The sequence below is a fragment of the Castanea sativa genome, chromosome 5 (assembly GCF_040712315.1).
Source record: "Castanea sativa cultivar Marrone di Chiusa Pesio chromosome 5, ASM4071231v1".
Classification (NCBI taxonomy): domain Eukaryota; kingdom Viridiplantae; phylum Streptophyta; class Magnoliopsida; order Fagales; family Fagaceae; genus Castanea; species Castanea sativa.
Window position 1 is genome coordinate 12,822,622 of NC_134017.1, and position 59,643 is coordinate 12,882,264.

Sequence of the window (59,643 nt, forward strand, 5' to 3'; positions counted from 1 at the left end):
ACATGATGGATGAAAAGATTGATGCCCTGGATCGGATATCTGATCTTCCTGAATTTATCTCTTAACGTAACAGCCTTGATCAAAATCCAAAATAGGGAATGAAGACCAAACACAATTCCATTTCTTGGACAAGAGACTGGTCTTATGGAAGGACAATATGTGGTGCATGACAACCATAAGACCAGTCTCTTGTCCAAGAAATGGAATTGTGTTTGGTCTTCATTCCCTATTTTGGATTTTGATCAAGGCTGTTACGTTAAAAATAATGGTTGTCTTTTCCCAGATACACGTCCTCGTAATACGCAAAGAGTTAAGAGATTCATGAATATTGTGGATAAGTCTTTTGGTAGATTTCATGAGCATAAGTTCCAGCTGCAGAAATTTAGACTTCACATGACCCTTGTTGACTTCAAGTTGGCTTCATTAGTTGACAAATGGATAGAGTGGGCCTTCGCACATGATGCCAAAGAAGTAGATCTTGTGGTTATGACCGAAGAAGATACATATATGCTATGTGCGGAAATAACCAAACACCACGCGGGCTTCAATGAGTCGTGTTCTCTCTAGAGAGGAAGAGGAAGAACTAGCTCGAAGCAATAAAAAAGTGAAAGATTATCACCACGCGGGCTTCAATGATGGATCCAGTGAGGGTTCCCTTCGCAAGGATAGCCAGGATATTTGGGCTTGCTCCAAAGTATCTTTCAAAGATAAGCTGGTAGGGCAAATACCAGGAGCGTTTGTTCAAGCCTTTGATTTCTCTGATCACATGGATGCAGAGGTAGACTCGGATGACGAGGACTCGATAACAGGCCTCAGGGATGGGTTGGTTGCAGTTAAACTTACTCGGGAAACAAAAATGCGCATTAGGGACCCGTGGATGAAGGCCATTATTGTTAAGCTGGTAGGCAGAGCTGCGGGTCTCTACTACCTTTAAACCAAGCTGAATCAACTCTGGAAGCCTTCGGGAAGTCTTGATTGTGTGGACCTAGGGAATGATTTCTTCCTAACTCAGCTTCACGTTAAAGAGGATTTGGATAAAGTGCTTAGGAATGCACCATGGTTTATAGGAGACCATTTTCTCTCCCTAAGGCCATAGGAACCGTTCTTCAAGCCATCCTCTGCGAATGTTTCACTGATTGCTGTTTGGATTAGGCTTTATGAGCTTCCTATTGAGCTGTATGAAGTAGAGGTTCTAAGGCAAATTGGTGAGTCTATCGGCAAGGTGCTTAGGATAGATAGTCATACGGCCATGGAAGCTAGAGACAAGTACGCCAAGTTGTGCGTACAGATTGATGTCAACAAACCCCTGGTAAATACCATTTTAATTGGTAAGTTTGAACAAGCGGTCTCTTACGAGGAAATCCAAAAACTTTGCTTCGCTTGTGGCCGGGTGGGTCATCGCAAGGAGGCTTGCCCACAAGTGATTCACAGTGCAAAACCACTGGTAGCGGCGGAGGAGGTGAACTTGAATGGGTTGGGGGGAAGCTCACATGAAGTGCATGGGGACTGCTCCTCTGACAAAATCCATGCAATGCCAAAAAGGAGTGGAGCAGAGGACACAGAAGGACAATATGGCCCGTGGATGGTGGTGGCTAGAAAACGACAAAATCGGGACAAAGAAAGGACTCGCTCTTGAGGGGTCCACCAGATCAGCGTGGAAGCCTAAGCATGCCCAGACAGTTGGTGGCGTTAATAAATCTACCACTTCCAGGCTTTCGCCCACCCGAATTCTACCTGTCGGGTATATTGGGCTTGTTTTGAATGCCCAATCGGGTTTGGACAGCAGCTTTGGCAACCATAGGCTATCTCTGTGGGCCCAAAAGGGTCAAGTTAGGCCCACGCACCCGCAATCAGCCCAAAAGAGCATTCCCAGAGTTTTTGTTAAGGGTATGAAAGGTATTGCCCGCAGCCAAAATTTACTTGTGCACCCTAGTGTTATTGAAATCTGTAACCCACAACCGCTCAACTCTGCCGTCAATCCCAACTTCCCTCCCAACCATGGTCCTTGGTCTCCATCAAGTGCCCCCTTCAAGTTCATGGCCGCTACTGGGCCCGATGAGGGCTTCAAAGTTAAGGAGGACGATTCTCGAAGTCCTGGAGCTAGTCATAGAGGTAGTCAGGGTGATCTCAACTCGGATTCTGGTCGGACGCTACCACCATCTAAGAAAGGTAGTGAGATTCATATTTCCATCAAAGGAGGTAAGCGGAAAGGTGGGCTTCCTCTAGCTCACAGCTCCGATTTGGGGAAAGACGTAACACCCACCGCAAGCCTCGTGGAGGTCTGGTTAACTTCAGAGAAGGCGAGAAGATTAACATGGCAATTACTCCTTCAATTGGGGATGTTTGCACTTCAGCTGATTCGGTGTCCGGAAAGGAGACAGACGAAGGAGATGATGGCAAAGATCGAATGGAGTCAGAGGAGGAAAGTGGAGTGTCTCCCATCCTCTGTTGAGTTTTTCCCCACCCCAACCCACCTTCTCACCATGAATATAATGATCTGGAATTGCAGGGGAACTCTGAAGCCCAATTTTCAGAGTCACGTTCAGGAGCTAACTCAAGTTCACGATCAAGCCATTTTTGTAGTTATGGAGACCCAGCTTGGTGGCGAGCGAGCAAAGGCAGTTACGGATTTACTCCCCTTTGACGGTGCAATCCACACTGATACAATCGGGTATACGGGTGGGCTATGGCTTCTTTGGAATTCAGATAGAGTAAAGGTCGAGGCTTTGGCTTCCACTAAACAGGAAATCCATGTGGAGGTTAAGATACGCTCCTCTAACTTCTCTTGGATGTTCTCTGCTATATATGCTAGTCCTAGAAGTGCAGAACGTCGTGTGTTGTGAGAAAACCTATCAAAAGTGGCTAAATTGCATAATAAACCTTGGATAATGGCGGGGGACTTCAATAAGCCATTAATGGGTGAGGATAAGTTTGGGTGAAGGGGTGTCAGTATTGGCCGATCTCTTTTGTTCAAAGATTGCTTAGACAAGTGCAACATGGTAGACATGGGTTTTTCTGGGCCAAGATACACATGGACCAACAAAGGAGATATCAATAATCTCATCCTTGAAAGAATTGACAGGTTCTTTATGAATCCAGATTGGAGCTTGCTATATCCAAATGCAAAGGTTACTCATCTCCCTAGGTGTCACTCAGACCATTGCCCGGTCCTCTAGAATCCAATCCAACCAATTCCATACACCTCAATAGACCTTTTCGGTTTCAGAGCTTTTGGCTTACTAATTTATCTTTTCCTGTTGTGGTTTCTCATGCTTGGAGTGGCTCTATAAGGCTGGCGGATTCGATAGACCGTTTCACAAAGGAACCCACAATATGGAATAAAATGCATTTCAGTAATATTTTTACTAAAAAGAAAAGGTGCATAGCCAGATTGTATGGTATTCAAAGTGCATTGGCAAATCACCCTAGTGAGCATCTCATCAGTTTAGAGCGCCAGATTCATAGTGAGCTTGAAATGGTTCTTGATCAAGAAAGAGACTTGTGGGATTTGAAATCGAGGATAAACTGGATGATCCTATGAGATAGGAATACCTATTTTTATCATGTCTCGGTTCTGGCTAGGAGACGTCAGAACCACATTGCCTCTGTCAAGGATGAAAGGGAAGAATGGATTACTGATGAAAGGGAGGTTTTGGAGTATTTTCGAAAGGGCTTTATTTCTCTCTACACGACGTTCCACGTAGAGGCGGGCCGACTAGTTACTCACCACCCTCAGTTTCAGAATAAATTATCAAACGAGGAAAAACATAACTTAGACTCTATGGTCATAAGGGAAGAAATTAAAGAAGCTCTCTGGTCTATGAAAGCATATAAGGCACCAGGCCCGGATGGATTGCATGTTCGTTTCTTCCAGCGATTCTGGTTGACTGTTGGGGATTCGGTGATAGAGGAAGTCATGAATGTTTTTACCACGCAAAGGGTCCCTGATTATATGAATAAAACCCACATTGTGCTGATTCCCAAAATTCAGGGTCCAGAGGTCATCGGCTACTATAGACCAATTAGCCTGTGCAACACAATTTATAAGATCATTACAAAAGTGATCATGGCAAGGGTAAGACCTTTACTGGATAAACTTATTTCTCCGTACCAAGCTGCTTTCATTCTTGGGAGGCAGGGAGTGGATAGTACCATCATTGCTCAAGAACTAATTCATACCATAGGCAAAACAAAGGGTAAACGAGGATACATGGCCATTAAGATCGACCTTGCAAAAGCTTATGACAAAATTGAGTGGGGCTTTATACGTGAGATGCTGATCAGTTTTAATTTTTCTACTAAGCTCTCGGATCTTATCTTGAGTTGTGTGTCTTCAGTATTGACATCTCTGCTCATTAATGGAGGCAGTCTTGACCCCTTCAAGCCTTCTAGAGGGATTAGGCAAGGTGACCTTATTTCTCCGTACCTATTTATTCTTTGCATGGAATACTTAGGCTTCTTGATTGAAGAAAAATGTCAAGGTAAATTGTGGCAGCCAGTCAAAGCTTCTAGAAGTGGGCCTGCCTTTTCCCACTTATTTTTCGCCTACGATCTCATTTTGTTTGCCAGAGCTAATATTGAGAATTGTGCAGCAGTAAAAGATGCTCTTACAAATTTTTGTATCAAATTAGGCCAAACCATCAATGAGGAGAAATCTTGGGTTTTCTTCGCTCCCAACATTGATCCTTACCAAGAGATATGCTTTCAGAGATTTTGGGCTTTCAACAGACTTCTAGTTTGGGAAAATACCTGGGTTTTCCTCTCAAGCATCTAGGGACCAATAAGCAAGAGTTTGGCTTTGTCCTTGATAGGGTAAAGAAAAAACTAGCGGGGTGGAAAGCTAACTTGTTGTCTATGGGAGGCAGAATAGTGTTGATCTAGGCCTCATCCTCTACAATCACTGCTCATGTCATGCAGAATGCATATCTGCCTAATAAAATTTTGGAAGGTGTTGATAGAGTCGATAGGAATTTCCTATGGGGTTCAATGAATAACACGAAGAAATTGCATTGGGTGAACTGGGGGAAGGTTACAAGGCCAAAGGAGGTAGGTGGGCTGGGTCTTCAAATAGCTAAGGGCAGAAATGCCGCCCTTCTAGCCAAACTAAATTGGCAGCTTCACACGGAGGGTGATGCGCTTTGGGCTAGGGTTCTTAAGGCCAAGTATGGAACAAGGCAGAGATTCAAGGTGTATAATAAGTCAAGACTGCCCTGTTCCACCACTTGGAGAGGGATTATGAAAGGGGAAGAAATCTTCAAGAAAGGCGTGAAATGGATCCCTGGCTTTGAAAGCAATTTAAGCTTTTGGTTTGATTGTTGGACCAACCTAGGACCTCTCCAACAAGTTATTCACGGCTCTCTTACTCGTGAATCCTCCAATCTCAGGATTAGAGATGTCATAGCTCTTTATGGATGGGATTGGCCGGTTATTCCCTTTGATCTTCCCACGGAGCTAAAAGCAGAAATTCAAGCCATCCCCACTCCCATTGTTGCAAGAGGTGTGGACAAGCTTGCTTGGAGTCACTCACCTAGAGGTTCATTCAGTTTGGGTAACGCCTATAGCCTTGCCATTGAGGTCCCCAATGAAGAATCATTCTCGGGTAGGTGGATCTGGAAACTCAATGCCCTTCCTACAATTCAGAATTTTGTGTGGAAATGCATGCATAACAGCATTGGGGTCAAAGAATGCCTTGTTAAAAGAGGGGTTACTCAGGATCCTATTTGCCCTCTTTGTCATGTAGAAAGGGAATCAATAATCCATGCTCTCCGTGACTGTGAGTATATCATACCGATCTAGGTACAGTTAGAGTTCTAAACTACGAATCAAGATTTTTTCACTCAGAACACATAGGAGTGGCTAGTTACGAATTGCAATCAGGGAAGACTCCATCCTAACAGGCTCTTCACATCGCAAACAATTTTCCTTTTTGCCATATGGAGGATACGGAAGAAAAGGAATATATTAGTGTTAAAAAACAAAAACCCCAATCCAAATGTTGTGCAGGACATTATTAGGCAGACAGAGGAGTTTGCCCTTTGTGCAACTCGGCCTTAGGGGTCATCTCGCATGCTTCCTCAAAGAATCTCTTGGGAAAAGCCCCGATCTGGGTGCATAAAACTCAATATTGATGGAGAAAAAAATGCTTTGGTGGGTTGTGCAGGGGGTGGTGGGCTGATTAGGGACAACAAAGGAAACTGGGTGGTGGGCTTTTCCAGAAAGCTTAGGAAAGTCAACAGTCTAATTGCTGAATTATGGGCCCTTAAAGATGGATTACTCCTTTGTCTTCAATTAAACTCTCCGAATTTACTCAAAGAATTGGATGCTAAAGTCATTGTTGATGCTCTTAACAACCCCTCATACACTAACACTATAATTTCCCCTCTCATGGATGATTGCAGACAGTTGATCGCTCAGATTCCTCATGCCCACATTAATCATGTCTTTCGTGAAGCTAATAAGTGTGCGGATCGGTTAGCTAGTTTAGGTTGTTCTCAAAATTCTGATTTTGGTTTGTATTCAGGTCTGCTTATGGACCTTATCCCTTTTGTTAAGGCGGACTGCTGTGGGGTGTACTCGATCAGGCTTTGTCTTGTTCCTTCTGTTTCTTGTTAGTTTTTGTTCAATCCGATGTTTAACAAAAAAAAAAAAAAAGAAGATACATATATGCTTTACCTAGAGCAACATTTGTTGAACAATCAACCAATTAATGGCTGTAAGTTAGAGAGAGCATTTTCTAGGAGTGCTGTGAAGTTTTATAAAACTTTTTAAAAATGATTTATTAATAATTGTCTTCAAGACATTCATTAACATGACTGTTTAGTTAATATTAAATAGAATGTTATGTTAAAAAAAAAACAGAAAAATCGTTAAAAAGTTCATACACTAGATCAAGGTCTTTAAAAGAAATTTTTTTTTTTTTTTTTACGTACGTTAACAAATGTGACGATTTAAGCAATCTAGCTAACACCACAACGGGGACTACAATGCCTATTACAATACTCTATGTATTTGGGATACCCTTATGACTCAAAACATGGGAATGTGGAGCTAATTTAATAAACTTTTCACTATTTTGCTATTCATCACATCGCATTTCTTATGTGACCAAATGAAAACATGAAGAAGGAAAATGAAATAATTAGAAGGCGAGGATTGATGTAAGGATACTTTCATTCAATCATGAATTTTCCCTTAGCAAATGTCACTGATGGTTTAGTAAATTTTTTGTTTTGTTTTGTTTTTTTTTTAAATCACTTAATATACATGGTAGCCTATATTTTTCTTGAACTAAAAAATATAGTTTTGATCCTTAAACTTTGAGGTTGTTTTTATTTGACGGTTTAGGCTTCAAAATTTTTATTTTTGCCCTTCCTGTTTTATTTTGTTTTCTTATTGAATCTATTGTCCATTTCCCTTGGTGAAATTATTTTTAGTTTTTTTTGGACACAATTATTTTGAGTTTATCTCACATTTTATGATCAATTTACTAATGTAAATGGATGGTAGGATTAATCTAAAAACAAAAATCAAATATGTGAAAGAGCAAAAGTTAAAATTTGAAACTTAAAGGGCTAAAATAAGAACCCAAACTTCGAGCTTTAAAAGTGTACTTTACTCTTAACTATATTATATAAGTCTTATAAAGTGATGTGTATAAAATCTAAAGAAAGTAATTTATAAATATATTTATTATGTTATTGGTGTAATACTAATTATATTCATTGTCCATATCAAACAAAAAAATAAATCATATTCATCTTCACCACAACAAATACCTTTTTTTTTTTTAGAAGATACCACAACAAATACTTAATATGTGTATTTGAGCTACTTTAATATCCAAAATTTTAGTATATCATATACTCCTAAAAAAAAATAACTTTAATAGTTCCAACTGTGTCGAGGGAAAACTTCCCATAACCCTGAGAAGAGACAAGAGTACATTGTTGACTAAACATACCTTGCAGTTCTTCAATTAAATATTCCTATTTACTTTCAATAATTTTAGGGATACATTCACTTTCACAACATGCTAAAGTGTTTATTACATAATAAAAGGAGTTTCAATTATAAACTTATGTTAAAGTAATATTGTTTCAATTACAACTTAATGCCTCAGTGTGAAAGAAGGTGTAAAATATGTTTGCATAAAGTTTTTTGATACCTCATTTCCTCACTCAGTCAAGCCTTCTTATGGGGAAAAGAAAGGAGATTCCGGTGAAGGGCTTTTGGGCCTTTCGTTAGTGTCTTCTTGTGCGTAACCAAGGTAAGAGCAGTTCTGATTGGGGCCCGTATTACCTTACATCTTCTTGCTTGAGCTGAAGCCGATTGCTTAAATTTCCATAGGTGAAGGCCCAAATACTGCCCATTTGTTTTCTTCAAAATTCTTTAGGGTTTCTTCCTGGATTACTTGTGTGGGCTTGAAAACCACGAACCAGCATGAATATATCTTGGATCGAAGCTGGACTTTTCTGGAGTTTACCACGAACCAAAGTCCAAACCTTTTTAGCAAAAGGGCATTCCCACAGTATATGGCTAGCTGTTTCAGAGGAGTGGTCACAGAGTTCACACCTTTCTTCAATCCTCACTTTCTTACGCTGGAGGTTGTCCCAGGTGGGCAGAATATTCGAACATGCTCGCCAGGCGAAAGTCCGAACCTTGGGAGGGAGGGACATTGAGCGCCCATAGTTTCTGCCACATATTTCTATCCATCCTTGCCAAAGAATTAATGCTCCCCATTTGGCTGCTGCTTTTGTCGGATGGCCACATGACAGGCAGTCTTTACAGAGAAAATTCTTGCCTTGTTTTCTGGCCACTCTAGGATGTCTCTACGAGCGGGTGATTGTAGTGGAAGTGCCTAAATTTCCTGTCTGGTTGAAGGTGCAAACAGAGTGTGTATCTTTCCCCTATCCCACGGCCTCGTAGAATCATTAATTAAGTCGCATACTCGTTGGGAAGGAGGTAGAACTCCAGTTGGAATCACAGGTCGTGAGAGCCACTTGTGTCTCTCTACCTCAATGTATTGATCATCGCCCACTCTCCATTTCGACCCTTCTTGAATTACCTCCCTAGCTGATAGTAGACTTCGCCGAACATATAAGAGGGGTTGCTGCCCAATTCTGCCTCCATAAAAGAGCAACTCGGGAAGTACTGTATCATTGACAGAATTGGGCAATTAGAATTAGAGGTTATAAAATTTGTGTGTTTATATCTCTCCCTAGCTGCACTTAGTTGCACTGTATCATTTTTTGTCTTTAAGTTATAAAATTAGAGGTTATATGCAAAAGAAGTGCAACAAATATAAATTCAACACAAGGAACAAATAAATTGTTGCAGAGATGAATGAATAATGAAAGTTAAAAGGTTTAGTCCCTTCGAAACAATTAAGTGTTCGTACAATGGACTTAAAAAACTTGTTGTAAACTTGGCAAACTCAAGCTCCTTCCGCTAAGCTATATCATTGGCATTTTTATTGTGTTTCATGGGTAGAGAATAATTTGATCAAAAATTTGGACACTACATCCCCAGTGACAAAGCCCAAACTAGTCACATTTATCTTACCATGCATGAGTTGGGTTAAAAATTTAAAATTGAGCATTATCTAGTTTTGTTTTCCAATTTTTTTTTTTTAGCTATTACTCAACTATAATGATAATTAGCAATTTTCAAAACACTAAAAAATTATTAATAATCTGACATTCAAATGATTTTACATCAATAGCTTTTTAAATTATAAACGTCCGAAAAAAAATTAGAAGCCAAAACACCACACATAAATTGTCATAGAAACCCTAATTTTTTGTAAATAAAATCACAGGTTAGTTATTGCATATTCTCCCTATTAACTAGTGTGCAATTGTAATGTCTTCCTGAAGCTTCAAAAACAAAGTCTTTTTCTCCCTCAACTATTGGTAATGAGTACTCTATTTCTTGCTGTTAGGATTTCGTTTGAATTTAACATAAAACACATTGAATTGATTTTGGGGAGGGTGGAGGAAACAAAATCTGGGTTTAATATGATAGAGGTGGTAGATATGTCAGAGATAAAATATTTATTTATAAATTCTAGAGAGAGAAAAAATAATATATAAATACAATGGAAAATAATTTTTTGAGTCTGATGCAATGCACATGAAGGACAAGTTAGTTAAAATAGAAAAAAAGTATTATTTTTGAGACGACTTGCGGGTCATTATCACACTAGTTTCCTCGTATAAAAAATAAAATATATATTTGTTAAAATTTGATAATGACTCCTGACATGCCTGACTTCTTTCACTTGCAACTATAACATCGACGGCACCAAATAAAGAACACAACCCCAATCCCAATATATATTGACCACCCTAACCCATAGCACAAATCGACCCCTAAAGGCTTTCGGCCACTCGAAGAAATTTTTGAACATGGGGCTATAGTTTTCCTTTGTATGGCTACTGGGCTAGTCTGGTGAGTGTGCCCAGGCTTTTACCTTTTAAATAAAAATTTATTTAATCTTTGAATAAAAATTTTCTATTTGTTATCTTAAAAAAAATTATTAACAAATAAATAACATCCAACTTAGCCACATAATAATAATAATAATAATAATAATAATAATAATAATAATAATAATAGGGTTGCTGATCATCTATTAAGTTTAGAACCAGAAGATCCATCTACATATATACTGTTGTCTAATATTTATGCTAGAGCTGAATTGTGAGAAAAGGTTTCAAAGGTGAGAAAGTTGATGGCACTCATGGAAGTTAAAAAGCAACCAGGCTATTGTTGTATCGAATTGGGAAAGGAAAGCAAAGTGTTTTATGCTGGGGAGACCGATCATTCTATGAAGGATGTGATTTTATGTTTGCTTAAGAAGTTGGATGCAGAGATGAGGAGAAGGGGTTATGTTCCAGATATTAGTTCTGTTTCACATGACATGGAGTGGCAAGAGAAGGAAAGACAACTATTTTGTCATAGTGAGAGGTTGGCTGTGGCCTACGGGTTGCTTAAGGCTGTCCCGGGGACAGTTATTCGGGTAGTGAAGAATCTTCATGTTTGTGGAGACTGTCACTCAGTTTTAAAATTCATAAGCACCATTATGAAGAGGGAAATTGTTGTCAGAGATGCCAGTAGATATCACCATTTCAAGGACGAAGAGTGTTCATGCAATGATTATTGGTGATTTTGCAGCTCTGCGTTGGAAATTTCCTTTGGTTTTTCATGTGTCTGCCATCTATTGGTCATAGGTTCAAGTCTGAATCTGCTTATTCAAGCGTCTTGTAGTTAACCTTTTCCTTTCATTTTGGTTTTTAAAAATTTCTGAGGCTTGCTAATTTTATTGGAACGCATATCGCCTAACCTGTGTTTTCAGCACCAATGGTTTAAATGACATTGATCTCATATTTTCAACCTCCAAGCCAAGGAAAACATAGGCTTTACGGTCAAAGTGGTTGACGTTTACCTATAATTGTGGGTATTGCATTACCACTTCAGGGGATATGTATTCATTGACAAATTGTTCTCTCTTATTTTTGCTTTCGGGAGATTTCTCTTTTAAATTTTGCTCTCTTTCGATAATGGAATTGAGTATCACTGGCTTGATGAAGCAGAATTTATATGAAGCATTGTGAGAAATTTCATATGCTTTGTTGTTTATTAATTGATCTTAAACTCTACGTCACCAGAGGTCCTAGAGGATATCCTTCAAAGTAAAGGAGCATAATTGTTAATGGAATTTAGGCATTTCCAATGTCAAGCTAAAGGCTCAGTAGGAGAAATTATTATTTATGTCGGGAGGATCGGTGATGTGGTCTTCCTTGACCAATAAGATGATGCTATTTATACAAATGTATGTGTGAGTTTTCTAATTAGCACAAGAAATAAAAAATAAAAATTACCAGATATTTACTAGGAAAAAAAAAAGTACTTGGAAACTCAAAAATATTTAATTTGATAAATTATACCAACTTACTTGAGGATTTACGAAGTGTCGGTTTGGCATTTTTTAGCTAGGTCTTTTTTTCCCCATTTCTTTTCTTGGCTTTCAACAAATAAACAGATATATTATCCTTTTAAAGAAATTATTTAATTTATTTCCCGTTTTAATAAATAAGTTATAAAAAATACTCAAGGTAAAATCGTTCAAAATGATTCGTCCTCCAAACTAAAATGGTGGAAAGATGGAAAAGTGAAAGAATGGAAAAGATTTTAATTTCTCACATTTTTGTTTGGTTGGAAGTGGAAACATAGAGGGATGAAAAAAGTGAGTTTTTATAAATTTACTCATATACGCATGTTAAAAAATGATGGTCGATTAAAACAAAAAAGTAACAAACAACCAAAAAAAAAAAGCAATTACCCAATTTATTAAAAATAAAAATCATGTCCCAAAAAAAAAATCATGTCTAGTTGAACAAAAAAAAAAGAGAGAAAGAAAGGAGCTTGACAAATTGCCCATGTACAAGTGCAAATTGGCATTTTCATCTATTAAGCAGTCCTATTTTCTCACTTTACTTTTCTCTCCATTTTGGGAGAAAACATTTTGGTGAGGCTGAGGAGAAAACACTCAGACCCTACCATTTATTTTTCTTCCTCTCCATCTAACCAAACACACTTCAAAAAAATTTTCCTTCCCATTTTCTCTCCAAAATTTTCCATCCACCCTATTTCACCCCCTAAACAAACACACCCCTAGTCTTTAGTTTTCTAACTGTTGTAGGAGAGTATTTAAAGTAGATAGGCGAGTTTCAGTTAGCTCAGTTGGTAAATTTTTTGATGATTGAATAAGAGATCTAAGATTCAATCCCCATTTACACTAAAAATTGATTGGTGTCTTGGTCTGATGATAAAGAGTTATCATTAAAAGCGGACGCTATAAGTTGAAATTTCTATAAAAAATAAAATAAAATAAAAATAATAAAAGTAGATAGGGATAAACCCCACTATTAGGATGGGTGGTCCCTCAAACATTGAATTACTCATCTTAACACTTCACTACTAATTTTGACAACTCATATATGATCAGTTTAAATTTGAGCTCAAAGTTAAATACACTTAATAACCCATGTGGACAATTCTTAGGCCATAGGTTATGGGTCGGGTCAAATCTGACCCAATTACTAATATCTTCCACCTGTCCATATTGGAAACTGTTGTCACAACTGGATCCTCTTAATCTCTAATTCAATAATTTCTTCATACAGAAAATGGAGTGCGTAGGGTATAAGTACTATATTAAGTCACCATCTAAACTAACATAGTACATCACTCATAATATTTCATCTATGTCCCAAATTATTTTATCGCACTAATTCAAGTTTCTTTAATACCCCAAGAGTTCGAAACTCAAAGCAACATTTGATCCCATAGCATATAATATGCTCATGATTATGTTGAAAAACAAAGATTCATCATAATCATGACTATATGCCATAGAGTGAATAGTGTTCTAAATAACCTTTGAGAGACACTCATGCTAATTCATTCACACTTAACTACGTTCCTAGACATGCTCTGTGAGATCGTATTTTATCATGGCCCTAAGATGACATGCTAAGTAGTGACATCAAGCCTTCATGACATAGTTCTAGGTCTGAAAGGGAATAAAATAGATCATGTAATGGTAAATGAAGCCTCACATAGTAACAATGTAGATATTTATACAACCACTCCCTTAATTTGTTGACTACAACATTTATTGTATAATTTGTATGCTATGGTATAGCTCCCACTTGCTACACTAGATGATCTTTTGCTCGCTTTCCAAAATGCCAAAGTGATTGCTATGTTTCATCCCGCTCACTACTCAAGCACCATGGTGATCATTCACGTGAGTAGATTAATCTAAGCATGGTGGCATATTCTCAAATAATACTATGCAATATCAATCACATCACAACATGAATTAAAAATAATAACCTCATTATTGCATATGATATGAATAATCACAATGTCTATAAGGTATCAAAAAGAACATATCAAATCCAATTCTTACGATGAGTCTAAAACACATTTAGCAAAAATACATATTTAGCAGTAACCTTAGTAAGTGGATTAACTACCATCCTACTAGTGGAGATATGTTGGATGATCAACTTTTTTTGGTAATAACATTGCAAGTGTAGTAAAATAGAATGTCTATTTAATTGGTCCTACAATGGTATTTTGGATCCTTGGCATAAGTCATCATTGTTATTGCGATATCTGGTTAATTTTAAATCCAATTTCGTTCATGAGCTATCATTTTGAAGGGAATTCAATTTTCTACAACATGAGGTTAAATTAATCCTTGTCAACTGGTCAGAGTTTTGGTCAAATCAAGGCCGAACCCGATCGAGTTGATCATGGACAAACCAAGTTGAACTTTTGACAAATGTTTAGAAATATTATTTTTGATGTGAAATAATGAAATTTAGCCATTGGGTGAATTTTTGAAGTCGTTGATTGTGGGTCAACAATGGGCATTTTGGTCAGTTTAACACTACACTCATGAAATTGGTTAATTTGATGTTCAATTGAGATAAATTAAATTATTTTTAACATTCTCTTGATCCCAAGGTCAAAATTGTAATTTGAAAATTTTTTAAAGGATAATTTATCTCTATATTAGTTTAGAGAGAAACTCTTCGAACTCCTCATGTATCTTTTTATTGAATATGAATTTTAAAAATCTAACCATTGATTTAATGTAGTTTATGTTCTTAACATGCATATTAAATTTCGTTGAAATCATATGTTATTTACTATTCGATCTATAAAATTATATTTTATGCACACTTTTAGATTATAAAAACTTTTTAAACATTTAATTGATGATATAATTACCTTTTTGAAATTTTGCAAGCATAGAGGATATAATAAGAATATGCAATTTAATTTTTAGATTTTCAAAATGCACATCCAATAAAACGATATCGGCAGAGTTTAAATGGTTTGCAGAGAAACCTTTCCTTTTTCAAAAGCCAAACTGGGATTTTTGGCACCCAAAACATATGATATGAACATTGTCAACCATCACTCAGAGAGAGAGAGAGAGAGAGAGAGAGAGAGAGAGAGAGAGAGAGAGAGAGAGAGAGAGAGAGAGAGAGAGAGAGAGAGAGAGAGAGAGTAACAATTGAGAATAGTGAGAAAAATTAGAAAAAAAATTATGGGTAAATTATAGTAACCTACTTTGAGATATGGGATAATACCAAATACATCCAAAGGTTTTAAAAAATTATTAATTTGGTCTTTAAGCACTAACACCATTTGTGCATTGTTTATTAAATTATTTATTTCATTTTTATGTTTTCCCTTTCCTTTGCTCTGTCTTTTTGCTCTCTCTTCTTCACGCCAGAAAAACTCTCTCTCTCTCTCTCTCTCTCTTTCTCAAGCTCAAGCCAAGCCAAGCCATAGGTTTCAAACTCAACAAAGGACCAACAAACTCTGCCACCTAAACGGTTTTAGAACCAATATACCCATGAATCTTGCGCCATACGCTATCGTTTAAAGCTAGGTGGTTCAGTCACTATCAAGGAGGATGGTGGACTACGACCCTGGGTTGAGATGAGTGGTGACCGGTGGTTGAAAGATCACAATTTGGTGGAGCTCACTGTTGTGGGTATAGGTTTAAAAAAAAATGATAATTTGGGTTTGGGATGTGAATCATATGATGTTCGATAGTTGGAACTATTTGGATTTTAGAGTATGAAAAAATTACAACTTAATCCTTATTAAAGCGGGATGGGGCGGGGCGAGGTGGGTCTAAAAACTGTAAACCCATCCCCACCTCGCCTCGTGGTGCAGGTCTAAAATCTCGCTCCATCCCCACCCCATCACCTTTGTAGGGCAGGGAAAACCCGCACAGGGCGAAGCGGGGAGGGGCGGGTCAAGTGGGGCGGGGAAAAATTGCCATCCCTAAGGAGGATGACTGGGTAGTGATAGGTGGTGTTATGGTGGACGGTAGTTGCTGGGTCGATCTTTGTTGTGGGTCTAGTTTTTGTTTTGAAATATTTTAGATTTAGGTATGTTTGAGGTTTGATGGTGGATGGTTTTTTGGTTTAGTTGATCTATGTTTGATTGTCTTGTGTGATATTGGATCTAAACGGGTTGATCTTGATTCAAGATCCCATTGTATAAAACAATCCCAAAGATGGCGAATATGTTAACAGAGCAGTTAGCTAACCAATTAAGAATATTGTTAAATCAAATAATTTAGAAGAAAAGATGGCGAGTATGAGACAGAGAAAATAGTTCTTTCTCGGCTATTGATGCAGCCATTTTTTGGCTAAAGTGGCCTTTTTCTCATATTACTATCACTCTATTAGAGACGCAGCAACCAAGATATTGTAGACTTAGCATTTAATATCCCATTGAAAATGTAAGGCCGCGTACATAGCCACATTAAGGATTAAAATTCATATTCATGAAGTCTATATTCAAATGAGATCTATAAGCAACATAACATAACATAATCATTACACTTACTTTTGAATTTAAGTTGAATATGTATAATTTATGGCAATATAATAGTTTTGTTTTACGTTGGTAGGTATCGTGTTCTAAGCCAACCTCTTCAAGCGAGTTTTTAAACTCAAAATGGAAAGACCACTCCTACCACTATGAAAGTTTAGGCTAATACCGGCATATAATGTAAATGAATCTGATTTATTTCCGCGTTCCTGTAACAAGGATGATGGATTCATTAGAATCCATCTAACTAAGCGTGTGTTTGGATAACTTGGCGTTTGCGTTTTGATGAAAAATTTCTGCGTTTTTTTTTTTTTATTCTTCTGCTGATGCACGATTCAGGGGGGACAGCGGTTACTGTTTATACTACTGTGCATGAACAGTAACCGCATTAGCTGACTTTTCAGCACCTCTGTGGGTCCCGTGTACTGTTCACGGGACCCACAAACTTCACTTTACAGGATTTTTTTTATTAAAAATGGGTCCCACGGTACTATTCACACATTTAAAAATTATTTTGGTACAGTGTTTTCAGTTTTCAGTTTTCAGTTTTCAGCAATAAGCTCTATCCAAACGGATCCTAAAAAAACAAATTATTAATACTTACATTTATGGCAATCAGTGAAAACTGAAAAATCAAATAGAATTTTTTTCATGTGCAACATGTTTTTACTCTCTACGATCATTATCCTCATCATCCCACATTTCATTGCATGTCCATTTAATAGATTTACTATCCTCATTATGCCAACAATTTGACATCGACACAGCAAATAAAATAAAAATATTAATTTATTTGAGAGACATAAATTAGAAATATTAATTTATTTGAAAAACCTTGAAGTAGAGATTGTTGAGTAAAAGTTCATCTAAACTTTAGACATAGGAAGGTGGGGCAAAAAGTGAAAAAAATACTTAGATGGTTTTCAAAATCCATACCAAGTAATAAACAGACAAATGTTTATAAATTTATATTCGTAAATTCAAATAATATTCTCCAATATCATCAACCCAAAACTTAACACACAACAACACAATACCAACTAAATATTAAGAAAACACGGGTGGACCATTTTGGCCTACGCACTCAAGTTGGATTCATGTGGACATGCCATGCGGCCGTGGACGCGACTACACGCACGTCCACCGATGATTTTTTTTTTTTTTGTAACGCTACCCGAGTTGGTCCAATTTGGTTCGATTCAGTTTGAAACGGTTTGAAATTGGACTTGATATGAGCCGAAATGCTTATAAAAAAAATTTTAATTTCAAACTTATTTTTTATTTATTTTTAGTTTCAAACTTTCGATATTGTATTCTAATTTATGAACATCATGCATTGGTTATGTATTCACTATATTATCTGCTATTGCCTTTAAATTGATATATGTTTACCATTGTATGAAAAAAATGCTTAGCAATTTATAGAGAATATAAATAAAAATATATTTAATAATTAATTAATAAATGTATCTTGCTGCACTGGCGTCTTACTTTTTCAAAAATTGTTGTGTTGCCGACCACACCAATACTTTTTCAAAAATTCACTATATGAAATGTTTGTCCTTTATAGTTGCAGCTTTTATGCATAGAAATTGTTGTGGGCTTTATGTCAGATCCACAGTTTTGGTATTGAAGAATCATCAAAAACCTATTATGGTTGTCATTGCAACCATTGAAAGGCATAATTTTTGTTATTCCCTCAACTTCAGGGGATAACAACAAATAGTATTCAGTAATAGCCATTTGCAATGTTGGTGAGCGGAGGAACAACAACAAGGCTTTATGACAGTTGCTAAATTATTTGATGAAATAGGAAAATATGGGGATATAAGTAAACTTCAATCACTCTTTTCTAATGAGACAGTAAATGCAATTGAAAAAATTCATGTTCCCTCATCAAATACTGAAGACAATGGACATAATAAAAGCAACTACTGGACATGTAATACACATTATATATCCATATCTAGGATTTATTTCCAGTGAGCATTGCTTTGATCTTATAAGCTATAACCAATTATATAATAGCATAAAACAAAAACAAAACTTTGAAACAAGAAGGGTCAAAATTAAAGTTAGTTTCAAAAAATCAAACTTTATCAAGCATCAACTTTCAATTTATTCAAGAATACCTTGATCTAAATTGTGAAATAAACTTCATGTCAAATACCATTTTGGTGTTTGACATAGTATTCAAATTTTCATAAATTGAGGTATTTTTCTATTTATAATACATCTTGACATGGTAAAGAGGGTTCACTGGTAGTGTTCTTATATAGTTTATAATTGCTACTAAAAATATCATATATAAAACAATGCTAGCATATAATAGGGACATAATACTATATAAACGAAAATAGGTACTTATTCTCAAATATAGGGGCTTCTATTCACAAGGAACACATTTATTCCCTGTTTAAGCACATTGCTATTGAAAATGTCGAAACATAATGCCAATTGGGTGCATTCTAATCTGAGATAGCATCGTAATACTCATTACCCTTTTGTACATTTTTTAAAGAAACAAAATACACTTCTACATGCTTCTCTCATAAAGGCAATATCCAATCTTCCACTTACAGAGGTTTGTTATATCAAGGCCAATGAAAATTACTCCAAGAAATGTATCCATCTCATTCTAAATTGACAAGACAAGCATGCATATCTTTAGGACCAAAGTAACACAGATTTTAAGACAAGCCCTCATTAGTGTAATCAAGTGCATTAAACTTGATTCAATTAGATTACAACATCAAGTTCAAAACATACAGATAAATCTTCCTCTATATGAACAAATTGTAACGAATCCAATAATGGAAAAAAAAAACTAGAAAATATTATCAAATTCAGTCTATATGAACAAATTGTAAAGAATCCAATAATGAAAAAAAAAAACTAGAAAATAATATCAAATTCAGTGTTTCTTTGGTAACAAGAAATTGCTTATGGAAAGTTTAATGAAAAAAAAAATTAGAAAATAATATCAAATTCAATGTTTCTTGGGTAACAAGAAAACTGATTATGGGTTTTGAATAGATAGAGACAACAAATTAACTAGACAAACAATACTTTCGATAACAAGAGTTGTAATGATTCAACTATAAAGTCTATAAAATATGTAATACTACAAGAATTGTGAATTAAGTTAACAAAAAATGAAACTTTATCAAGCATCTTCTTTCAGTTTTCACATTGAACAAAACTAATAAAAAAAAAAAAGGAAATGAGGCAGAAAAAGAGAGAAAAGAGAGAGAATGTAATAATTATAATATTATTAAAGGCAAACAAAAATACCGAAAGAGAGAGCCACAGAGATGGCTAGCAGAAAGAATTAGCGGAGAGAATGTGAAAAGGAAAGAATTACAAAGTGCATGGCAAAAAGGAAAACATTCTAGTTATTATATATTATAAGAGAATGATGGCGGGAAAGCCATTACAATACTAACTGTCTAGTTTACACCCATGTGGCACTTAAAAAATTCATTTTTTAATTAAATCTTGACTAACTTTTTAATAGCCATGGTGTTGAATTTAATTATTCCCAAATTTTTTGCACCTAAATCTTATATATAAATAAAATCCCTTCTCTCCACACACAAAAAAAAAAAAAAAAAAACCCATTTGCCAATGGATTTTGGGGTTTTGATATATGCGTGAGCATGAATCCGTGAGTGTGCTATGTATGCTATGTGTATTTCCCAAGGAAGTCAATACCGTACCGGAGGCTGTACCGGTTTGGCCACCGGTACGATATATTTCGGATACCGGTCAATACCGGTGTACCGTTTCGGGTTTACCGCTATTTTATATATATATATATATATATATATATATATATATATATTATACACACACTAAAATCTCTAAAACCATGGTTATAAGCATATAATATTTCACTTATATTATAGTAAATATAAAAGTTTATCATAAAATATGACCTCAATTCAGAACAAATTATTCATAGTTTTGAACTTTAGTATTAATTAAAAGGAAAAAAAAAACACAATATAAAAAATAGAAAGCTTAGTTGTTTATTGCATACTAAGAAAACAAATAATACTAATAAGTTAGTGTAAATAAGTTATTATTATGTCCTTACAAAAATTCAAAAATTACAAAACTAAAAAAAAAAAAAAGGGTTTTTTTCTGTACCGGCCGGTACGCCCGGTATTGGCCGGTATTGCCCGAAATTGGCCGGTATGGCCGGTACGCGACCGGTACGGCCGGTATTTTTTCCGGTACAAAATAGAAGTGTACCGGTACCGGTGCACTGACCGGTACGGCCGGTACCGGTACGGTATCGACCACCCTGGTATTTCCTGTAATGCAGCTTGTGTGCGTGATGTGTGCTTGTGAAAAAGAATAGATACTACCTGCTTGCTTTAGAAGCTTTAATAAATTAAGAAAAATTGTTGCAATAACATAAAATGAAAGAATTATTGCAATAAATTGATACAAATTATTTTTGCAATCTATTGCAACAAAAATTTCAAACTAATAGCTTATTGCAAAGAAGTTGTCATTACAATAATTTGATATTAATTTTTTTATAATCTATTGCAATGACAAACATGAAACTGCATTGAATATATTGTTGCAATAACTTAGTATCAGTTATTTCATAATCTATTGCAATGACAAAATGAAGTAATTATCTATTACAATAAAAATATCATTGCAATAATTTAATCCGACTTATTTTGGTTAATTATTTGCAACCATAACATGCACATGGTAAATAAGAAGCTATTAGTTTCAGTTTTAAAAAGTCATGTCAAATACCATTTTGGTGCTTGCCAAAGTATTCAAATGAAACTTTCTCAAGCATCAGCTATTAGTTTTCACATTGAACAAAACTAATAAAATAGGAAATGAGGCAAAAAAAAGAGAGAAAAGAGGGAGACTATGATAACTACAGTATTATGAAAGGGCTTGAAGTAAAAAAACAAAAATACCTGAAAAACAGAGCTACAGGGATGACTAGCAGAGAGAATATAACACAAAGAGAATGTGAAAAAAGAAAGAATTGCAGAGTGGATGATAAAAATGAATAAATTGTAGAAAATTATATATTATTATTATAAGAGAATGATGGTGGGATAGCCATTACAACACTAACCGTTTAGTCTACACACGTGCCACTAATAAAATTCACATTTAAAAAAAAATTAAATCTTGACTAGCTTTTTAATAACCATGGTGTTGAATTTAATTACTCTCAAATGCATTACACACCTAAACCTTATATATAAATAAAATCTCTTCTCTCAAAAATAAAATAAAATTCCATCTGCCAATGGATTTTGGGGTTTTGACATGTGTTCTTGTGGCTACGTGTGTGAGCATGAATCTGTGAGTGTGCTATGTATGCTATGTGTATCTCTTGTAATGCAACTTGTGTGCGTGATGGGTGCATGTGAAGAAGGAATAGATGTTCCCACTTGCTCTATTTACTCTGTGTTTTGCTAATAATTGGAACTAGGATTTTCGTGGAGATGCTTAGAATGAATAGCAACGAAATATGGATTTGTGCCTTCAAAGTGTTGTTGATTTGGATTCACTTTCTCAAATAATATTCTCCAATATCATTACCAAAACTTAACACACAACAACACAATACCAACTAAATATCAGGGAAGCACGTGTGGACCATTTTGGCAGGTGCACGCGAGTTGGATTTGTGTGGACGCGCCATGCGGCTGTGGACGCGACTGCATGTGCCTCCATCGATGATTTTTTTTACGCTTCCCAATTTGGTCTGATTCAATCCAATTCAATTTGAAATGGTTTGAAATTGGACACGATATGGGCCGAAGTGCTTGTTAAAAAATGTTAATACCAAACTTATCTTTTATTTAGTTTTAGTTTCAAACTTTCAATAGTGTATTCTAATTTATGAGCATCATGTAATAGTTATGCATTCATTTTATTATCTACTATTGCTTTTAAATTGATATATGTTTACCAGTATATGAAAAAAAAATGGTTAGAAATATATCGAGAATATAAATAAAAATATATTTAATAATTAATTAATAAACATATCCTGCCACAACCGCGTCCAACCTTTTCAAAAATTGTCGTGTCACTACACTGCACCAAATTTGAACCCAAATTCGCACCATGCTTCCTAGCTAAATATTGATAAACATGAAATTTAGTTACCTTATGAACGACATGGGGCTACCGTGAGGGTGTATTTGATTCCATGCCTCCCGGATTATTGAAAGGTGACTCACTTTTGTTTGAGGGAAAAACTCACGTCATTCCATTGTTGCAACTACCCTATCTAATCGATCTCTCTTCAACAAAAGCTACCCCCTGCCTACCATTCCTCCATGTAAATAAGTAGCCACTAAAACCCATGTCAACCAAACCACAGTGGAGGAGAGTGTTTCTGAATTCAACCATTGGAGTCATCGATCTACTATTGCCACCATTTTTTCATTTGAGGCCAACAGTTCATTGAAATCACCTTAACATACCCAAGGTAGAGATGCTTGGGCATGTAGGTGTCTCCTGAGTCTCCATGATTCAAGTTTGAGTTCTTCCTCCGGAAGGCCCTATAACCTTGTTAGTCTCGATATAGGTGAAGTTTGTGCATGTACGCTCACAGCAATATGGTTTGGTAAAAAGGTTTGTGTGTCCATGGTCACATCTGCTCTCCAAAGTAGTGCCAATCCATCCTTACGACCTTTGCTTGACACCGCTAGCATACCATAAAAACCCAACTCCCTTTTTATCGATTCCATCTCTCTATCAGTCAATTTTGTTTCTATGAGGTACAAAATTTTGGGAGCTTGCTTCCTCACCAGTTCGGAGAGGACTTCAATTGCACGGCTGTTCCCAAGCCCCCAGCAGTTCCAACTTAGGATGATCATTGTGATCGGTGGGGCTGAGCATCAACCTCCACCGTTGATAATTCATTTTGTAGTTTGCTTTCCTCGAACTTGAAGTGCTTAGCTTCATCACTCCCATGGTTGTTGCTATCATTCTATCTCTTTGTGCCCACTTTCAATAGGCTAGATTGGGAAGGCTCGGTTTGTGTTTTGGCTAGGGAGGGTATGATTTTTTCCACGCCAACGCCAATGTCTATTGGACATCACTGCATGTCAAAATTTGAAAGAATTATACTTGACAGATTTGAGCATTACACAGACCAATATCTTCACTTCAATATTTCTAGATTCCCCCACCTTGAAACTTTGGAGGTTAGTGAATGCATCATGTTGGAAAGGGTCAAGATTTCTGCACAAAGGCTTAGAATGTTAACATTTGATGCATGCGAAAAGCTGTTGGAGCTTGAAATTGATAGTCAAAATCTATCATCGTTCAAATACCTCAGTTTAGAGAATGTATTTCCTCTAATTTTTCCAAAGAATGCTCCATGTCCTTTTGAGCTTACTTTTACATTAGATAATTTTGTTGACACTCTTTGGTTCCTTAAGTCGAGGGAAGTTCTAGTAATGTCAAATCAAAGAAAAGTTTTGAAGCTAACAGTCATTTGTGAGGAGGTATGTCCACTAATGCAAATATATCTATTTTCACCTATTTTCTTTCTTTAACGTCTTTTCATATTTTAGAATTTCACCTTTTGTATTCTGAAACATATTTTTACTTTTCATTGAATTATAGGTTACATTTAGGGTGGGTTTGGATAGAGAGGTTGGCGTCTACGTTTCACGTTTCAGACTTTTTTTTTTCCTGCGCACAAATTTCATTATTTCAACAGGAGACATGATGCATTGTTCGTCACTGTGCGTGTATAGTAACCGCACAGTGGTGCACTGTTCATGTACTTTTCAGCTTTTTTTTAAAATTAAAAATGGGACCCGCAGCACTATTCACACATTTAAAAATTATTTTGTTACAGTGTTTTCAGTTTTCAGCTGTATCCAAACGGATCAATCTTGAAGATTTGAGAGGAATTACACTTCCTCTGTCATTCGAACTTGAACTTATGATACTAGATGTACGGATCTCGGCACTGTCAATAGATTATGGAAGTCTTATAGATGGCTTGCTTTGGAGTTGTCGTCCAAAACAATTGTCATTGCCAACAGGTTTGAAGTCCCGGAAGAAGTGCATAAAGGTATGATTTTTCTTCTACTAGATTTTAGAGTGCCCCTAATTAATTATATCTTCTGTTGCATGTTAGGTGATGAACTTTATGCAATTATACTAGTGATTAAAATATGTGGGGATTGTGGTTTCTAATTTTGAAAAACCTATCCTTTTGATGTCAAACAATTAGGATTCATAAAATCAATTGCAGTAAAGTAATAAAGTAGTTTGTTTGTTTGGTTGCATTTTGTGAAGGATTTTAATAACCCACTATGTTTGTTTAATAGCACATTATGCCTAGTTCATTGTGCTTACGGGCAAAGTCAAAATGGGCCGGATCGGGCCAACACAGCCCATTGATGACCACTAACTAGTGTAAATTTCTGTCTAACTATAAAAAAAAAAGTTCGTGAAGTTTGTACTTGATAAAATATTTTCTTGATTTCTATCCCCCAAGAACCTTTGAAAACTCCAAGTCAAATATGGTCGGTTTTTTTTGGGTAGAAGGCAAATATGCTGTAGATTAGTAGTGGTTTGATTGTGCACAAATAGGATGAAAAATGTAAATATTATTATTAATTTGTTAAATTATTTGTACTTTTTCCTTATTTGCCACAACCTGAGAAGCTAAAAAGCGTGGGGATTTGAGACTTAAACATCTCAAATAGGTCGGTCCCAAAATAAAATATCAGTGCAAGAGGCAGTAGCTTTGAGACCCATGGTGTGTACATTTACATTATCTGTTTTGAAAATCAAAGATTTGTTTAAACAGGCCTAAAAGATTAGGGATAATTAGAGAGTATTTATAGTACCATAAATTTGTCCATCTAGAATAAAATTTTACTTAAAAAACTTTATTAGATAGGAAATTTTCTTAGAAGGTATTATGTATTAAGGATCTATATACAAATAAATGAATAATGATCTGTGAATGATACTCTCGTTATATTCCTATATTATTTTACTTTATTTTTATTATAAGACCATGATATTCTATAATTCTAGCACTCGAGTCTCATGTGATTCCTATGCTGAAGTTTTGACAAACTTTTGATCTTCTATTAATACACGGGGCGAAAATAGGCTTTTGCCCATTTCGTGCAAAAAAATTTGCAATTTGCCCCCTTTCCGAAACTAATTAGTGGCGTTTTAAGGAGCCTATAGTGACGTTTTACATGAACTCGAGTTCCATGCAATTTTTTTTTCCGCCTATAACTCAAATTCATGGAGCTCGAGTTCCAAAAAGGCCACTATAAGCTTCTTAAAACACCACTATAGGGCTTAACTCGATATTGAGAAAATCGAGTTTCAAAAGAGTGACATTTCTCTAATTAGTTTGGAAAAGGGGGGCAACACTAATTTTTTTGCATGAAATGGGCAAAAGCCCATTTTCTCCTAATACACAGTATCATAAGTAGATAAAGAGTTTTATCCATTTTTATAAAATATCAGGTAGTCTAAAATAACTATAGTTCTACAATCCAAAATGTTATCAATTATTTTGAAATATGCACAGTTTTTACCATGCATGCACAATTCATTTTTTTTTTTTTTTAACGAATAATTTGATGAATGAGCATTTTAATTCCAAACGAAGAAACCAAACAATTGTGCAATCAGTTGCCACAAGAAGCATACAAGTTGCAAGTAGTTAACACTTGCTTCTCTGAAGACAGTGAATTAGATGCCCAATTTGCATTACAGAACTCCGCTTTAGATAGATTTTTAACGATCTTGCAAAAACAATTTTTGATGTTCTTGGTTTGGAGGAGACATGTTACAAGTGCGACTTTATCTAGAGATTTTAAATGGGCTTCGAGCCAGAGGTGGGTAATTGGCCCCCTTTTAATGTTATTGGAGTCATGTAAGTGACATATGTGTTGTTTTATACAAATATTTTGATTAAGCAATGAGGTTGATTAAGAAAATGTCAAATTTGTCTTAATATAATTACACTTGCTGGATCTAATTATTTGTCTCTAATTTACTTGAACACTAGGTGCTACGTGAAAAGATATTGGATAAAAAAGATCGGGGCTGCTCTTGTTGTTGGAGACATCATTTTAAAGGTGCAAATATCAAGAGTATTGCTGGGATTGAAGGTGAAAGGCTTCTTGATTGCAAAATTTTGTTAGATACGCGTTGCCTACTCTTGAAAAAGGTCAAGAGATTTAATTCAGATTGGATTGGAACACCATTTGCATGGAAGGGTGCATTAGAATTTAAAGTAATATAGTCTTGTGAAATAAATGCTTGTCAAATTTGTATTATCCGTTTGATCAACACTTATGATTAGACATTGCATCTTCCTTATTTTTGAAATTAAATTTATTTGTTTGAAATTTTCTTTTTTAATTTTATTTTGTTATAGGGATAAAGCTTAGACTCGGATTTTTTGTGTTGCTCCTAGATTCTTTAATTAAATTCAATCATTTGATAGGTAAATATATATTTTTCTTACAAGATATATAGAAATTCTACTCTAACTTAATCTAAGTATATATGTGTATGAGTCTCTCTCCTAAAAAGTTGAATCCCGGCCCTTGCGCTCCACCACCCACCCACTCCACAAGAACTTGTACTTCTTGTGGAGTGACCATCACCTTAAGGGTACATGGTGAATTTGATATCTAGATACTAGATAGTGGAGAGAGGGGGAGGTGTGATTCACATTAAATAATTGAGTTTAATTTTCCTTGTGAGTATATTACACCTTTTGTGCTGAATTGGTCAATTCAATCATAGCAATGCTACCAACTCAACAATTTATAATTTATCCACACAAAAAATACTTCTCCTTTCATTACTTTATCCCATCTCTAACCCTTCTTCTGCATTCACCGTTTCAAATATTGAATTCTTCTCAATGGTCAAGCAGTTTTCTATCAAAATTGGTCCGACTTAAAACAAAATTTGTATACTACTTTTTCAATTTAAAAATTTATATATTAATTTTTCAATTTAATTATATTATGTATCGTACTTTACCAACTACATATATTGTGAATTGGTAACTTCATTATATAAGTCTTATAAACAGAAAAATCGTTAAAAAGTTCATACACTAGATCAAGGTCTTTAAAAGAAATTTTTTTTTTTTTTTTTTACGTACGTTAACAAATGTGACGATTTAAGCAATCTAGCTAACACCACAACGGGGACTACAATGCCTATTACAATACTCTATGTATTTGGGATACGCTTATGACTCAAAACATGGGAATGTGGAGCTAATTTAATAAACTTTTCACTATTTTGCTATTCATCACATCGCATTTCTTATGTGACCAAATGAAAACATGAAGAAGGAAAATGAAATAATTAGAAGGCGAGGATTGATGTAAGGATACTTTCATTCAATCATGAATTTTCCCTTAGCAAATGTCACTGATGGTTTAGTAAATTTTTTGTTTTGTTTTGTTTTTTTTTTTTAAATCACTTAATATACATGGTAGCCTATATTTTTCTTGAACTAAAAAATATAGTTTTGATCCTTAAACTTTGAGGTTGTTTTTATTTGACGGTTTAGGCTTCAAAATTTTTATTTTTGCCCTTCCTGTTTTATTTTGTTTTCTTATTGAATCTATTGTCCATTTCCCTTGGTGAAATTATTTTTAGTTTTTTTTGGACACAATTATTTTGAGTTTATCTCACATTTTATGATCAATTTACTAATGTAAATGGATGGTAGGATTAATCTAAAAACAAAAATCAAATATGAGAAAGAGCAAAAGTTAAAATTTGAAACTTAAAGGGCTAAAATAAGAACCCAAACTTCGAGCTTTAAAAGTGTACTTTACTCTTAACTATATTATATAAGTCTTATAAAGTGATGTGTATAAAATCTAAAGAAAGTAATTTATAAATATATTTATTATGTTATTGGTGTAATACTAATTATATTCATTGTCCATATCAAACAAAAAAATAAATCATATTCATCTTCACCACAACAAATACTTTTTTTTTTTTAGAAGACACCACAACAAATACTTAATATGTGTATTTGAGCTACTTTAATATCCAAAATTTTAGTATATCATATACTCCTAAAAAAAATAACTTTAATAGTTCCAACTGTGTCGAGGGAAAACTTCCCATAACCCTGAGAAGAGACAAGAGTACATTGTTGACTAAACATACCTTGCAGTTCTTCAATTAAATATTCCTATTTACTTTCAATAATTTTAGGGATACATTCACTTTCACAACATGCTAAAGTGTTTATTACATAATAAAAGGAGTTTCAATTATAAACTTATGTTAAAGTAATATTGTTTCAATTACAACTTAATGCCTCAGTGTGAAAGAAGGTGTAAAATATGTTTGCATAAAGTTTTTTGATACCTCATTTCCTCACTCATTCAAGCCTTCTTAAGGGGAAAAGATAGGAGATTCCGGTGATGGGCTTTTGGGCCTTTCGTTAGTGTCTTCTTGTGGGTAACCAAGGTAAGAGCAGTTCTGATTGGGGCCCGTATTACCTTACATCTTCTTGCTTGAGCTGAAGCCCATTGCTTAATTCTCCATATGTGAAGGGCCTAATACTGCCCATTTGTGTTCTTCAAATTTCTTTAGAGTTTCTTCCTGGATTACTTGTGTGGGCTTGTAAACCATGCTCATAACAAAAGGGTTCCAGGAATAATAGGGCCCATGACTGACGGCGAGCTGTCATCAGGCGCTGGGCCGTCATCCAGAAGACTGCATTTTCCATGATCGTCCTTGGCGGGGTCTGAACCTTGTCAAAATAAAACTTATTTCTTGCGTTCCAAATTGCCCACGACACAGATGCCCACACTTCCAGGTGTTTCTTCTCCAGTCTCGCAAACAAACCATGAACCAGTCTCGAAGCTGGACTTTTCTGGAGTTTACCACGAACCAAAGTCCAAACCTTTTTAGCAAAAGGGCATTCCCACAGTATATGGCTAGCTGTTTAAGAGGAGTGGTCACAGAGTTCACACCTTTCTTCAATCCTCACTTTCCTACGCCGGAGGTTGTCCCAGGTGGGCAGAATATTCGAACATGCTCGCCAGGCGAAAGTCCGAACCTTGGGAGGGAGGGACGTTGAGCGCCCATAGTTTCTGCCACATATTTCTATCCATCCTTGCCAAAGAATTAATGCTCCCCATTTGGCTGCTGCTTTTGTCGGATGGCCACATGACAGGCAGTCTTTACAGAGAAAATTCTTGCCTTGTTTTCTGGCCATTCTAGGATGTCTCTACGAGAGGGTGATTGTAGTGGAAGTGCCTAAATTTCCTGTCTGGTTGAAGGTGCAAACAGAGTGTGTATCTTTCCCCTATCCCACCGCCTCGTAGAATCATTAATTAAGTCGCATACCCGTTGGGAAGGAGGTAGAACTCCAGTTGGAATCACAGGTCGTGAGAGTCACTTGTGTCTCTCTACCTCAATGTATTGACCATCGCCCACTCTCCTAGCTGATAGTAGACTTCGCCGAACATATAAGAGGGGTTGCTGCCCAATTCTGCCTCCATAAAAGAGCAACTCGGGAAGTACTGTATCATTGACAGAATTGGGCAATTAGAATTAGAGGTTATAAAATTTGTGTATTTATATCTCTCCCTAGCTGCACTTAGTTGCACTGTATCATTTTTTGTCTTTAAGTTATAAAATTAGAGGTTATATGCAAAAGAAGTGCAACAAATATAAATTCAACACAAGGAACAAATAAATTGTTGCAGAGATGAATGAATAATGAAAGTTAAAAGGTATAGTCCCTTCGAGAACAATTAAGTGTTCGTACAATGGACTTAAAAAACTTGTTGTAAACTTGGCATACTCAAGCTCCTTCCGCTAAGCTATATCGTTGGCATTTTTATTGTGTTTCATGGGTAGAGAATAATTTGACCAAAAATTTGGACACTATATATCCTGTGACAAAGCCCAAACTAGTCACATTTATCTTACCATGCATGAGTTGGGTTAAAAATTTAAAATTGAGCATTGTCTAGTTTTGTTTTCCTTTTTTTTTTTAGCTATTACTCAACTATAATGATAATTAGCAATTTTCAAAACACTAAAAAATTATAAATAATCTGACATTCAAATGATTTTACATCAATAGCTTTTTAAATTATAAACGTCCGAAAAAAAATTAGAAGCCAAATCACCACACATAAATTGTCATAGAAACCCTAAATTTTTTGTAAATAAAATCACAGGTTAGTTATTGCATATTCTCCCTATTAACTATTGTGCAATTGTAATGTCTTCCTGAAGCTTCAAAAACTAAGTCTTTTTCTTCCTCAACTATTGGTAATGACTAATGAGTACTCTATTTCTTGCTGTTAGGATTTCGTTTGAATTTAACATAAAAACACATTGAATTGATTTTGGGGAGGGTGGAGGAAACAAAATCTGGGTTTAATATGATAGAGGTGGTAGATATGTCAGAGATAAAATATTTATTTATAAATTCTAGAGAGAGAAAAAATAATATATAAATACAATGGAAAATAATTTTTTGAGTCTGATGCAATGCACATGAAGGACAAGTTAGTTAAAATAGAAAAAAGTATTATTTTTGAGACGACTTGCGGGTCATTATCACACTAGTTTCCTCGTATAAAAAATAAAATATATATTTGTTAAAATTTGATAATGACTCCTGACATGCCTGACTTCTTTCACTTGCAACTATAACATCGACGGCACCAAATAAAGAACACAACCCCAATCCCAATATATATTGACCACCCTAACCCATAGCACAAATTGACCCCTAAAGGCTTTCGGCCACTCGAAGAAATTTTTGAACATGGGGCTATAGTTTTCCTTTGTATGGCTACTGGGCTAGTCTGGTGAGTGTGCCCAGGCTTTTACCTTTTAAATAAAAATTTATTTAATCTTTGAATAAAATTTTTCTATTTGTTATCTTAAAAAAAATTATTAACAAATAAATAACATCCAACTTAGCCGCATAATAATCTATATCTATATTCTATTTTATATATATATATATAATAGACGAAACTGAGAGAAAGTTGATTCCTGCATTTAAGGACATGTTGACAAATAGGATAATTGCCTATTTAAAATTTAGACACGTATACAACTTTTAAAAAGTATAGTCACACATTATAACGCTTGGCTTTTTAAACCCTGCCACGTCTGCAATTAAAAAGCGATACATTGTATTGTTTAGCAAAGTTATAACACCGTTTAAAAACCTTTTGTATAAAAGGAAAACTAACCGGTTAAAATACAATTGAAAGGGCTTACAATACTCCCAAAAAAAAATTTGCGATGCTGAGAACGGAGAAGGAGAGAGAGATCGGGAGATCAAAAACTGAAACCCAAATCAGACACCAATCAAGATGAAGAAGATCCGTACAGTCTCTTCCAATATCCCCAAACTCTCTCTCTCTCTTGTCTCTTCTCACGAACCCTAATCTTTTGCTTCAAGAATATTCAATCCCTTCAATCCAGGCTACAGGTTTGTTTTTTAATTCAATCTTTTTCCAATTCAAGATTCACGTATTTGTTTCTTGCTCTCTATATTATTGTGTTCCTCAAATTTTTAAAGTTTTTTGAAAAATCAGATTTGAATCGATCTTTGGTTTTTCTTTTCTTTCTTTTTACTTTTTTTTCTTGGTCTGCAACCATTCTATGGCAGTTTCTGTTGAAAGGTAGAACCGCAGTTGCTGTTAAAAACTGTTTCAGTATCAAACAGGAAAAATTTGGGGCTTTTAGAATAATGACTTAGAGATTTGAGATTTTAAAGTAGAGAGAAAAATCAGAGTCTTCACACAGTCAGATTGCTGAAATAGTTACCTGTAAAGTTCTGTTTTTAATTTTAAAATCTTTGAAATACTTTGGTTTGATAGGAGCACATTACATTAGAAGAAATTTTTGAAGAACGAAGTGGATTTTTAACAGAAAATGCTGAAGCCCAGCTGAAGATTTTTGGCAAAAACAAGTTTGAAGAGAAGCCAGGAAGCACCACAATTTTGAAATTTTCTAATTTGAATTTTTTTATAGAATAATGTTCATAAGTTCATGATTTTTTTTGAAGCAATTTGAAGATTTAATTGCGCTAACTAGCTTGGCTCTTGATTAAAATTTATCTTTATACTATTATAAGCAACAACATGTACTAATTAAATAGCAAGTGTTGGGTGTTTTGTTATTTGATGAATTGCCTTGAATGTGTTTGATTATGGTTGTCAATCAGCCTTAAATGCATTAAAAATTATTTAAAACATTGTCTTATACTTTTATAGATTAGAGAAATTACTAAAAAAGATTCACCCTAAAGTGTTCAAAATAGAAAATCTTAAAGATATCTTTTGGATCAAATAAGCTTTCTTTCAAAATTTTATTTTAGTTTTTCTTTTTGGTTATGTTATACATCTTTAATTATTGGTTCTTTTGTTTCTGTAATGGACTGTGTCGAGGTTTCTGTACAAAGTGTTGCATTCTTTTAATTAATTTGGAATGTGTTGTGGTTTTCTTAATTAATTTCAATCGTGTTTGGGTTTTCTTAAAATTGTATATTTCTCACAAAAGCCACTGTTTTCAGTGATATCCAGTTTCCATGAAGAAGAAGGAGATAGAAGTGGTGAAAGTAGAGTTAGTGTTGCCAGCCCACCTTTGTTTCAAGCAAATCCAAAGGCAGGCACTAGAAACATCTGAAGCAAATCTTTCAGGCCGAGAATTAAAAGAATTTCCCTCCTTAAGAACCACCTGTAAGTTCTTGGAATGAAAGAAAATGAGGGGAATCTTTTCTTTCATTGGCTTTCCTTCATTTTCGAAAAAGCATATATATTAATTATTAGAAGGAATGATGAGAATGCACTATGCTAAACTTTTTATTACTCATGGTAGAAAGTGGTATTTGCTAAACGAACTGACTATGGCTTTATATATTATATTAAATAGCTCAGGATTTATATTTAAATTATATTATTTTACTGTGGAAGTTGTCTACTGATTCAAGTACTCAAATTCTCTATTTTACCAATGTCAATTAGAGAAAACAGAATTGATGGAAACAGTCTTCTTCTTTTACTTCAAGTTAGCAGTTAGGACTTCTAACGCTACAATGTTGTTTTGATTTTTTTTAATATATTTTTAGTATGTAATGAACAATTGAAGTTTTATCATCATGGGTTTTATTTGGATGCCACAGTATTGATTGTAAATTTGTGACTATTAAGACTTGATTTTACGCAAATCTTTGAGTTTTTCCTGTTGGGTGATTTCATAAATGTTAGAATTGAAAAGAGTTGAAAAATAAGGATATAGAAAATTTGGATTTGGGAGAAACCTGAAACAAGAATGACAGGCCTAAAAGGAAGCAACTGAAGCACATATCGTGATTTCATTAACAATTAATTGATGATGTAAATTATTGCCTTAGAAATTTATCCTTTTCCATATTTACCAATAAAAGTTGTTTTCCTAATTTATCAGTTAAGAGTACTCTTGCAACAGTGGTTGGAATCTACAAACAAACACTTACACTTCTTAAAAATGTAACAACCAAAAGTCTTGATTGATTCTGCAGTTATAAGTGTCAAGAACCTGGATGATAGCAACTAATATGGTCCCATTAAGTACTTGGAAGATTCATTAGTATCACATGTTCCCTCTCTCTTTTTCTCTCTAAAAAAATTGGTTAATTCAGTTTAAATTCATATAATTTCCTACTAATATAGATTGTGCTTTAAAATTGCAGAATTTGTAGCAATGTATAGATCTTCTAAAGTTAGATATGTGACTATTATGTACCTCTCTACAAGGTAATATATTTACTTCATTAAAATTTTACATGATTAATGATGTTTTTTTAATGGATTGTGGCAACATGGTTGAGATATCTATGCGAACTATAGATGAAGTAAATGCTAAAAGAAAGTTAGAGATAATGGATGCAACCAAAGTATTTGGTTTTGTGTTTGTAAAATAGAGAAAAAAGAAAGTTTATTAATGGCATAGTATGTGGAGGTTGCCAAGCATTAGAAACCTCAGTGCAAGTATATATAATTTGTTAGTGTTACTTATTCATTTGTGCATCTAGGTTTGTTTCTATTTCAGTTTCTAGAAATCAGGTTGTTATTTGGTGGATTATTTTTGTGTTTTGGGGGAGTGATGGTGTGAATATGTAGCTGATGATTTTTGTCTGAAATGCGTTTGTGGATTTGGTTGTGTGTGAATTTAAGGTAATGGGTTGTTGTTGGTAGTGATGGTGGTTGTGGCCTTACCCTTCATGAATGTGTTTTTCTATTTATTGTGTTTCTGTTATTTTGTATTTCCATCTACGTTTCACTGTTTTTTTTTGGGTAGATAAGCTTTGGCTTTGGGAAAATTTTTGTCTATTAATTTAGTTATCCAACCTGGTAAATGCTATGCTTATGTCTTTTGGAGATTAATATATGCTTTTTGGGGATATTAGATTTGCTTAAGAATTCTAAATCATGGGAACTATTTGCCTATGTCATAACATGCATGCCACCAATTAATTAATTCACAAATTTAGAAGAATAATACTTTATTCACAGTGATGTGATCTTTTGCCCTTATTTGTTAAAGAAGTGATTGTGTTCTAATTCTTAACCAAATTATTTGACCCATCAAAATTAAGGCTATTTTAGTTGTGTGTGTTTCAGATCTGCATGAAGCTAGAAGAAAGTTGATTTGAAAGGCATTATATGACAAGGAATTGCATCGACTACGTTTATAGATTTGGTCTTTTTCATATTTCAATTTTCTTTGATTGATATGGATTAAAATTCAAATTGAAATTGGTTTAAATTAAACAGAGCCTCAAAGTTCAGTTTTTATTTTATTGTTTCATTGTTTGTTCTGTTTTGAATTGAGTTCATTTTTGTTTCATATGTGATTTTCTTAGAATTGGGATTTTGAACTCAGATATTACCTTTCTCCAATTTTATATAGTATTTGGAGAATGCGGAATGGATTGAATAGCCGTAGCTGATAACCAAGATCATTGTTGTGGCAGAGATTATTTGGACGGCAGGATCTGTGCATCCTAAAACCATGCTCAAAAAATTAATCTTGCGTAGTTAGTTTGCTTTGCACTTATGGTAGTGTGTATATATATTGCGTTTTTAGCTTCCTTGGCAGTGCATATATATTGCACATTTTTATACCAAATTGTTGCTTTGTAAAAGGCTCTGAATCAAAAATTGTGTCACTTCCTATTTTGGTGAGCCTCTATTGAAAAAAATAAGAATTTTATTAAATGCAAAAGGTACCTATGAGCGTATCTTTAAGTACTTCAACGCTAATGGCAATGAAAAAAGTCTCATTAGCATCATTATCTAAACAACTAACCATCCACCCCTTCCATATTTTACCATCACGTTTAGTCTAATATATTAAGTTGATTGTTTTCTAATTCATAAAATGATCCCGCGCATTGTGCGGGTTAAACGCTAGTAATAATAATAATAGGGTTGCTGATCATCTATTAAGTTTAGAACCAGAAGATCCATCTACATATATACTGTTGTCTAATATTTATGCTAGAGCTGAATTGTGAGAAAAGGTTTCAAAGGTGAGAAAGTTGATGGCACTCATGGAAGTTAAAAAGCAACCAGGCTATAGTTGTATTGAATTGGGAAAGCAAAGCAAAGTGTTTTATGCTGGGGAGACCGATCATTCTATGAAGGACGTGATTTTATGTTTGCTTAAGAAGTTGGATGCAGAGATGAGGAGAAGGGGTTATGTTCCAGATATTAGTTCTGTTTCACATGACATGGAGTGGCAAGAGAAGGAAAGACAACTATTTTGTCATAGTGAGAGGTTGGCTGTGGCCTACGGGTTGCTTAAGGCTGTCCCGGGGACAGTTATTCGGGTAGTGAAGAATCTTCATGTTTGTGGAGACTGTCACTCAGTTTTAAAATTCATAAGCACCATTATGAAGAGGGAAATTGTTGTCAGAGATGCCAATAGATATCACCATTTCAAGGACGAAGAGTGTTCATGCAATGATTTTTGGTGATTTTGCAGCTCTGCGTTGGAAATTTTCCTTTGGTTTTTCATGTGTCTGCCATCTATTGGTCAAAGGTTCAAGTCTGAATCTGCTTATTCAAGCGTCTTCTAGTTAACCTTTTCCTTTCATTTTGGTTGTTTAAAATTTCTGAGGCTTGCTAATTTTATTGGAACGCATATCGCCTAACCTGTGTTGTCAGCACCAATGGTTTAAATGACATTGATCTCAAATTTTCAACCTCCAAGCCAAGGAAAACATAGGCTTTACGGTGAAAGTGGTTGACGTTTACCTATAATTGTGGGTATTGCATTACCACTTCAGGGGATATGTATTCATTGACAAATTGTTCTCTCTTATTTTTGCTTTCGGGAGATTTCTCTTTTAAATTTTGCTCTCTTTCGATAATGGAATTGAGTATCACTGGCTTGATGAAGCAGAATTTATATGAAGCATTGTGAGAAATTTCATATGCTTTGTTGTTTATTAATTGATCTTAAACTTTACATCACCAGAGGTCCTAGAGGATAGTCAATCCTTCAAAGTAAAGGAGCATAATTGTTAATGGAATTTAGGCATTTCCAATGTAAAGCTAAAGGCTCAGCAGGAGAAACTATTATTTATGCCGGGAGGATCGGTGATGTGGTCTTTCTTGACCAATAAGATGATGTTATTTATACAAATGTATGTGTGAGTTTTTTAATTAGCACAAGAAATAAAAAATAAAAATTACCATATATTTACTGGGGAAAAAAAAGTACTTGGAAACTCAAAAATATTTAATTTGATAAATTATACCAACTTACTTGAGGATTTACGAAGTGTCGGTTTGGCATTTTTTAGCTAGGTCTTTTTTTCCCCATTTCTTTTCTTGGCTTTCAACAAATAAACAGATATATTATCCTTTTAAAGAAAATATTTAATTTATTTCCCGTTTTAATAAATAAGTTATAAAAAATACTCAAGGTAAATCGTTCAAAATGATTCGTCCTCCAAACTAAAATGGTGGAAAGATGGAAAAGTGAAAGAATGGAAAAGATTTTAATTTCTCACATTTTTGTTTGGTTGGAAGTGGAAACATAGAGGGATGAAAAAAGTGAGTTTTTATAAATTTACTCATATACGCATGTTAAAAAATGATGGTCGATTAAAACAAAAAAGTGACAAATAACCCAAAAAAAAAAAAAAGCAATTACCCAATTTATTAAAAATAAAAATCATGTCCCAAAAAAAAAATCATGTCTAGTTAAACAAAAAAAAAAAAAAAAGAGAGAGAAAGAAAGGAGCTTGACAAATTGCCCATGTACAAGTGCAAATTGGCATTTTCATCTATTAAGCAGTCCTATTTTCTCACTTTACTTTTCTCTCCATTTTGGGAGAAAACATTTTGGTGAGGCTGAGGAGAAAACACTCAGACCCCTTCATTTATTTTTCTTCCTCTCCATCTAACCAAACACACTTCAAAAAAATTTTCCTTCCCATTTTCTCTTCAAAGTTTTCCATCCACCCTATTTCACCCTTAAACAAACACACCCCTAGTCTTTAGTTTTCTAACTGTTGTAGGAGAGTATTTAAAGTAGATAGGCGAGTTTCAGTTAGCTCAATTGGTAAAGTTTTTGATGATTGAATAAGAGATCTAAGATTCAATCCCCACTTACACTAAAGATTGATTGGTGTCTTGGTCTGATGATAAAGAGTTATCATTAAAAGCGGACACTATAAGTTGAAATTTCTATAAAAAATAAAATAAAATAAAAATAATAAAAGTAGATAGGGATAAACCCCACTATTAGGATGGGTGGTCCCTCAAACATTGAATTACTCATCTTAACACTTCACTACTAATTTTGACAACTCATATATGATCAGTTTAAATTTGAGCTCAAAGTTAAATACACTTAATAACCCATGTGGACAATTCTTAGGCCATAGGTTATGGGTCGGGTCAAATCTGACCCAATTACTAATATCTTCCACCTGTCCATATTGGAAACTGTTGTCACAACTGGATCCTCTTAATCTCTAATTCAATAATTTCTTCATACAGAAAATGGAGTGCGTAGGGTATAAGTACTATATTAAGTCACCATCTAAACTAACATAGTACATCACTCATAATATTTCATCTATGTCCCAAATTATTTATTTGCACTAATTCAAGTTTCTTTAATACCCCAAGAGTTCGAAACTCAAAGCAACATTTGATCCCATAGCATATAATATGCTCATGATTATGTTGGAAAACAAAGATTCATTATAATCATGACTATATGCCATAGAATGAATAGTGTTCTAAATAACCTTTGGAGACACTCATGCTAATTCATTCACACTTAACTACGTTCCTAGACATGCTCTGTGAGATCGTATTTTATCATGGCCCTAAGATGACATGCTAAGTAGTGACATCAAGCCTTCATGACATAGTTCTAGGTCTGAAAGGGAATAAAATAGATCATGTAATGGTAAATGAAGCCTCACATAGTAACAATGTAGATATTTATACAACCACTCCCTTAATTTGTTGACTACAACATTTATTGTATAATTTGTATGCTATGGTATAGCTCCCACTTGCTACACTAGATGATCTTTTGCTCGCTTTCCAAAATGCCAAAGTGATTGCTATGTTTCATCCCGCTCACTACTCAAGCACCGTGGTGATCATTCATGTGAGTAGATTAATCTAAGCATGGTGGCATATTCTCAAATAATACTATGCAATATCAATCACATCACAACATGAATTAAAAATAATAACCTCATTATTGCATATGATACGAATAATCACAATGTCTATAAGGTATCAAAAAGAACATATCAAATCCAACTCTTACGATGAGTCTAAAACACATATTTAGCAAAGATACATATTTAGCAGTAACCTTAGTAAGTGGATTAACTACCATCCTACTAGTGGAGATATGTTGGATGATCAACTTTTTTTGGTAATAACATTGCAAGTGTAGTAAAATAGAATGTCTATTTAATTGGTCCTACAATGGTATTTTGGATCCTTGGCATAAGTCATCATTGTTATTGCGATATCTGGTTAATTTTAAATCCAATTTGGTTCATGAGCTATCATTTTGAAGGGAATTCAATTTTCTACAACATGAGGTTAAATTAATCCTTATCAAATGGCCAGAGTTTTGGTCAAATCAAGGCCGAACCCGATCGAGTTGATCATGGACAAACTAAGTTGAACTTTTGACAAATGTTTAGAAATATTATTTTTGATGTGAAATAATGAAATTTAGCCATTGGGTGAATTTTTGAAGTCGTTGATTGTGGGTCAACAATGGGCATTTTGGTCAGTTTAACACTACACTCATGAAATTGGTTAATTTGATGTTTGATTGAGATAAATTAAATTATTTTTAACATTCTCTTGATCCCAAGGTCAAAATTGTAATTTGAAAATTTTTTAAAGGATAATTTATCGCTATATTAGTTTAGAGAGAAACTCTTCGAACTCCTCGTGTATCTTTTTATTGGATATGAATTTTAAAAATCTAACCATTGATTTAATGTAGTTTATGTTCTTAACATGCATATTAAATTTCGTTCAAGTCATATGTTATTTACTATTCGATCTATAAAATTGTATTTTATGCACAATTTTAGATTACAAAAACTTTTTAAACATTTGATTGATGATATAGTCATCTTTTTGAAATTTTGCAAGCATAGAGGATATAATAAGAATATGCAATTTAATTTTTAGATTTTCAAAGCACATCCAATAAAACGATATCGGCAGAGTTTAAATGGTTTGCAGAGAAACCTTTCCTTTTTCAAAAGCCAAACTGGGATTTCTGGCACCCAAAACATATGATATGAACATTGTCAACCATCACTCAGAGAGAGAGAGAGAGTAACAATTGAGAACAGTGAAAAAAATTAGAAAAAAAATTATGGGTAAATTATAGTAACCTACTTTGAGATATGGGATAATACCAAATACATCCAAAGGTTTTAAAAAATTATTAATTTGGTCTTTAAGCACTAACAACCATTTGTGCATTGTTTATTAAATTATTTATTTCATTTTTATGTTTTCCCTTTCCTTTGCTCTGTCTTTTTGCTCTCTCTTCTTCACGCCAGAAAAACTCTCTCTCTCTCTCTCTCTCTCAAGCTCAAGCCAAGCCAAGCCATAAGGTTTCAAACTCAAGAAAGGACCAACAAACTCTGCCACCTAAACGGTTTTAAAACCAATATACCCATAAATCTTGCGCCATACGCTATCGTTTAAAGCTAGGTGGTTCAGTCACTATCAAGGAGGATGGTGGACTACGACCCTGGGTCGCGATGAGTGGTGACCGGTGGTTGAAAGATCACAATCTGGTGGAGCTCACTGTTGTGGGTATAGGTTAAAAAAAAAAAAGATAATTTGGGTTTGGGATGTGAATCATATGATGTTTGATAGTTGGAACTGTTTGGATTTGAGGAGGATTAGGGATGGCAATGGGGCGGGGCGGGGCCGAAGGATGGGATCTTCGCCCCCGCCTCGTATAGATTTTTCTTGCCCCATCCCCGCCCCTTAAAGCCCCGTGAAGACCTGCGAAGTCCCGTCCTACACCGTAAAACTTTATTTCTTGTTAATTTTCCCTATAACTATTACAATTTTTTCAAATAAAATGACATGTTTCAATATTAAAAATATATTTGAAATTATAAATAAATTTATCCTATCAAATCAAACTAATTTTTAGCAAAAACTAAATAACATTTTCTAAATGTTTAACAAGACAATGTCACAACAAAAATCTCATAATATGACACAAAAATCTCATATTATGTTAATGATGAAAAGTAAGTTGAGAAAGACATATGAATCATGAATGAAAATACAAAAAAAAGAGAGTTAAAATTGATACTTTATTTCCAACTTTGCTTGAGAGAAAAGAGAGATAGAACCACGTTAGGTAGAATAAAATAAGCTGATGATATTTTTGTTTAAATAGTATGATTTTAGAGTATGAAAAAATTACAACTCAATCCTTATTAAAGCGGGATGGGGCGGGGCGGGGTGGGTCTAAAAAATGTAAACCCATCCCCGTCCCGCCCCGTGGTGCGGGTCTAAAATCTCGCTCCATCCCCACCCCATCACCTTTGTAGGGCAGGGAAAACCCGCACAGGGCGAAGCTGGGAGGGGCGGGTCAAGTGGGGCGGGGAAAAATTGCCATCCCTAAGGAGGATGACTGGTAGTGATAGGTGGTGTTATGGTGGACGGTAGTTGCTGGGTCGATCTTTGTTGTGGGTCTAGTTTTTGTTTTGAAATATTTTAGATTTAGGTATGTTTGAGGTTTGATGGTGGATGGTTTTTTGGTTTAGTTGATCTATGTTTGATTGTCTTGTGTGATACTAGATCTAAACGGGTTGATCTTGATTCAAGATCCCATTGTATAACACAATCCCAAAGATGGCGAATATGTTAACAGAGCAGTTAGCTAACCAATTAAGAATATTGTTAAATCAAATAATTTAGAAGAAAAGATGGCGAGTATGAGACAGAGAAAATAGTTCTTTCTCGGCTATTGATGCAGCCATTTTTTGGCTAAAGTGGCCTTTTTCTCATATTACTATCACTCTATTAGAGACGCAGCAACCAAGATATTGTAGACTTAGCATTTAATATCCCATTGAAAATGTAAGGCCGCGTACATGGCCACATTAAGAATTAAAATTCATATTCATGAAGTCTATATTCAAATGAGATCTATAGGCAACATAACATAACATAATCATTACACTTGCTTTTGAATTTAAATTGAATATGTATAATTTATGGCAATATAATAGTTTTGTTTTACGTTGGTAGGTATCGTGTTCTAAGTCAACCTCTTCAAGCGAGTTTTTAAACTCAAAATGGAAAGACCACTCCTACCACTATGAACTAATACCGGCATATAATGTAAATGGATCTGATTTATTTCCGTGTTCCTGTAACGAGGATGATGGATTCATTAGAATCCATCTAACTAAAAAAACAAATTATTAATACTTACATTTATGGCAATCAGTGAAAAATCAAATAGAATTTTTTTCATGTGCAACATGTTTTTACTCTCTACGATCATTATCCTCATCATCACACATTTCATTGCATGTCCATTTAATAGATTTACTATCCTCATTATCCCAACAATTTGACATCGACACAGCAAATGAAATAAAAATATTAATTTATTTGAGAGACATAAAATAGAAATATTAATTTATTTGAAAAACCTTGAAGTAGAGATTGTAGAGTAAAAGTTCATCTAAACTTCAGACATAGGAAGGTGCGACAAAAAGTGAAAAAAATACTTAGATGGTTTTCAAAATCCATACCAAGTAATAAACAGACAAATGTTTATAAATTTATATTCGTAAATTCAAATAATATTCTCCAATATCATCAACCCAAAACTTAACATACAACAACACAATACCAACTAAATATTAAGAAAGCACGGGTGGACCATTTTGGCCTACGCACTCAAGTTGGATTCATGTGAACATGCCATGCGGCCGTGGACGCGACTACACGCACGTCCACCGATGATTTTTTTTTTTTGTAACGCTACCCGAGTTGGTCCAATTTGGTTCGATTCAGTTTGAAACGGTTTGAAATTGGACTTGATATGAGCTGAAATGCTTATAAAAAAAACTTTAATTTCAAACTTATTTTTTATTTATTTTTAGTTTCAAACTTTCGATATTGTATTCTAATTTATGAACATCATGCATTGGTTATGTATTCACTATATTATCTACTATTGCCTTTAAATTGATATATGTTTACCATTGTATAAAAAAATGCTTAGCAATTTATAGAGAATATAAATAAAAATATATTTAATAATTAATTAATAAATGTACCTTGCTGCACTTGCGTCTTACTTTTTCAAAAATTGTGGTGTTGCCGACCACACCAATACTTTTTCAAAAATTCACTATATGAAATGTTTGTCCTTTATAGTTGCAGCTTTTATGCATAGAAATTGTTGTGGGCTTTATGTCAGATCCACAGTTTTGGTATTGAAGAATCATCAAAAACCTATTATGGTTGTCATTGCAACCATTGAAAGGCATAATTTTTGTTATTCCCTCAACTTCAGGGGATAACAACAAATAGTATTCAGTAATAGCCATTTGCAATGTTGGTGAGCGGAGGAACAACAACAAGGCTTTATGACAGTTGCTAAATTATTTGATGAAATAGGAAAATATGGGGATATAAGTAAACTTCAATCACTCTTTTCTAATGAGACAGTAAATGCAATTGAAAAAATTCATGTTCCCTCATCAAATATAGAAGACAATGGACATAATAAAAGCAACTACTGGACATGTAATACACATAATATATCCATATCTAGGATTTATTTCCAGTGAGCATTGCTTTGATCTTATGAGGTATAACCAATTATATAATAGCATAAAACAAAAACAAAACTTTGAAACAAGAAGGGTCAAAATTAAAGTTAGTTTCAAAAAATCAAACTTTATCAAGCATCAACTTTCAATTTATTCAAGAATACCTTGATCTAAATTGTGAAATAAACTTCATGTCAAATACCATTTTGGTGTTTTGACATAGTATTCCGATTTTCATAAATTGAGGTATTTTTCTATTTATAATACATCTTGACATGGTAAAGAGGGTTCACTGGTAGTGTTCTTATATAGTTTATAATTACTACTAAAAATATCATATATAAAACAATGCTGGCATATAATAGGGACATAATACTATATGAACGAAAATATGTACTTATTCTCAAATATAGGGGCTTCTATTCACAAGGAACACATTTATTCCCTGTTTAAGCACATTGCTATTGAAAATGTCGAAACATAATGCCAATTGGGTGCATTCTAATCTGAGATAGCATCGTAATACTCATTACCCTTTTGTACATTTTTTAAAGAAACAAAATACACTTCTACAAGCTTCTCTCATAAAGGCAATATCCAATCTTCCACTTACAGAGGTTTGTCATATCAAGGCCAATGAAAATTACTCCAAGAAATGTATCCATCTCATTCTAAATTGACAAGACAAGCATGCATATCTTTAGGACCAAAGTAACACAGATTTTAAGACAAGCCCTCATTAGTGTAATCAAGTGCATTAAACTTGATTCAATTAGATTACAACCATCAAGTTCAAAACATACAGATAAATCTTCCTCTATATGAACAAATTGTAACGAATCCAATAATGGAAAAAAAAAACTAGAAAATATTATCAAATTCAGTCTATATGAATAAATTGTAAAGAATCCAATAATGAAAAAAAAACTAGAAAATAATATCAAATTCAGTGTTTCTTTGGTAACAAGAAACTGCTTATGGAAAGTTTAATGAAAAAAAAAATTAGAAAATAATATCAAATTCAATGTTTCTTGGGTAACAAGAAAACTGATTATGGGTTTTGAATAGATAGAGACGACAAATTAACTAGACAAACAATACTTTCGATAACAAGAGTTGTAATGATTCAACTATAAAGTCTGTAAAATATGTAATACTACAAGAATTGTGAATTAAGTTAACCAAAAATGAAACTTTATCAAGCATCTTCTTTCAGTTTTCACATTGAACAAAACTAATAAAAAAAGAGGAAATGAGGCAGAAAAAGAGAGAAAAGAGAGAGAATGTAATAATTACAATATTATTAAAGGCAAACGAAAATACTGAAAGAGAGAGCCACAGAGATAGCTAGCAGAGAGAATTAGCGGAGCGAACGTGAAAAAGAAAGAATTGCAAAGTGCATGGTATAAAGGAAAACATTCTAGTTATTATATATTATAAGAGAATGATGGCGGGAAAGCCATTACAATACTAACTGTCTAGTTTACACCCATGTGGCACTTAAAAACTTCATTTTTTAATCAAATCTTGACTAACTTTTTAATAGCCATGGTGTTGAATTTAATTATTCCCAAATGTTTTGCACCTAAATCTTATATATAAATAAAATCCCATCTCTCCACAAAAAAAAAAAAATCCCATTTGCCAATGGATTTTGGGGTTTTGATATATGCGTGAGCATGAATCTGTGAGTGTGCTATGTATGCTATGTGTATTTCCTGTAATGCAGCTTGTGTGCGTGATGTGTGCTTGTGAAAAAGAATAGATGCTACCCGCTTGCTTTAGAAGCTTTAATAAATTAGGAAAAATTGTTGCAATAACATAAAATGAAAGAATTATTGCAATAAATTGATACAAATTATTTTTGCAATCTATTGCAACAAAAATTTCAAACTAATAGCTTATTGCAAAGAAGTTGTCATTACAATAATTTGATATTAATTTTTTTATAATCTATTGCAATGACAAACATGAAACTGCATTGAATATATTGTTGCAATAACTTAGTATCAGTTATTTCATAATCTATTGCAATGACAAAATGAAGTAATTATCTATTACAATAAAAATATCATTGCAATAATTTAATCCGACTTATTTTGGTTAATTATTTGCAACCATAACATGCATATGGTAAATAAGAAGCTATTAGTTTCAATTTTAAAAAGTCATGTCAAATAGCATTTTGGTGTTTGTCAAAGTATTAAAAAAAAAGAGAGAAAAGAGGGAGACTATGATAACTACAGTATTATGAAAGGGCTTGAAGTAAAAAAACAAAAAATACCTGAAAAACAGAGCTACAGGGATGACTAGCAGAGAGAATATAACACAAAGAGAATGTGAAAAAAGAAAGAATTGCAGAGTGGATGATAAAAATGAATAAATTGTAGAAAATTATATATTATTATTATAAGAGAATGATGGTGGGAAAGCCATTACAACACTAACCATTTAGTCTACACACGTGCCACTAATAAAATTCACATTTAAAAAAATAATTAAATCTTGACTAGCTTTTTAATAACCACGGTGTTGCATTTAATTACTCCCAAATGCATTACACACCTAAACCTTATATATAAATAAAATCCCTTCTCTCAAAAATAAAATAAAATTCCATCTGCCAATGGATTTTGGGGTTTTGATATGTGTTCTTGTGGCTACGTGTGTGAGCATGAATCTGTGAGTTTGCTATGTATGCTATGTGTATCTCTTGTAATGCAGCTTGTGTGCGTGATGGGTGCACGTGAAGAAGGAATAGATGTTACCCACTTGCTCTATTTACTCTGTGTTCTGCTGATAATTGAAAAAATGAGCAAACTTTTCGTTAGGCTTTGAGCTAAAAATAGAAAAAGAAATATGAAAGATTTTAAACAAAGTAAGAAAGAATGGTATTGGGTTGTTTTTGTTGTATGCCATCCCCTTTTCTCTCTTCCTTTGCTCTTGTTTCTTGTTGAAGCTGCTGCCTTTGGTGCTACAATGGGGTCATCTGCTTGCTTGTTGTTATCTATTATTTTGGGTTTGTGGAAGAAAGGAGGTTGCTTTTTGGAGTTTGTTGTAGTAGTTGTGGTTTGACAATGGTTGTTGGGATTATGAAAAAGGTGTGACTCTGGGGTTTTTGGCTTGATGGTAGAACAGAGAGATTTTTATGTGATTTTTGGGGTCGTGCAAGGAAGGTTTTCTACATTGGAACAAGGATTTTCGTGGAGATGCTTAGAATGAATAGCAAGGAAAAATGGATTTGTGCCTTCAAAGTGTTGTTGATTTAGATTCACTTTCTCAAATAATATTCTCCAATATCATTACCAAAACTTAACACACAACAACACAATACCAACTAAATATCAAGGAAGCACGTGTGGACCGTTTTGCAAGCGCATGCGAGTTGGATTTGTGTGGACGCGCCATGCGGTTGTGGACGCGACTGCATGTGCCTCCACTGATGATTTTTTTTACGCTTCCCAATTTGGTCTGATTCAATCCAATTCAGTTTGAAATGGTTTGAAATTGGACACGATATGGGCCGAAGTACTTGTTAAAAAATGTTAATACCAAACTTATCTTTTATTTAGTTTTAGTTTCAAACTTTCAATATTGTATTCTAATTTATGAGCATCATGTAATAGTTATGCATTCATTTTATTATCTACTATTGCTTTTAAATTGATATATGTTTACTAGTATATGAAAAAAAAATGGTTATAAATATATTGAGAATATAAATAAAAATATATTTAATAATTAATTAATAAATATATCCTGCCACACCCGCGTCCGACTTTTTCAAAAATTGTCGTGTCACTGCACTGCACCAAATTTGAACCCAAATTCGCACCATGCTTCCTAGCTAAATATTGATAAACATGAAATTTAGTTACCTTATGAACGACATGGGGCTACCGTGAGGGTGTATTTGATTCCATGCCTCCCAAATTATTGAAAGGTGACTCACTTTTGTTTGAGGGAAAAACTCACGTCATTCCGTTGTTGCAACTACCCTATCTAATCGATCGCTCTTCAACAAAAGCTACCCCCTGCCTACCATTCCTCCATGTAAATGAGTAGCCACTAAAACCCATGTCAACCAAACCACAGTGGAGGAGAGTGTTTTTGAATTCAACCATTGGAGTCATCGATCTACTATTGCCACCATTTTTTCATCTGAGGCCAACGGTTCATTGAAATCACCTAAACATACCCAAGGTAGAGATGCTTGGGCATGTAGGTGTCTCCTGAGTCTCCATAATTCAAGTTTGAGTTCTTCCTCCGGAAGGCCCTATAACCCTGTTAGTCTCGATACAGGTGAAGTTTGTGCATGTATGCTCACAGCAATATGGTTTGGTAAAAAGGTTTGTGTGTCCATGGTCACATCTGCTCTCCAAAGTAGTGCCAATCCATCCTTACGACCTTTGCTTGACACCGCTAGCATACCATAAAAACCCAACTCCCTTTTTATCGATTCCATCTCTCTATCAGTCAATTTTGTTTCTATGAGGTACAAAATTTTGGGAGCTTGCTTCCTCACCAGTTCGGAGAGGACTTCAATTGCACGGCTGTTCCCAAGCCCCCAGCAGTTCCAACTTAGGATGATCATTGTGATCGGTGGGGCTGAGCATCAACCTCCACCGTTGATAATTCATTTTGTAGTTTGCTTTCCTCGAACTTGAAGTGCTTAGCTTCATCACTCCCATGGTTGTTGCTATCATTATGTCTCTTTGTGCCCACTTTCAATAGGCGAGACTGGGAAGGCTCGGTTTGTGTTTTGGCTAGGGAGGGTATGATTTTTTCCACGCCAACGCCAATGTCTATTGGACATCAATGCATGTCAAAATTTGAAAGAATTATACTTGACAGATTTGAGCATTACACAGACCAATATCTTCACTTCAATATTTCTAGATTCCCCCACCTTGAAACTTTGGAGGTTAGTGAATGCAGAATGTTGGAAAGGGTCAAGATTTCTGCACAAAGGCTTAGAATGTTAACATTTGATGCATGCGAAAAGCTGTTGGAGCTTGAAATTGATAGTCAAAATCTGTCATCGTTCAAATACCTCAGTTTAGAGAATGAATTTCCTTTGATTTTTCCAAAGAATGCTCCATGTCCTTTTGAGCTTACTTTTACATTAGATAATTTTGTTGACACTCTTTGGTTCCTTAAGTTGAGGGAAGTTCTAGTAATGTCAAATCAAAGAAAAGTTTTGAAGCTAACAGTCATTTGTGAGGAGGTATGTCCACTAATGCAAATATATCTATTTTCACCTATTTTCTTTCTTTAACGTCTTTTCATATTTTAGAATTTCACCTTTTGTATTTTGAAACATATTTTTACTTTTCATTGATTTATAGATTACATTTAGGGTGAGTTTGGATCACTGGCGGAGCCAGAGGGGGGCGAGGGGGGGCACCTGCCCCCCCTGACTCCTTTTTTTTTTTTTTTTTTTGCATTAGTAGTCACATGGAGGAAAAAAAAAACCTTCTACTTGTTGAAACTTAAAAGTGACCAAACCACCTATTTCACTATTTTTTTATTTTTTTTATATCATTATTTACACAATTTTTACTATTTATGATACTTTTCACAGCATTTTATCTTTGAATGATGCTAGAGATATTACAAATTTTACTACTTATGTCTTACAAATTGGCATGTCACCAATCACAAAAAATAATTTCAAACATTTATTCATTATATTTTTTAAGTAACACTAATCATATTTTTACTCCATCAGTTTGTAAATTTTTTAGTAGCTATGAATTGGTTGTTTTTGTTTATTTATTTTAATAATATGAAATATATTCATATTTGCGTACAATTATTTATTTATTTTGTTATTATTGTTAATTAATGTTTTTTAGATAAATTTCACTTTTAATATCGTCTTTTAATTTTGCCCCCTCTAGACTAAAATCCTAGCTCCGCCTTTGGATAGGGAGGTTGGTGTCTACGTTTCACGTTTCAGACCTTTTTTTTTTTTTTTTTTTTTCCTGCGCACAAATTTCATTATTTCAACAGGAGACATGATACACTGTTCATCAGTGTGCGTGAATAGTAACCGCACAGTGGTGCAGTGTTCATGTACTTTTCAGCTTTTTTAAAAAAAAAAAATTAAAAATGGAACCTGCAGCACTATTCACACATTTAAAAATGATTTTGCTACAATGTTTTCAGTTTTTAATTTTCAGTTTTCAACTGTATCAAAACGGATCAATCTTGAAGATTTGAGAGGAATTACACTTCCTCTGTCATTCGAACTTGAACTTATGATGCTAGATGTACGGATCTCGGCACTGTCAATAGATTATGGAAGTCTTATAGATGGTTTGCTTTAGAGTTGTCGTCCAAAACAATTGTCATTGCCAACAGGTTTGAAGTCCCGGAAGAAGTGCATAAAGGTATGATTTTTCTTCTACTAGATTTTAGAGTGCCCCTAATTAATTATATCTTTTGTTGCATGTTAGGTGATGAACTCTATGCAATTATACTAGTGATTAAAATATGTGGGAAATGTGGTTTCTGATTTTGAAAAACCTATCCTTTTGATGTCAAACAATTAGGATTCATAAAATCAATTGCAGTAAAGTAATAAAGTAGTTTGTTTGTTTGGTTGCATTTTGTGAAGGATTTTAATAACCCACTATGTTTGTTTAATAGCACATTATGCCTAGTTCATTGTGCTTATGGGCAAAGTAAAAATGGGCCGGATCGGGCCAACACGGCCCATTGATGACCGCTAACTAGTGTAAATTTCTGTCTAACTATAAAAAAAAAAGGTTCATGAAGTTTGTACTTGATAAAATATTTTCTTGATTTCTATCCCCCAAGAACCTTTGAAAACTCCAAGTCAAATATGGTCGGTTTTTTTTGGGTAGAAGGCAAATATGCTGTAGATTAGTAGTGGTTTGATTGTGCACAAATAGGATGAAAAATGTAAATATTATTATTAATTTGTTAAATTATTTGTACTTTTTCCTTATTTGCCACAACCTGACAAGCTAAAAAGCGTGGGGATTTGAGACTTAAACCTCTCAAATAGGTCTGTCCCAAAATAAAATATCAGCGCAAGAGGCAGTAGCTTTGAGACCCATGGTGTGTACATTTACATTATCTGTTTTGAAAATCAAAGATTTGTTTAAACAGGCCTAAAAGATTAGGGATAATTAGAGAGTATTTATAGTACCATAAATTTGTCCTCCTAGAATAAAATTTTACTTAAAAAACTTTATTAGATAGGAAATTTTCTTAGAAGGTATTATGTATTAAGGATCTATATGGAAGTATACAAATAAATGAATAACGATCTGTGAATGATACTCTCATTATATTCCTATATTATTTTACTTTATTTTTATTATAAGACCATGATATTCTATAGTTCTAGCACTCAAGCCTCATGTGATTCCTATGCTGAAGTTTTGACAAACTTTTGATCTTCTATTAATACACGGGGCCAAAATAGGCTTTTGCCTATTTCGTGCAAAAAAATTAGCAATTTGCCCCCTTTCCCAAACTAATGAGGGAAATGCTCCTCTTTTGAAACTCGATTTTCTTAAAATCGAGTTTTAAAAAAAATTTCTAGAGCTCTATAGTGGCGTTTTAAGGAGCCTATAGTGACGTTTTGCATGAACTCTAGTTCCATGCAAGTTTTTTTTTTTTTTTGGCCTATAACTCAAATTCATGGAGCTCGAGTTCCAAAAATGCCACTGTAAGCTTCTTAAAACACCACTATAAGCTTCTTAAAACACCACTATAGGGCTTAACTCGATGTTGAAAAAATCGCGTTTCAAAAAAGTGACATTTTCCTAATTAGTTTGGAAAAGGGGAACAACACTAATTTTTTTGCACGAAATGGGCAAAAGCCCATTTTCTCCTAATACACAGTATCATAAGTAGATAAAGAGTTTTATCCATTTTTATAAAATATCAGGTAGTCTAAAATAACTATAGTTCTACAATCCAAAATGTTATCAATTATTTTGAAATATGCACAGTTTTTACCATGCACAATTCCTTTTTTTTTTTTTTTTTAACGAATAATTTGATGAATGAGCATTTTAATTCCAAACGAAGAAACCAAACAATTGTGCAATCAGTTGCCACAAGAAGCATACAAGTTGCAAGTAGTTAACACTTGCTTCTCTGAAGACAGTGAAATAGATGCCCAATTTGCATTACAGAACTCTGCTTTAGATAGATTTTTAACGATCTTGCAAAAACAATTTTTGATGTTCTTGGTTTGGAGGAGACATGTTACACGTGCGACTTTATCTAGAGATTTTAAATGGGCTTCGAGCCAGAGGTGGGTAATTGGCCCCCTTTTAATGTTATTTGAGTCATGTAAGTGACATATGTGTTGTTTTATACAAATACTTTGATTAAGCAATGAGGTTGATTAAGAAAATGTCAAATTTGTCTTAATATAATTACACTTGCTGGATCTAATTATTTGTCTCTAATTTACTTGAACACTAGGTGCTACGTGAAAAGATATTGGATAAAAAAGATCGGGGCTGCTCTTGTTGTTGGAGACATCATTTTAAAGGTGCAAATATCAAGAGTATTGCTGGGATTGAAGGTGAAAGGCTTCTTGATTGCAAAATTTTGTTAGATACGTTGCCTACTCTTGAAAAAGGTCAAGAGATTTAATTCAGATTGGATTGGAACACCATTTGCATGGAAGGGTGCATTAGAATATAAAGTAATATAGTCTTGTGAAATAAATGCTTGTCAAATTTGTATTATCCGTTTGATCAACACTTATGATTAGACATTGCATCTTCCTTATTTTTGAAATTAAATTTATTTGTTTGAAATTTTCTTTTTTAATTTTATTTTGTTATAGGGATAAAGCTTAGACTTGGATTTTTTGTGTTGCTCCTAGATTCTTTAATTAAATTCAATCATTTGATAGGTAAATATATATTTTTCTTACAAGATATATAGAAATTCTACTCTAACTTAATCTAAGTATATATGTGTATAAATCTCTCTCCTAAAAAGTTGAATCCCGGCCCTTGCGCTCCCCCACCCACCCACCCACCCACTCCACAAGAACTTGTACTTCTTGTGGAGTGACCATCACCTTAAGGGTACATGGTAAATTTGATATCTAGATATTAGATAGTGGAGAGGGGGGGGGGAGGTGTGATTCACATTAAATAATTGAGTTTAATTTTCCTTGTGAGTATATTACACATTTTGTGCTGAATTGGTCAATTCAATCATAGCAATGCTACCAACTCAACAATTTATAATTTATCCACACAAAAAATACTTCTCCTTTCATTACTTTATCCCATCTCTAGCCCTTCTTCTGCATTCACCGTTTCAAATATTGAATTCTTCTCAATGGTCAAGCAATTTCCTATCAAAATTGGTCTGACTTAAAACAAAATTTGTATATTACTTTTTCAATTTAAAAATTTATATATTAATTTTTCAATTTAATTATATTATGTATCGTACTTTACCAACTACATATATTGTGAATTGGTAACTTCATAACCTTTCAAGATGCATGAATTATATGAAAAATTGGTTATGTGAATGGAAAATTATGACATTAAACCAAAAAGAAAAAAAGCCTCATCACATGAGAGAAACACATGTGATAAGGCTAATATTATTTATTGTGTTGTTTGTAAAAATAAGAAATAAGATGTTAGATGTATTGTTAAGTAAATTGATAAAATATATAAAGTAACTTTTTAGAATATAAAATGGATATTTTTTTTTAAAATCAAATGTAAATGCACTTACATGCATTAGGAATTTCGAATTTCTTTAGCATTTTAAATAAAGACTACTTTGTTTAGGATTAGAATTCTATGTGACCACCGTGCACCCTTGGTGCGGTGGTCACTCCACAAGTATAAGTGTTTGTGGGGTGTGGTGGGTAAGGGTCGGGGTTCAAGTCTTCAAGAGGGAGCTTCACACACATATACACTTATATTAGGCTAGAATAAAAATTTTATCTTATATAAAAAAAAAAAAAAAAATTCTACATGGAACACTAGTGAATTGATTGGTAAGTGTGCAATTTGACATTTTTACCCCTCATGAGTTGTAAAGCATCGCTTCTATGTAGTGTGTATATATGTATAAGTCTATATCTACCACCGAGAAGGGTGGTCTAGTAGTCTTGGTGCGAATGCAAGAGTGCAGTGTTGTTTGAGGTTCCATGTTCAAACCCCAATGACGGAATGTGGGAATTCTCTTTTGCAACTAGCGCAAGGGTACTAGCATTCTCATGCAGCTAGGTTGAAGTCTATTGTCATCCCAAAAAATAGTATATATATATATATATATATATATATATATAATTTGATTAGCAGTGGTTTGTTAGTGCACAAATAGGATGGAAAATGTAAAATTAATAATAATTATTATTATTATTAGGCCCCCGTTAGAAAAAGGGCTCCCCTTTATAAAAGGGCACTCCAGTTAATTAAAGAACCAAAAAGGTTCGTTCTTGGTGAGGTTCAGCTTTCAGACTTCAGAGCTGGAAACTCCTCACTAAAGAAGCTGAAGGGAAGCGCCGTCGTTCTATTCGAAGAGGTAATACTTTGCTTTATTTATTTGTATTGTGAGGTAAAAGAAGAAGGTTGAACTTTTCACGTTGAAAGTAGGGAAGCAGCTGAACTATTAGTCAGTCTCGTTTTGTTGGGAGTGCGGAGAGCCAAATATTTTAGCCCATCAAAACTTATTAATACTCAACAAAAGCAAAAGCAAAACTATGCCTCTTTTTTTTTTTTTTTTTTTTTTTTTTTTTTTTCTGTCGTAAAGATTACAAATTTTTTATTATTGGTAATGTTGAAACAATTGTAAATAAATTTGGAAAATAATCTTGTGTTTTTATGTAATCAATAATTGTTGTAGTGCATGTTTGAACATCATTATGATTATTCTAATTGTTATCTTTTTGTTGTATTATTCCATTATCTTCCAACTTTTTTATTAATTTCTTATTCATTTATAAGATTTTCGTTGTTATTTTTTAATATTTATAGTAACAAATATATTAAGACACCCTACTTGAGTTCATTGGTCTTTATATTTTAATTTATTTTATAACTAGAATTAATAAGATGTGTTTCTTTCTGAATCCTTTGTTTTAGATTAACTATCTACTTTTCGTCTATATTTGTACCATTAGGGTTTTTTTTTTTTTAATATATATATTTTGGCAAATCTCATGATGCAAAAGCAGAAGGTAGAAAACTGATGAGCGTAGAGAAGCACCTGATGGATGAAAAATTTTATGCTGTGGATCGGATATCGGATTTACCAGAATTTATCCTGCATCACATCTTATCCCTTCTATCCCGAAAAGAGGCATCTAAATCTGGTCTCTTGTCCAAGAAATGGAACTGTGTATGGTCCTCATTCCCCATTTTAGATTTTGATCAAATGCATTACTTTAACCTTGATTTGCCTTGCATGCCAGATACACATCCAGAGAGTCAGAAGAGAGTTGAAAAGTTCATGAATGATGTGGATAAGTCTATAAGTAGGTTTCACGAGCATCAGTTGCCAATGCAGAAATCTATACTTAACATGATCGTTGTTGACTTTAAGTTGGCGTCATTGGTTGATAAATGGTTAGATATGGCCTTGGAACATGATGCAAAAGAGATAGATCTTCAGCTTCGTACCGAAAGGAACAAGTGGTATTGTTTTCCCGGAACAATATTTGCTGCAAAATCAGTTAAAGCAACCATTTTCTTGAAATGCTGTGAATTATTATTCCCTACAAAAGTTGCGGCTCGGTTATATTCGTTTGAAGGAAGAGATTATCCAAGATATTATCTGTAGTTGTACTTTTATCACCGATTTTGGTATGGTAGGCTGTCGTGGATTGAAAGCTCTATCTCATTACCAAATGGATTGTGATGAATAAATAAGTCTACCTCATTACTAAATGGGGAAACCAAACAGTTGTACAATCAGTTCCCACTATAAACAGAATTCAAGCAGCACTCATGCGACAAACCCTTGACCTAGCTAGTTAGTGGTTACACTTGCCTCCCTGAAGACATGAAAAAATATCCTCCATTTTCAGCCCAAGAATCTGTTTTAATTAGTCTGTAATTGGTCAAAGGGGAATATTTTTTGTTTATATTACTTACCTAATGCCAAGTGCCAACAAGTGGTTATGGATGCAATTATTTTGATTCTGAAAACCAATGATTATTAGGAATAAATCTAATTTGTTTCAGAATTATTGCTCTTGCTGGAACTAAATACTTCGACTCTAATTTACTTAAAACACTAGGTGCTATGTGAGAAAGTATTGGACAGAGAGCAGGGACAGAGCCATGACTTGAAGTTAGGGGGCAGCTTTGATCGTTGGCATTGCTGCTTCTTAGCTACTAAGATTTTTTTTTTTTTTTTTTGAGTTTTTGATGCGTGCGTTTTTTGCTAGGTAAAAAAACAATTATTTTGTTTAAAACTTTTTAAAGGGCTGATTGTTTGTTTTGAGTAAAATTAGTTAATTATGCTTAATTATTTTTAATTTTACTATTGGTAATTTTTGTTATTGCGCTAATTTTTTTGGGCTTGTATATTTTGTTTTAGATTTTAGATCTATAAATTTTTTAATGGCCTTTAAATGAGGAAAAAACTATAGTTACAAATTCTTTTACAAATTGCTAATATGGTGAGTGGTTATTGACAAATAAAAAGTGATATAAGTGGTAGATTCAGATGCTAACTAATAAGACTTTGTACCTCAAGGGCTTGTAAAAATGTGGTAGATAAATTTGTGCCTGCAATATTACTCTAAAAAGAATCAATGATATTTTTAAGAAGGAAAAAATGTAATTTTATTGAACAAAATTGCTAAAATTAGTGTGTGTATATATATATTTTAATAAAAATTTGGGGGGTGGGGGGGGGGGGGCATTGCCCCTAGTCAATATATGCCTCCATCCCTGCGTTTGACCTGGCCCACCTGTTTTGCCATATCTACCCTTTACCTCATGTCTCAGTACTAGTGTCTCTCTCTGGGTTAGGGTTATTTTTTGGGGGGCAATTAGATGGAATGGTTTGATGTCAAATTGGTTTTGTTTCAAATTTTTTAAGGGTTGGGCTAGTGTTTTTGGTAAATTGTCTGATTCTACTCAATTTTCTTTAGCTTTTCTATTTTGGTGACTTTGTTGTTGGCCTAATTTTTTGGGTTCACTGATTTGTATTTTTGGGGATTTTAAATTTGTAAATTTTTAATAGGCTTTTTCTTTTTGTTTAAAAGATTTTTCTTAAGAGGGCAAGGGTAATTGTTTTGGGCAAAATTGCTCAAATCTGTAATCTATATATATATACTCCTTGATTTTTTTTTTTTTTTTCCAAAATTTGGGGGGGCCAGGACCATGGCCCCAAAGCCAAAGAATGGCTCCCTCCCTGGTAGCAGGTGTTTCTGACAATTGAGGGGTAATGGCAGAGTTCACAAACTTCTTTTTTTTCGAAAATCATTAACTAATGCTATACAGCTGCACTGATTGAAGACTAAGTTCACTTTGCTGACTTCTTGTTTTGATCAGTACTAGAAAGTTCCTTGGCAACGTGGGTGACTTCAATTTGTGAAACAAAGTTCCTTCGCAATTAGCTGCACGAATTGAAGACTAAGTGCATAATTGTTGGGTTTCTTGAGTTTTATTCGCTTGTTCAACTTTTCATACAACTCTATTGTATAGAGTACGTCTTCCACACTGCAAACTCGAGTTTAAAAAAAATAGTAACTTGTTAAATATTTTTCAAATAGTGGTAGATTAATAATTATTTTGGCCAAAAATGATATTTGGCCATTTTGACCGCCATATTGCTACTACTTCTAGTACCATAACACAACTATTAGTATCTAAATTCCATTGATATCTTTGTCATTAGTATTAGTATCGCCACATTTTTTTTGGTGAACATTCATATTGTCTCTCCATAAAATAAAATTACAGTTTCACAAGTTACAAAAGTGAATATTGATATTGTCTCTCTATAAAATAAAATTATAATCTCACAAATTAAGAATTTTATAGCTCAAAATGTACTTTTTGGTATACCATCGTTATCAATATTATTGTTCCAAATTTTGAAGGTTATTTATTTATTTATTGATGAATTCAACTTTCAACTGTTGCGCCAAAAGCCTTGTAACTGAACTGGTACCTCTCCATATACAAAGTGTTTAAGAGTTTAAGGAGAAAAATATTCAAACTGCAGGATTAGCAGCATATTGTAATTATCACTCCAAAAAAAGAAAAAAAAAACTTTCTAACTGTTGCTATGTTTCTGTTGCAGATGATTAATATCAATTTATTATTCTTTTTATAGACCTTTTAACTTAGTGACGCCTCCTATTCTTCCTTGAAGGGTTGAAGTTTGGTTGATCCCCTAATTCCACCTAAGGGCGAGCTCAGTCTCCTCTCCCACAAAAAAAAAGAAAAAGTAAATTGAAAAAATTTACTTGAAAATTGAAAAAACTGTTAAAACTTTTTCAATTTTCCAAAATTTTTTTTTTCTAAAGTTGATAAATTATTGTATACTCTAAGAGCACACATTAGCAAAATTTATAACATTATGACACTTCCATCAGTCCATCACCATCACATCCAATCTTAATTGCATCACTTGATCTTTTCCAGAGGGTAAGCAACGGGAGAACCAATCACCCCCCCCCCCCCCCCCACCCCTCTTCATTTGCGGACAACTAGAGAATGTACCACATATTTTTTATTTTCGTTCGCTTTATTTTATTCTATATATATTTTTTAAGTAATGAAAGCAAATGCCAAATAAACGAGGCTTATTATATTAAAGGAAAAAGATGGGATCTTTATTTGTTTTACAGAAATTTTGCCTTCATGATCGGATATTTGCTTGAAGTGATTTTGTTTTTTGTTTTTCCTTTTTTCTTTACGACTTCCTTTGGGTATTAGGAATTTCTTTAGACAACTTCCTTAAGGATTAGAATTCGCACTTGGAGCCTTGGAGCACTAGAGCCCATAATTAATAATAATAATAAAAATGAAATAGGTTCAAGTTACACATTTTTCTAACCATAGATTACCATTAAATCTAACGGTTAAAAAATTATACATGCCTTATCATTAATATTCTAAATATTGCATTAATGAGTTACCAAAAATCTTCCTTTTATCTCTCAAAAAACAAAAACCGACCTTCTATTTATTCTTTATTCTTTAAAATTAAATGCCTTCTCTCTCTAATCACCAAGTACACATCTTCTCTCTCTAAACTCATCTCCTTCTCCCATGACTTCACGCCTTAATCCTTGCCACAACAGATACATGATATCTCATATCTTTATCTACGAATAGTTGTTATAGACTTTCTTAAAAATTAAGCAGTTTATTCAATTATAAGAAATCAAATGTTGACGCAGTATTTGAAGTTTGCAAAATATGTTTCGGTGTTTTTCACTTCAGTCATTGGGATGACAAAGAAATTCCAGTAAAAAGAAAAAAGAAAAAAAGTGCTAATGATATGGCTATTGCAATTTCTGAGTTTGTAAGCCATCAAATTGACAAATTTTCTCTTAAACGTTCTTACCTCCAAATCCTTTAAAATAAACACTTAATTTGATCAGAATTGTTGATATCCAATGTTGTGGTGGAACTATGGAAGCTTTCATTAAAATCTCATAATGTTAGTGGTTGTACCAAACTATTAGTCATGTTCCAATTCAAAAATTGGGGTTTTAATGTCATAAGTGGTGGTAGGTTAAGATTTCATATTCACATCCCTGACTGAAATTTGCTAGATCCACATTCATAGGGGCCCAAGAAAAGTATAAA

The 59,643-nt window shown here is 34.0% G+C and overlaps 4 protein-coding genes and 1 long non-coding RNA gene across 5 annotated transcripts; all 5 read left to right on the forward strand.

The window, feature by feature from the left end:
• Window positions 1-10,732: 10,732 nt before the first annotated feature.
• Window positions 10,733-11,167, forward strand: LOC142634751 (pentatricopeptide repeat-containing protein At4g14050, mitochondrial-like). The gene has a single exon (XM_075809016.1). The coding sequence runs from the start codon at window positions 10,733-10,735 to the stop codon at window positions 11,165-11,167; it is 435 nt and encodes a 144-aa protein (XP_075665131.1).
• A 12,355-nt stretch (window positions 11,168-23,522) lies between these two features.
• On the forward strand, window positions 23,523-26,734 carry LOC142634752 (uncharacterized). The gene is made up of 3 exons (XM_075809017.1): window positions 23,523-23,948; window positions 24,317-24,526; window positions 26,498-26,734. The coding sequence occupies exons 1-3, from the start codon at window positions 23,523-23,525 to the stop codon at window positions 26,732-26,734; spliced, it is 873 nt and encodes a 290-aa protein (XP_075665132.1).
• Window positions 26,735-31,734: 5,000 nt separating this feature from the next.
• LOC142636917 (uncharacterized) lies at window positions 31,735-35,751 on the forward strand. The gene is made up of 4 exons (XR_012844431.1): window positions 31,735-31,948; window positions 33,035-33,200; window positions 34,193-34,256; window positions 35,124-35,751. It is a non-coding gene; the product is annotated as an uncharacterized LOC142636917 (long non-coding RNA).
• Window positions 35,752-36,046: 295 nt separating this feature from the next.
• Window positions 36,047-36,481, forward strand: LOC142634753 (pentatricopeptide repeat-containing protein At4g14050, mitochondrial-like). The gene has a single exon (XM_075809018.1). The coding sequence runs from the start codon at window positions 36,047-36,049 to the stop codon at window positions 36,479-36,481; it is 435 nt and encodes a 144-aa protein (XP_075665133.1).
• Window positions 36,482-55,057: 18,576 nt separating this feature from the next.
• Window positions 55,058-55,648, forward strand: LOC142634754 (putative F-box/LRR-repeat protein At3g44810). The gene has a single exon (XM_075809020.1). The coding sequence runs from the start codon at window positions 55,058-55,060 to the stop codon at window positions 55,646-55,648; it is 591 nt and encodes a 196-aa protein (XP_075665135.1).
• The last annotated feature ends 3,995 nt before the right edge of the window (window positions 55,649-59,643 follow it).

Excerpts from the sequence above, each read along its gene's own strand:
- LOC142634751 (XM_075809016.1), top strand. The coding sequence starts at position 10,733 with ATGGCACTCATGGAAGTTAAAAAGCAACCAGGCTATTGTTGTATCGAA.
- LOC142634752 (XM_075809017.1), top strand. The coding sequence starts at position 23,523 with ATGTCTATTGGACATCACTGCATGTCAAAATTTGAAAGAATTATACTT. Across the intron at positions 23,949-24,316 it reads TAACAGTCATTTGTGAGGAG|TTTTCAGCTGTATCCAAACG; the intron begins GTATGTCCACTA and ends CAGTGTTTTCAG. Across the intron at positions 24,527-26,497 it reads CCCGGAAGAAGTGCATAAAG|GTGCTACGTGAAAAGATATT; the intron begins GTATGATTTTTC and ends CTTGAACACTAG.
- LOC142634753 (XM_075809018.1), top strand. The coding sequence starts at position 36,047 with ATGGCACTCATGGAAGTTAAAAAGCAACCAGGCTATAGTTGTATTGAA.
- LOC142634754 (XM_075809020.1), top strand. The coding sequence starts at position 55,058 with ATGAGCGTAGAGAAGCACCTGATGGATGAAAAATTTTATGCTGTGGAT.